General features: G+C 48.0%; 1 protein-coding gene across 1 annotated transcript; it reads right to left on the bottom strand.

Annotated features, from left to right (window-relative positions):
* Nucleotides 1-30,167: 30,167 nt before the first annotated feature.
* On the bottom strand, nucleotides 30,168-69,652 carry CLIC6 (chloride intracellular channel 6; the record flags this gene model as incomplete). Its single annotated transcript, XM_081302078.1, has 6 exons — nucleotides 30,168-30,687; nucleotides 35,417-35,598; nucleotides 36,144-36,250; nucleotides 37,216-37,341; nucleotides 37,863-37,972; nucleotides 68,576-69,652. 6 exons carry the CDS (start codon nucleotides 69,650-69,652, stop codon nucleotides 30,526-30,528), a joined length of 1,764 nt encoding a protein of 587 aa, XP_081158204.1. The 3' UTR covers nucleotides 30,168-30,525.
* Nucleotides 69,653-72,089: the final 2,437 nt, after the last annotated feature.

Below are 72,089 nucleotides of genomic sequence, written 5' to 3'. Positions count from 1 at the left end.
TAGTTCTTGAAACACTGGCCAGAGCAATTAGACAGACGAAAGAAATTAAAGGCATAAAAATAGGAAAAGAAGAACTTAAATTATCACTATTTGCAGATGACATGATTCTATACCTAGAAGACCCAAAAGGGTCTACAAAGAAACTACTAGAACTAATAAATGAATTCAGCAAAGTGGCAGGATATAAAATCAACACGCATAAATCAAAGGCATTTCTGTATATCAGCGACAAAACTTCTGAAACGGAAATGAGGAAAAACACTCCATTCACAATATCCTCAAAAAAAATAAAATACTTGGGAATCAACCTAACAAAAGAGGTGAAAAATTTATACAATGAAAACTACAGAACCCTAAAGAGAGAAGTAGAAGAAGATCTTAGAAGATGGAAAAATATACCCTGTTCATGGATAGGCAGAACTAACATCATCAAAATGGCGATATTACCAAAAGTTCTCTATAGGTTTAATGCAATGCCAATCAAAATCCCAACGGCATTTCTTGTAGAAATAGATAAAGCAATCATGAAGTTCATATGGAAAAATAAAAGACCCAGAATAGCAAAAGCAATTCTAAACAGGAAGTGTGAATCAGGCGGTATAGCAATGCCAGATTTCAAACTATATTACAGAGCAATAGTGACAAAAACAGCATGGTACTGGTACCAAAACAGGCGGGTGGACCAGTGGTATAGAATAGAGGACACAGTAACCAACCCACAAAACTACAACTATCTTATATTTGATAAAGGGGCTAAAAGCATGCAATGGAGGAAGGATAGCATCTTCAACAAATGGTGTTGGGAAAACTGGAAATCCATATGCAACAAAATGAAACTGAATCCCTTTCTCTCGCCATGCACAAAAGTTAACTCAAAATGGATCAAGGAGCTTGACATCAAATCAGAGACTCTGCCTCTGATAGAAGAAAAAGTTGTCTATGATCTACATATTGTGGGGTCGGGCTCCAAATTCCTTAATAGGACACCCATAGCACAAGAGTTAATAACAAGAATCAACAAATGGGACTTACTTAAACTAAAAAGTTTTTTCTCAGCAAGAGAAACAATAAGAGAGGTAAATAGGGAGCCTACATCCTGGGAACAAATTTTTACTCCTCACACTTCAGAAAGAGCCCTAATATCCAGAGTATACAAAGAACTCAAAAAATTAGACAATAAGATAACAAATAACCCAATCAACAAATGGGCCAAAGACCTGAACAGACACTTCTCAGAGGAGGATATACAATCAATCAACAAGTACATGAAAAAATGCTCACCATCTCTAGCAGTCAGAGAAATGCAAATCAAAACCACCCTAAGATACCATCTCACTCCAGTAAGATTGGCAGCCACTATGAAGTCAAACAACAACAAGTGCTGGCGAGGATGTGGAGAAAAGGGTACACTTGTACATTGCTGGTGGGACTGCAAATTGGTGCGGCCAATTTGGAAAGCAGTTTGGAGATTCCTGGGAAAGATGGGAATGGAACCACCATTTGACCCTGCTATTGCCCTTTTCAGACTATTCCCTGAAGACCTTAAAAGAGCATGCTACAGGGATACTGCCACATCGATGTTCATAGCAGCACAATTCACAGTAGCTAGACTGTGGAACCAACCCAGATGCCCTTCAATAGATGAATGGATTAAAAAAAATGTGGCATCTATACACAATGGAGTACTATGCAGCAATAAAAAATGACAAAATCATAGAATTTGCAGGGAAATGGATGGCACTAGAGCAGATTATGCTTAGTGAAGCTACCCAATCCCTAAAAAACAAACACCAAATGTCTTCTTTGATATAATGAGAGCAACTATGAACAGAGCAGAGAGGAAGAGCAGGAAGAAAAGATTAACATTAAACAGAGACATGAGATGGGAGGGAAAGGGAGAGAAAAGGGAAATTGCATGGAAATGAAGGGAGACCCTCATTGCTATACAAAATTACATATAAGAGGTTGTGAGGGGAATGGGAAAATAAACAAGGAGAGAAATGAATTACAGTAGATGGGGTAGAGAGAGAAGATGGGAGGGGAGGGGAGGGGGGATAGTAGGGGACAGGAAAGGTAGCAGAATACCACAATTACTAATAGGGCATTATGTAAAATTGTGGATGTGTAACCGACGTGATTCTGCAATCTGCATTTGGGGTAAAATTGGGGGTTCATAACCCACTTCAATCTAATGTATGAAATATGATATGTCAAGAGCTTTGTAATGTTGTGAACAACCAATAAAAAAAATAAAATTAAAAAAAAAAAGAACAAATAATGCCTGTCTCCTATTGGAGTTATCAGCCTCTTACACACTGAGCCTATCTATCAGTTGCCAATCATCTACCATTTATTTATCATGTATCATATATCTATCACCTTTCTCATATCTATCTATAACATCTATCAAAAAAAATCTATCAGTCAGCTAGGTGTAGTGGCACACACCTGTAATCCCAGCAGCTCAGGAGGCAGAGGCAGGAAGATCATGAGTTCAAAGCCAGCCTCAGCAAAAGTGAGGCACTAAACAACTCAGTGAGACCCTGTCTTTAATAAAATACAAAATAGGGCTGGGGAATGTGGCTCAGTGATCGAATGCCCCTGAGTTCAATCCCTGGTACCAAAAAACCAAAACTATCAATCATCTATTAATCTATCATTTGTGTTATGATTTGGATATGAGGTCCCTCCCAAGCTCCTGAGTTAATGCAGGAATGTTCAGAGGTGAAATGGTTGGATTGTGAGAGCAGTAACCTCATCAGTCCATCCCAGTTTGAATGGACTGACTGGGTGGTCACTGTAGGCAGGTGGGGCACAGCTGGAAGGGGTGGGCCACTGGGGTGTGACCTGGAAGGTGTATCTTCCCTGAAGTCCCTTAGCACAGTCAGTCAGTGTCTGTCTGTCTGTCTCTCTCTCCTTCCTGACTCTGCCATGAGCTGAGCAGCCTTCCTCTCTGAGCCCTTTCCACATGACACGCTGCCTAATCTTGGACCCAGAGCAATGGAGTCAGCCATCCATGGACTGAGACCTCTGAAACCAGGAGCCCCAAATAAATTCTCCCTGCTCTCCTGACCAGTTGATCTTGGTGCAAAAGCTGACTGGAACAATCTTCCTGTTATATTTATCTAGCAATCATCTGTCCACCTCCACGTCATCCATCTGCCTACCTTGTTACCTGCATGCGTATGTCCACAGGCGTCCCAGGCTATGGGGCCACTGTGTGGAATGCTGGCTGTCCTCAGTATCGCTCCTGGGTTCAATTCCCATTTCTAAAATCCATTAGCTATGTGACGCCTCATCTCTGTGCCTGTAAGAGAAAATCTGTAAAATGGGAATCATTCAAATGTTTCTCACTGGACATTTGCCAGGACTGTCCATGGGAACGGTTAGCCTGAGAGCCAGGGCCTCACGGAGGCTGCTTAACAAATGGAAGGGGAGCAGGACCCCACTTTACCATGCTAGAGAAAGAGAAAGCAGAGCAATCCAGAAAGCTTTTAAATGGTGTCTTTGGGGGGGGAGTGCTGACCTGTGCTTGCTAATTTTTAGTTTTCTTGAAGGGAGATAAGGCCCAGAAAAAAAAATTAGATTTGGCTACTGGAGAACAGCAACTTGGACAAACACAGCTGCGGTTGACACTAAGTTCCTCAGAACAATTAAGAACCATAAACAGAGCATGGGAGAGGGCCCGACAGGGGCCAGAGTCAAAGAGCTGCAAATTCCCCACAGCCAGCCAGCTTGTTGTGTGGCCTGCAGGGTTCCCCAGGAGCACCCCGTGTCATCCCAGTCACCACCCAGGTGTGACGGCAAGGCCAGGACTAGAGTGCTTCTGAGAAAAGCTTTAGCGCACAGAGGGCTCTCCAGCTCTGGAGGATGGGAACCCATCTGCTTCCCACCCTGAAAGAAGAGGCCCCCTTGAGGCCAGATCCAAGAAACAGGGGGAAAGGAGACACTGTTGCCTCAAGGCAGGAGTAGAAGACCAGCCCCGGAGCAGGGGGCACCTCACCTGGCTCCCCAGGTGCCCCCTCCAGCCGCAGTCCCAGGGTGGGGAGAATTAGGATCTGGAACCACCGATGGCCCAGGTTCCACGTCCCCCTCAGACACTGACCCTGTCCTACTGAAGCCAGCATGCTGCCCTGGAGTGGGGACTTATTTCCAACTGAGCCGCCACAAGGCACTTGTAGGTTCAAACAGGAACCACTTTATTGCCCAAACTCCACTGGCACTCCACGTGCACTCCCCGGGAACTCTCGCCGCTCTCCACGGGGCTCCCTGAGAACTCAACGGGAACTCCTCGAGAACTCAAAAGTATCGGGCGTCCGAGGCAGCAGGCCATGTGCCAACTGGCAGAGTTCCTGGGTTTTTCTTTTCCCTCTACCTTAAATCTTCACCATGATGGTCCCATTGTGATATATTCAACAACTCCTCCTTAAAAAGCCACGGCCTACATTTTTGTATTGTATCAATGTATGCCCTAACTGTTCTTGGTTTTACTGAGGTGCCTCCTTCCTCTAGCAATTAACACTCTTTTTGGTTTGTTTTTTACTAATTTCTGATCCCATATTTCTACTATAAAAATAACGCAACCCAACAAGATAACACAAAACAAAACCGAAACAGAGTGAAACAGAAACGGAACAAAAATGCATTGTATCAATTTTCCTATTTTTTTGAAATGTCTATTCCTGGTCTATCTTTATCTCTCCCTCAGGTCCGAACAATTTTCTAGCATCCTATTTATTTCTAAGGGCAGGCACCTTGAAACAGAAACGTAACAAATCAAAACAAGAACACATTGTTTTTTGAAATGGTCACCCATTCTCTCGCCCTACCCTCACTTACCTCCAAGCTTCAGGCGTCCCCTGCCCCCTGCATGGGCCACCAAATGCCGAAGTCTGGATGGGCACAAAATAACCGAGCTGCCATGAGGCACTTGTAGGTTCACTACACGCACACTCCCCGGGGCTCCGTGAGAACTCAGTGGGAACTCAATGGGAACTCCATGAGAACTCAAAAGTAGCGGGAGGCACCCGGCAGCAGGAGCCGCCCTATTGCCCGACAGCAGGGGTCTATATACAACTGAATACACAGCCTGTTTCAATCCAGCATCATCCAGTCACAGCAATTATACACAGCTTAACTTAATTATCATCATCTTAATGGCTAACTGGCAGTCACCTCTCAACCACTCCTTCTGGCAAAATGCCAGGTGCCATCCCAACTCAGCTGTGGCTCTCAACACCAAGGACCACACCCCTGGGCACGAGGCACAGGAGGCTCCATTGCCGATGACGTGGGGAGTGGGGTACCTTGCCTGTGGCCCCACAGGGGGGCTGCTCTTCAGACTTGGCTCAGGGTTCACAGGGAGGATGGGACACATGGCGGGGCCTTAGAAGATCAGTGCAGGCAGAGCAACTGCCCCAGAGGGTGGACCAGGAGGGCCACCCCCAGCCCACATGACTGGAGTGTGCTGGTGCCGGGCAGGCAAGGGTGGAGAGGTTTCAGGGCCCCACCTCCTGGGCGTCTGGGGCTCAGGTGGATTCTGAGCCTGCAGCACAGAGCTCACCCCATCAGACTCAAGGGAGGAAACCAGAAGAGTCGCTGTGATGGACAGAGCGACGTGCGGACCTGAGCTCGAATCTCCTCTTTGCTGCTCACCAGCCATGAACCTTTGGGCCGATTTCCAGGCTTCTTCTTTACAAAGTCCGGGACAGGCCATCGGCATCCACCCGGGGGAGGTGGTGGAGAAACAGTGAAGAGCAGCATGCTGTCTCCGCCTCTGCTCTCCATTTCCCTTGGCTTCTCCCACTGCACTGAGAGCGCTGGAAGGTTCTCCCTCACAGCACTCCTAAGAACAAACCTGGCTGACACCTTGACCTCAGGCTGGGCCTCCAGAACACAGGAATATAATGTTGTTATGTTGAGCCTGTGATAATTCATCACTGAAGTCCTAACAAACTAATTCTACCAGTGGCTTATCTATCTCAGGGTTGCCTGGTCCTCCCAAGTTTGGGCCATGAACCCCTGGGGAAGATCCCTGTGCTGGTGAGTGCAGGCTGCCGGGGGCTGGTGGGGAGGGAGTGGGAGTCGTTACTTTGTCCCTCCAGGAAGCCTCAGGGTTGCAGCGGGAGGCAGAGGGACAATCCGAGTGGACTCAGCCCCAGTGCTCTATCTGGGCACCAGCCTGTGAGCCAGGCCCTGCAGCCCACAGATGTGGACTGACAGCACTCGAGAGCTGGATTCAGAGTGCGCCTGAACATCTGCTAGCTGCATTCCTGGGAAAGCTCTCCTCTGGGTTCCTCCTCCGTAAGACAAGCCTCCTACCACCTCCCACCGTGGTAAGAAGGTTAGATGAGAAGCATGTGGAACTTGTTTAAAACCATGCTTGGTGCACACAGATGCCCACAAGTGCCCACCAGGTGTCTGTCCCCAGGGCTGCCCAGGCTCAGACATGGGGAAAGTGGGGGAGAGATTATCCTCTAGGAAGCATCCACAGGGAAGTGCTGGCCATCTCCGTCCGGAGAGTGGGGGGACCCCGGCCTCACTGGGCCCTGAAATCCATCCTTCCTCTGGAGCTGCCCTGGCCAGTGTCCATGGTCCTAAAAATAAGGAGTGAGTAAAACCCTTAGTCACTTTCACGGAGAGGGCCTTACGGCAGTCCTTGTAACAACCCTGCGAGGACAGTTTTATTAGAAATGTCACTTTGCAAATTAGGAAACTGAAACTCCTGGGGAATCAGTGACTTTCCAAAATCCTGCAGCACCGTGTCTTCATGATGGCCAGCAGCAGCCACCGTCTCTTTGGAGGGCCAGCGCAGGGGCTGATGGGAAACCTGTTTGGGGAGAGGGAAGCTGAGTTCATCTCTGGGCTCCGGAGAGTGTGAGCCAGGACTCTCGGTGGGCCCGGGACCACAGCCTGCTACTCTGCCTGACTCCCAGTGCACCCCCAAGCTAGTGCCATCCCCTGTGGTCTATGGGCACAGGCAGGGACATGCCCACTGCTGGAGAGGGGCTTCTAGAACAAGAATATTGGGAAAAGCCAGGGTCCTGCTTGGCACAGGTCTGTTGCAAATGTCTGGCGGATGCACATCTCATCATTTGGAGGGTGAGCGGCGCTGGTGGGTGGTACAGCATGGCGTCATGTCAGCATCTGCTCATCCTGGGGCCAAGCTCTCAGCTGCAGGAAGTGTGCTGCGTTTAAATGTGGTTTGTCCCCACCAAAACTCACATTGAGGCTTGATTCTCTGATGGGGCAGGGTTGGCAGGTGGTGCCTGGTAAGAGGTGTTTGGGTCACAGGGCAGAACCCTCATGAGGATCAGTGCCTCTCTGGTGAGAATGGATTCCTATAGTGCAAGTTCAGTCTTTCTTCTCTTTGCAAATGCTTGCCCTTTATTTTCCCCACTGTGAACAGAGAGACACAGAGTTCTCACCGGAAGCCTAGCAGATGCAGCACCAGATCTTGGACTTCCAGTTTCCAGATCTGTGAGTTAAATAAACCTCTTTTCTTTATAAAGTACCCAGTCTTGGTTATTCTGTTATAGCAATAGAAAATGGACTAAGATACTTGGAATGCTCAGAATGGTCCTAAGAACACATGATAAATAGTATGCAGGGAACAGCATTGGCTCCTCCCTGAAAGACAATGAGCCCCAGACAGGGGAGGGCACTTACCAGACAGGGAAAGGCACTGGTGGGTGCATCCCACACATCCTTTCCCATCTTGCTCTGAGAGAATGGCAGAGGAGAGTGAGAGATACCAGGAGGAACAGTTGGCTGCATGCTCCTCTTCTGTGATCCAAAGTTCCAGTCTGTGACCCTCACCCTCTCACCATAAAATGAAGTATAGAAATGCCCATTCAGATTCATAGATTCTGGGGAAAGAGCCAGGTGCCTCACAGCTGGGAGCCCAGGAGGCTGCCTATAGCAAGAGTGAAGAAGAAAGAGAATCGAGGCTAAAGATGATAGCCCAACCCACCAGCCATGTTTCCCCAAATCATTGTTCTCACATGCACAACTAGGGCTGGAGTGCAGTCAGTGAAGCATCTCTCCTCGATCTCTCTTCTCGGAAGGAAGGAAGGAAGGAAGGAAGGAAGGAAGGAAGGAAGGGAGGGAGGGAGGGAGGGAGGGAGGAAGGGTGAGCAAAATATGGTCACAAGCCCCATGCCATTTTCACCTTTCAGTCATAGACAGGAACTTCTAGTGACACAAGTCAGAGGTGACCCCAACATCTTCATACGTCTTGGCCCTATTTCTTGGATGCAGGCAGACCTAGGGAGACCAGCTTGACTCAGAAGCCAAATTCCACACAGGTCCTCTGGCAACACCTCCATAGGCTGCTCCCTTGGCTGTCCTCTAAGACGGAGTTTCGTAACCCAGGCCCTCGAAGCACTGTTGGAGACACAGGTGTATTCAGTTGTGTGTGGGTGTTTGGGCAGAGAGTCTTCTGAAGGATGAAGCAAGACTTTGCTCAAAGATCATCGTAATCATTGTGCCGACTGTTCTGATGTTCCTGGTGTATGAGAGGGTGAGGGGTGGTGCTGTTGGTGGCACGGGAACATGCTCAGTTGGGCTATATACTCCCTTTCCTAGTGGTATCCAGAGAGTGCGAGTTAGCAAGCATCTCTGCTGTGTTGTCTTCCTGGGTAGATTTTAATATGGATGAGAGGATGAATGGACCAGTGGAGGATGGATGGATGGGTGGAAGAAAGGAGGTCAAGAGTGAGTTCCCTCCTAATGTACTCTAGGCCTCTCTCCTCTCCTATCAAATGACATCAATCAATGTCACGATCTCTAATCCCTCTCCATGTTCTATCGCTCCATATTTTTAAGGTCTTAGGACTCTGAACTTCCCTGGACCCAGGGGTGGTTTGTAGGCAAAAGGAGTAAATATTAGAGGGTCTCTCACCACTATAGGCACTAGGAAGCTAAGATTTCTTTAAAAATCAGATAGAACTGGGGGCTGGGGTTATGGCTCAGTGGTAGAGTGCTCACCTCGCATGTGCAAGGTCCTGGGTTCGATCCTCAGCACCACATAAAAATAAGTAAAAAAATTAAAGATATTGTCTCTATCTACAACTAAAAATAAATATTTAACAAAAATCAGAACAAGTACTGCCTCAAAAGAGACCAAGAGGCACACCTATTCCTGCACACAGATGTGCCCAGGTCCTGAGAAGGTCCTCCTGCCCTCCTGACCCCTCCCTGTGGAGAAAGCACTGGCTTTGGGCAGCACAGCAGTCATAGAGATGGTCACACACCATCTAACCTTCACACTGGGGAAGACACTCTGGAATGCCTCACCCTGTTCAACAGGGGCAGACCCGAGGCCTCTTCTGCAGCAGAAGCAGCTCCCCCAAAACTCTGATGCTTGATGGAACCCCAGGATTCATACTTTTAGGAATTTTTACCAAGTTGGAAAAAATTACAGATAAATAGATAACATATATTATCATGCCCTTCAAAGACTTCTACATGTGATGCTTTAAAATGGCCTGAGAACAATATACTTAATGAAAAGGAGGGGGAACAGAAACGTGCCCTGTGCCCTGTAGTTTGGGTGTTCCAGAAACAGTGTGATGGGATCAGACACTTCAGAAGTTTCTTGGGGGACACACTCTTGAAGGAGCCAGAGGAGGGGGGAGACCCATCAGACCACGGTGCAGGCCTGACCCTGTGGAGGAGGGAAGAAGAGAGGGACCCTGGATGGGCAGAGGCTCGCACGACAGCAGGGTTCTGAGAAAGTTCCAGCCAAGGCCAGGGACAGTCTCCAAGCCAAAGCTGTCTGTCATAGGAAATCCTCGTGCCCCCAGAATGGGCTGTCTCTGTTCCTCTGTCATGTTCAGTCATTGCCTGGGAGCAGCTGAGGCAGGTGTGATGTCCAGGCAAGTCCACCAGTGACCCACAGGACCGTGGACAGGGTCATCATCAATCATGGGTGGCACATTTTCACAAATGCCACATGTGCGTTCCGTAGGCCAGGCACCTTCTGAATGACTCCTTCAATGAACACCTGTCCCTGTTGGAGGCTGGTATTATTAGCCCATTTTACAGACAAAGATACTGAATTTCAGGAAGGTTCAAGTATTCATAGATTGTCAACATCGAAACTAGGACTCGACCCTGTAACTGGGTCCCAAGGCCCTGCCCCTCATATATGGTATAGCTTGAATATGGCTTGAGTGTGTCCCCCAAAGGCCTCTCTGCGGCAAGCTTGGTCTCAGGGCAGTGGTGTTGAGTGGTACAACCTTCAAGAGGTGGAGCCTACTGGGAGATAACTGTCACGGAGCTCTGCCCTCTGGAGAGATCAATGTAGCTCTCCTGACACCCTTGTTGGTTCCTGATAGAGCAGTTTGTTTTAAAAAGAAAAAGCAAGTCACACCCCTGCCCCTGCATCTGTTGCCTCCTGATCCTCTCACTCTGACCTTTGTGATGCCCTCACCAAAAATCAAATGGATGAAGTCACCCAAATCTTGGACTGCAGCCTCCAAAACTGAACCCAGTCAAGGTATTTGTTATAGCGAAACTAAGACAATGTCCCATTGTCCCTGGTCACCAGGACCCTGAACTGACAACAGAGAACTGGGTTAGTTTGTGGAAGTGGAAAAAGGACATAGAGTACTGGATTCAGGACAGAAGAGGCAGTGGCAATGGCAGGAAGTGCCCTCCAGGTTCTAGAATATAAACACCACATGCACCAGCAGGTGCAGGAGGAAGGGACAGCTACACCTCATGGCCATCTGGTGTGGAACCTCCTGCCCATTTTTGATTCAACAGTTAAATAACCATGAGAAACATGGCAGAGAGCATTGGTTAACTGTAGTTCCCATGGTGGGAAGAAATGCAGGTGCCAAACCTGTGCTGCGTAAGGGAGAAGACAGACTTCTTGGGGCACAGGCCACCTGAGGGCTGAATTTACTTCCCTGCATTTGGAATGATGGACGGCAGCACAGTGCCCACTCTGCTGTCCCTGCAGGTGATGAGCTGTTCGATATGGCAGCCGAGTCGTGTCAGCTTCTTCTTCCAGCTCTTGCCAACTTGTGCTTTGGAAAGCAATGAAACAGCCCTCTAAACACAGGGAAAAATGGGAAATGTGTAGGAAGCAAACACTCCTCCACCCATGTCCACGCGGAGGCCTTGACATCAAATGGTGACAGAGGCAACTCGAGATCCACTTTTCCAAGAGACCTTTAAAAGTTCTTAAAAGGATGATGTACATGAGTCTGTTTTCTGCCATTATCCCTAAGGATTAAATCTGGGGTGCCCAGGCATCTCCCCACCAACTCTGACAAGATGGGAAAGAGCCAAGACAGGGACTTCTCAACCCAAACGCTGTCCTGCCTCCCCCCACAGCTTTCATCTCCAGAGTTTCTCAGCTCTTTAATAAACCACGGATCCCAGTGTGGAGCTCAGCAGGCAGCCGGCAGGTGTGTGGAATCCACAATGTGAGGAGCGTCCACAGGTAGAGCTCACAGCCTTTACTGAGAGGGCCAGGAGTAGGCGTGGCTGGGAAAGGGGAGGCATCTGTCCTGAAACCCAAACCTCTTTGCAGCAAAGATGCCCAGGGAAGCAGAGGCCTTCCCAGGGGGTCCTTACCAGGTGGGTAAGAGTGTACACACTTGGGTAAGATGCTGAGATGGTGTCACTGGGGATGACAGACAGGCACCATAGAGGTGTCCAGTGCAATGCTTCCCTTGTCGGAGAGGAAACCAGAATGATTTTCCTTTAAGCTCTATTTCTTAAACATACGACTAGATATTCAAATTAAGTGACAATGAGAATGGGGGAAGCACATAAGTTGGGTAATACAGCCAGCACGGATCCCATGGACCCTGATCTGGCATCAGTGGGAGTGGAAATCCATAGGACCTCCACAGGGGGGCATTGGGAGGTAGTTAACAAAACAAATCCACATGCCCTCTGACACAGTCATTCATCTTCTGGGAATTTGTGCTGCCGAGATGCTCACAAGATGACACATCTTGCTATGATTCATCATAGCTTCTCTGGTGATGGCCAACAATTGGAAACAAATCCAGATGTCCATCAAGAAAGGATTAGTTAAATAAAGCCTGGTACATCAAAACAACAAAGTACTATGCAGCTATAAAAAGGAACAAGGAAGCTCTCTGTGTACTGATACGGACAAAGTTCCAGGATGTTTTGTCAAGTGACTAAGAAACAAGGAACAGAATATTGTGTATAGAACGTAACATTTGTGTAATAAAGAGGGGAGATAAGAATGTGTATCATTTTTGCTTGTGTTGGGATATACAGATTCTGGAAGGATTTGTAAGATATTATCTGTGGGCAGAGAGGGAGCTGGGCTCATGGGGATGAAGAAAGCAAAACCTTTTAGACTCTTGTATTTGAAGACAATGTGAATGCAAAGCTTGCTAAAAATCTTATATTAACAAACTTGTCTTGAATGAAAATAACCAGAAAAGATGCACCCATAGAGACTGAAAGCAGATTAGCGGCTGCCAGGGGCTGGGAGGAGGGAGAAATAATGGGCACAGGGATTCCTTTTGGGGTGATGGAAATATTCTGGAACTAGAAAGTGGAGATGATCACATAACATCCTGAAAGAACTCAGCAGCACCAATAAGAAATTTATTTTAGGTGTGTTTTACCACACTAAAAGAAAGAAATATTATCATAATTGCTACATTTCAAATTTCACAGACCTTCTTCTGGGATCATCGTTAATTCAAGAATTCTGTGTTCTGTCCTTAAAGCAAACTCAGGGAGAAGCTCTGGATTCAGACAGGAGCTGCTAAGGAGTAGTTCCAAAGTCCTACCCATTCTGGAAAGCTGGAGTTAGATAGTCACTTCTGCTTCAGACATGAAGCTTCTTTCTAAACCTTGAAAGACAAAATTTCCATGAGCTCTTGTTTTGCCTAATTCATTAAAAGCTAAAAGCCAATGAATGGAGGGTCAAGGGACTCGGCCAGCAGGTTCCTGAGATACCAGATGCTGCAGAAAGCAGGGATGCGAAGCCAGGGGTGCCCCCCGGGTGCCCCCCACCCCCACCCCGTGCCCAAAATCTCCAGCCGCAGGGGCTGTCAGAGCGGCAGAGGAAAATGTGACTTCTACCGAGCGAAACGATGCCTAGGCAACCAAACACAGACCAAAGTCAGGACATCTTTATTTTTAGGGATGGCGGCATCCATCTGTCAGAGCACTGAGCAGGTCCAAGTTTGTGTCAGCATGCCTCATTCTCCAAAACACTCCACATGAAACTGGAGGTTCATTAACTAGTTACCAGGTCACCTGGCCAGAGAGAGGATAATGGTTAAATAAGCTAACTGATGGCGTAGAAGAGCCAGCTCATTGGCGTTGGAAACAGGGAACTGAGTCCGAAGATTCCAAGGCTGAACCATCTCTCTGTGACCCACCAGTAGCACTCGTTGGATTTCTGGATCTGGTTGGTGAGGAAGTCAGCTGATGGGCAAAACCTTCTCAACATATTGTCTCACTTATTCCTTGTCACCTTCCTGTGAAGAAGGAATTCTTTCTATGTAATTGATCAGGCAACCAGTTTTCTAAGGGTTTAAAAGTGGCTTGCTTGCCCAAGATGCTCAGCCTGTCGGAATCCACAGCTTAATGTCCTTCCCTCTTTGCAAGATGCGATCCCATCTCCCACCAGCATTATGAGTGGCATGTGGGTGTGTGCATCTGTGGGTGTGTGTGATCCAGGTTCACCACTGTGCATGGCTTTGAAGATACCATTTATTTTGTCTGGAATCATTTTGCTCACCTAGAAGATGGAGATAATGCTTACTTCACAGGATACCTGGGGAGTATGACACAGATCATTCATTTGAAGCCACAGCACAGTGACCAAGACTACACTAAATCCATGTTAACTTATATTATTTTCAAAAATAATAGTTTCTGGGCACGGTGGCGCACACCTATAATCCCAGCAGCTTAGAAGGCTGAGACAAGAGGATCGCAAGTTCAAAGTCAGCCTCAGCAAAAGCAAGGCACTAAGTAGCTCAGTGAGACCCTGTTTCTAATAAAATACAAAATAAGGCTGGGGATGTGGCTCAGTGGTCAAGTGCCCCTAAGTTCAATCCCTGGTATAATAATAATAATAATTAGTCTTAACTGAAGTAAATTCTCAGAATGGTTGTAGGAGACATTTTCTGAATAATAAAAACTTCAGATAACTAGATTTATTACATATATCACAAATTGAGTATTATGTTTTAAACACTGAAACAGAATAAAGCCAGGCATTGTAGCATATGCCTGTACTCCCGGCTACTGAGGAGACTAAGGCAGGAGGATCACAAGTTCAAGGCCAGCCTGGGCAACTTAACAAAACCCTGTCTCAAAATAAAATAAAAAGGGGTGGGGATGAGGCTCAGTGGTAGAGCACTTGTCTAGCATGTGTGAGGCCCTGGTTTCCATCCCCAGAACAGGAGGAGAGGATAAAGGAAACACAATAAAATATGCTGTGTTATCACTGAAGATCCCAGAAGCCCTCTGCAGATCTAGCGGCACCTTATGATGAATTCCAAGTTAGCTTCCGTGCAGCTATGAATTTATGCAGGTCTGCAGAATAACACGGTAATAGAAATGGATCACAGAGAACGAACTGTTGCCACGTGAACAAGTCCACCCACACCCACAGTCCACTTAGTGCTTGGAAGTGAAGACTGACCTCTGTGAGGTACACACCCATGACTCAGCCTTCCATTGCCACTTGCTGTGCGCTGGACTCACTTCCAAGTTCAGAAGCAGCTCAAAGCTTTTCCTTTAAAAGAACAGCTCGGCCCAAGAAGGCTGCTCAAGTGACCGGTCCGGCTGTGCTTGGAGCACGGTTGTTTCCTAACTGAGTCATGCCAAACGGCTCAAGGCTTGTCCTGTAGTGAAGGCTGATGTTTCTTCTTGCTCTCCCTACTAGATAGAAGCTCTCAGAGTCAACCCCTGACGACGGGTCCAAGGCCAGTACCTGTTCCCTTCAGACACCGAAGCCAGTACTTTTGGGGTCCTCCACTGAATGGAGGAATTCAGTTTCTTCAGTGAGGTGAAGCTTTCTCCTTAAACCCGACCTATCTCCCTACTGTTTGGAGAACTCGCCAGGCCCATTTCCACCATCTAACTGCGTATTCTCCCTGCTCGCTGACATTCCCAAGCTCAGTTCTGCAACCCAGCACCTTCCTGAATCCCCGATGCTCATGTCTATGTGTATGAATGCATAAATGCACACGTCTATTGTAACATCACACCACACCCCATAAATAGGGATAATTATTCCTTCTTAGTTAAAAACAAAGTATGGGGCTGGGGTTGTGGCTCAGCGGTAGAGCACTCGCCTAGCATATGTGAGGCCCTGGATTTGATCCTCAGCACCATATATAAATAAATAAAATAAAGATATTGTGTCCACCTATAACCAAAAAAATATATTTCAAACAATTTTTTTTAAAAAGTATGAACATTTTGGACTTGACCATCCCGGACATGGTTTCCTGCAAGACTCCTTCTTCACTTTCGTATTGAGTCAGAGTCTTCAGGCTTTCCACAGTTGCCTGCCCTCCAGCCACTGAGATCCAGCCTCAGACGATCCTGGGCCATTGTCTAGAAATATCAAGGAGCCTGACATTCTTGCTTCATAACTAAAGCAGCATTCTTCGGGGCCTGGAGCTCTCATCACATATTTTTGTTTTTAAAGTCTATTCTTGCAAAATCTCCGAGCAGTCTGTGTGGTGTGGCTTTCCATCCTAGGTAAGCCAGTTAAAAGTAGGCATTCTCTCTCAGGTACTGTCGTCTCCTTTCTGAAGCTTTGAAAAGTTTCTCCGTGAAGTAATGTAGAAAGTTCATGGCTAACCATCTACGTGAGGAGCATTTGCCTTGCTCCCTGCTCTTACATAATCTGAGCTGCTTTGTAGGGATTGATTCCTCTTTAAGGTTTGTGGTCGATTTTAATGGTGTTTCACAACCAGGATGATAAAACAGGCAGCAGCTAAAAGTGGGGGAGGCAGGAACAAGGTTTATGCCTGGCAAGTCCCTTTATAGGCATCTCAACTACAGGAAGGTCATTAGACAGGGTGCGGGTGCCCTGTGGGTGGTAATGGCTTCAGAAGTGACCTGACCCCAGAGGGGACTAATTCCCAGGCTCCCAGGTCAAGGGGCTTCAAGGTATCAATCAGAGACAAAGAGCATTGGGAGCAAGCAGCAGTGTGACATGAAAACTATTTGGAGTAATTTAGCCCCCTGAACACTGTCTTATCAACAAGGTGGAAATGGTTTTACTGAAGTTTTCTCTCGAAGTCTCAAAGAGACAGATGTGACTTTTGTTGGCCTGAAGGAGAAAAAGTGGCTTCTTTGAGGCATCCAACCAGCAGAGAGACCTTCCTGGCCGTCTAGTTCCCTCCCCTCCAGGTGCTCCGCCTTCTGAGTCTGTTTCTTTGACCTCCAAAGGGGTTTGTCTAAAGGCAAATTCTCCTCCTGTTGAGAATTTTGGGTTTGGTGTCAATTGCTTTTGATGGGAGAAAGTCTTCTACCAAGTTTTTACCAAGTTTTTCATATTTTCATGCATTCTATGTCCATTCTCATAACAATTCCAAGAGCGGGGTAGAAAAGGTCTTTCACAGTTGATTAAATTGAGATTCAACCAAAGTAAATTACCTGCCCAACATCATACAGCTCTTTGCCCAGGAATCCTGAGCTGCCAATGAATTAAAGGAGGAACTCAGACATTGATAGAAATCGCAGACCTAAAATGTGCAGATGGGGAATGAAGTCTAGGTGTCATAGTCACGTAGAAATATCTAAAACTGTTTGGTAGTGTCAATACTCATACCATGCTCCCACTCCCTATCCCACTATGAGTCAACCTCCTTATATCAGAGAAAACATTCTGCATTTGTTTTTTGGGGATTGGCTAACTTCTAAAAAAAATACTCATACCAACCACATTTATGCACCTTATCCAAGTAAATTGACCAAGCTCTGGAAGCATTTGAAAAAGGGGAAATGTTTTACCCCTGAATAATCCTTTCTGTGATCTTAATAGTGTGTTGAACACATTACAGGCTGACTGTTCACAATTACAAATTGTCCATGATAATCTAAAATGTCCTGCATTGAATCCTGGTCAGCTCAAGACAATGTCAAAGGAGAACAACATCAACCATTCACCAAAGCTCATCTCTACAGTTACACATTGTGCAACAGTCTCCTTCGATGCCCTATAGACTGCTCTGTTTATTAAATATCTACTGGCTTCTGTTTTGCATTTTTGTTTTCTGCCTCACAAAGAATATATTGTCCTTGCTAGGATCCCTTGATTAAAAATCCAAGCATTGAGTAATCTTGCTGCTCCTACAGATGCTAAACCTTCCCCTTGTTCCTGGATCCTCCCCTACTCAGCTTCCCTTTCCATCCCGCTTAAGGAGAGTGGATGTAACACCCAGGCCTGTTTGACGTGGCTGCCATTGCCAGACACGCACACACAGGCACCAAAGGTCCCCCAGACAGCCTCAGGCTAGGGAGGGGAGAGGGGAGTGCTGGGTTACTGGGAATTGTCATTCTCCTGATATTACTTGGTTCCACAAAAATTAGCTTCAGGCATTAACCATTAACCACACTCTGAGTTTTAGAATTAAACTTCCAGTACTGGCTGTTGACAGTGTGGGAGAGTGTAAGACTGGCCAGTCTCCACCAAGCTGACTGGGAAGGTTTCTTGGGATCCCAGAGGGTAAGGACCAAATTTCCTACGAGGGGGGAAAATCGCTACTGCATTAGCCAGCCCCAGACCACCAGGGCTTCACCATAATAGGAAACCCAGGTTTTCAGGGTTCTGAGGGTCCCTGCATCAGTGATAAGGTGGTGACCCCTGAAAGGTAACATTTCAAACACCACATGTGTTACTACAATTCCAAAATTTCTCCTCATTAGAAATGGAAATGGATCTTCGGACTTCTTCAAAATAACAAGCAGAACCTCTTTCACAGAAAAGTGATCATTGACCTCACTTTGATGGGTGATCTAATGGGTTCCCTGGCTGTCAGACAAGGGCCACCCTGAGATGTGGCTGAGAGATAAGATGCATCCTTTATCAAGATCTCCTCACTTGGGTCATTCAGAGTCACCTGACTGTTACTCTCCAGAAAGGTCTTCTAAAGCCCATCAAATCCCTCCTCTACACACGGATGGCTTGTCTCAGCTCTGACACCCAGGGCGAGACGGGAACGTGTGCCTCTCTGAAGCTCGCATTGACGGGCATTGCAGAGCCCACAGAAAATGTTCTTATTAGTAAAGACGGAAACCATTTCATCTGTGAAGACCCATTATAGCTGAAACTCTATGTTCATTTCTCACCGAGGAAACCTCCATCTTATTCATCTTATTTGCCTCCAGACAAAGCACAAAGGCCATTTTGTTCCCAGGACATAAAAACCCGACAATCAGAATACTAAATAATATATTTAAAGTTTTAATCAAAGTTTGTTTGTTCAGTTCCAGGGATGGAACCCAGGGGCACTTACCCACTGACCCACATCCCCAGCCCTTTTTATTTTTTTATTTAGAGACAGGGTCTTGCTCAGTTGCTCAGGCCCTCACTAAGTTGCTGAAGCTGGCTTTGAACTTGCTATCCTCCTGCCTCAGCTTCCCGAGGTGCTGGGATTACCGGCCTGCACCACCGCACCAGGCTATTTTAAGTTTTGGGGTTTTCTGGGGTTTTTTTAATAATATTATGTGATCGGCCATGTCTCCCAAGAACACGATTTCCTGGGAAAACCTAACAGAACAACCCAAACTTGAAAGCTGGTCGCCTTCCAGCATGATTTACTAGGAAGTGGCATCTTGACGGTTGGGCAGCCATGACACAGCTACCCAGGCCCTACGGAGAAGCAGAGCAGTTGACCCTGTGAGAGAACCCTGAGATGACATAAGCTGAGTTCCTCAGCTGGCACCCAAAAGCCTGTGGCCAGAGGTCTAGGATTCTGGCCATGTGACATCTGCCTGGTGACCTTACGTGGACAGGGAGGCCTCAGCTGATTCTCATATCCACACAAGCCCACAGCCTTTGTCCCCACCCTCCTACCCAGCCTTCCCATCCACACGGAGGTCTCCCTTTCCTGTGGTCTAAAATTCAGAGGCCTCTGAGTCCTCGGCATCCTCCAATACAAGGGAGAGAAATCAAATCCATTTCCCTGGCACCACTTGTCACTTTGAAAGACCATGCATGGCTCGTGGATAATCCAGAAGTATTTCTGGCCAAAAGATAGACAGCAAAAGCCACATCAAGATGCAGAACTGTCAGACGGGCTGATGAATAATGAGGACTGAAACTCAGGACAGGGAAGAATTGGTGGTTTCTGCTTTGCTTTTTTAAACTCCGTCTAACTTCTCTCCATCTATTTATTTATTTCTGAAGATAACCTTTTTTACTGCAAGAGAAACCTTGGCCTTGATTGTTACTATCATGAATCTGTGTAAGTAGCTTTTGGGCTGACAGCCGGGAAGGCCAGGAGGAGAGAGATCTGCCTGCCTTGTACCTGAGACACTCGGCCACCTGTTCAACGTGGGGCAAAATCATAACAAAGCACTTCATTGACCAAGCAAAAGAACCCTTCCTTCTGCTCCACCCTCTCTCCCCACCCTTTGGCAAAAGCCTGGGTAAATAGGTACATTCGGTGCCAGGACTTGAAGGTCAACAAACTCCTGCTTTGTCAGAGCAACCTGGGAATCAAGTCAACTGGACTTCACGGAAATGCCCTTACCTCCCCGCTCCAGGGGTGTCCAAGCCCAGGGATTAGGAGTAAAAGTGTTTTAGGGAAGTTTGCCAAGAAGATACACAGCAGACGCCTGATACCGTGGCTTGGCTTGGGGCCACCCGAAGGTTTGGCAATACCATCTCAGCTGACCTCCACCCGTGGGCTGTGTATGGATGGGGACTGCTTCCTTCGGAGTGACCCTCACAGTGCTCCAGCTCTTCTATGGCGGCAGAATGCTAAGTTGTCCCTAGACTTCCCAGGCCCTGGTGTACACACTCTATAATTTCCTCACTTGGAAGGGTGGGCAGGACCCGGGAATAGTAAAATACCACTCTGTGATTACATTACTTTATATAATGAAGGTGAAGGAGGGTTAATATATGATTAAAGTCCTTGATCAGTTGACTTTACTTTAGGGATTTTATCTCATTTGGGCCCAACTTCACCAGCTGACTTTCAGTTGCTCATACAGGAGAGTACCTGGGCGGGCCTGGCCTAATCAGATGAGCCCTTTAAAAGGGATCGACAAGTCACAGATGGCAGAAAGCAGAGAGATTTGAAGCAGTACAGACATTCTTTTGGTTGAAAAAGAAAAACTGTCATGTATGAAGAGGGCCACGTGGCTGGGAATGGAGGCTGAGGGCCTTTCTTAGTCCTACAGTCGCAAGGGAATGAATTCTGCCAATAACCGGTGAACTTGGAGGCTGACCTCGAGCCTTACAAGGGAATCACAGCCCGCCAACACCTTCATTTTGGCCTGTCAGACTCTGCACAAAGAACCCAGCTATGGAAAGTCTAGACTCCTGATACTGGGAACCCCCGGGGTTAATAAAGGGGTATTGTGTTCAGCCACTGAGGTTGTTTACTGCGTGTGTAGAAAACAAATGTGTCATCCTAGGAGCTACAGAAAGAAAATGAATCTGCATCTTCTGGACACACTGTCTGTCTCCAGGTGGACTCCTGAGGTCGGGTTTCTTCACCCAGAGGTGAAGCAGACTGTGGAGAGGATGAAGGAAAGTTGGTGGGGACACTGACGAACACTCCCCAAATCCCTATTCCTGGCTGTTTGGGTCATTAAAAGTCTGGCTGATCTTAAGAATGTGCTCTGCAAGAAGGAAACCCACTAACACCATTTTGCTTCATATTAGATGGTCACATGATCAGATGCACATTTACTCACAGACTACGTCGATATCTGAAATTTGGGGAGTGGCTCTCCACCAGAAGATAAAATGTTCACCAGAGTTCCCTGAAGCAGGTGACATAAGACATCTGAACTCAAAATCCAACCTGGCACAAGAGCCACAAGGGGCACGGTGCATTTCTGTGCTTGGAGGACTATTCCGGAAGATTATTCTTGATCCAGAACTGTCTCTCTGGCTCAGGGTTGATAACTAACCTGCTGGAAACTTCTAGCAAATTATGTCATGACACACCTGCATTTGTCAGATGAGGAAACTGAGGTCCAGGGAGCGTAGCTATCTTTCCCAAAGCCACCCAGCCCGATGCGACGGAAGAAAGACCCAAACAAGTCTTTCAACTGTTTCCCATCTAGCCAGCTTCAGTACAAAATGAGCCAAATGCCTACTGGTTAAACTGCCAATTCTAGCAAGTAGGATATTAGGTTCAGATCTTGCCTCAGCCTGAAACCAGCTGTCCTGCTCTGCCCAGAAGCATGACACGGACTCTCCTGACAGCCGCACTGTCCTCTCCTCTGCTGTGCTATCAGCACTCCCATCTCTTAGGGCTAAGCAACCATGAAATGACTCAGCGATCCAGGTCCAAACCTCCCTGGGTGTCTCAGTTTCCTGCAGCTGGGTGGCTTCAAACAACAGAAATCTATTGTTTCTCCCTGTTCTGGAGGCCAGAAATCTCAAATCAGGGTGTCAGCAGGGTCATGCTCCCTCTGAAGCTCTGAGGAGAACCCCTTCCTCCAGCAGTTCACAGCCTCCCAGGGCCTCTTCCCTGTGTGTGTGTGTCTGTGGCCTCTGTGTCTCTTCTGGAGATAACACCTGTCATACTGGGCTCAGGGCCTGCCTTCGTCCAGGACAACTGCATCTGAATTTAACTAATTACATCTACAAAGACCCTGTTTTCAAATAAGGTCGTATTCTGAGGTTCAGAGAAGACATGAGTTTTGAGGGGACACTGTACAGTCCTCTACATTGGGTTTTAACTGGACAGTCCACACAAAGCCCAACCAACTTCCCCAACGCTACTGTGTGTAACATTGCCCTTCCCCCACCACGCCCCACACTGCCAAGTGCTATAATAAACCAGGACCCAGAAATTAGAGAGTTGAGCTAGAGATAACTTTAGAAAGCACCTAGCCAACGGCTGTTAATAATCCTGGATACATATGAAAAGAACTAGGGACAGTTGGAAAATACCAGTGTCCAAGCCCACCCAATACGGAGATTGGGACGCAGTGGGTCCAACATGTGACCTGGACATTGGTAGATTTTAAAGCTGCCAGATGATTCTAATACGCAACCAGTATTGAAAAGCCACCAATTTAGCCCTACCCACAGTTTTCAGATGAAAGACATGAGGCAAACAAGGCTTCAGCCAACACCGTCCCCACCATATACTGTCACCTCCAAGCCTTTAAGTGTTAATTCTCTGCCCGAGTGGAAAGCTCTGTTCACCTATTATGGTTCAATATTAGTTGTCCCCCCAAATCTCAATGCAAGAAGACTCACAGGTGAAATGATGGTGCTATGAGAGACTTGACCCAGTCAGTGAATTAACCGAGTAGTAACTGATGATGGGTGGAGTGTGGCTGGAGGAGGAGGATCCCTGGTAGGGTGTGCCTTGGTCTTTGTTGAGCAGAGCTCTCTGATTGCTGGTGTGATCCATGAGCCACTTCTCTCTGCCATACTCTTCCACTGTGACCTTCAGCCTTGCTTCAGGCAGAGGAATGGCGCTGACCTTATAGCACCAGGGCCTCTGAAACTGTGAGCTTCCAAATAACCTTTTCCTCCGACTGTACAGTTAAAACCCAATGTAGGTCTTTTAATCACAGCAGTAAAAAAATCTGACTAAACTACCTGGGTGGGACAAGGCCCCTGAAGTTGTCAGAACAAAATCCCTGTGATGTTCACACCATCGCCTCGTAAGAGAGGAGCAAGGAAGACCTCAGCAACCACGGGCAAGATGGCGGCCATCTAGTGGTTGTCACTATGCCCTCATCAATCTGTGATGCATACCCATGACCTGTGGGATGGCATTGCACTTGTGCAGGCTTCGTAAACTGTGAAGTGCTGTGAAAATGTGCCTTATCACTTTTATTCCTTCTTTTGTGATCCTCCAGAAGACTTTGTAAAGCTCCATATGTGTACACCTTGCCTACTTGCCCATTTGGTTTCCATTATAATGTGTTCCTTTGTGTCTCTCTGGCTGCTATCTTATTTCCTTATATTTTAAAAGTAAGAATAATTTTATTACTTCTTTTTAATTTTGATGCATTTCAGTGATATACTCAATATAGCCAATTCTATTTTCCCTTGCCTGAACTAAGAAAAAAAAAAAAAAGCCCAAGTATGAACTGACCTAAAATTTTCTTTCAAACAATACTCACTTTGGGGACCATGAAGTTATTTATGAGCTGCAAAAAAAAAGAATAAAAATAAAACAAACCATGGGAATATTCTAATGGAGACATGGCAAGGCGCACTGCTCGGCATCCCCTTAGGCAAGTCCCCAGTCCATCTTCTTATTACTCCAAATCTGCTCCAAATGTGGGAGAACCCAAGACCATGGGGGATAGGAGTTCAAGTGACCTATGCAGACTTCTGTATCCCTCAGGTTATGACAGTTAAAAATCGAGAGCCAAGGAATCTTGTTAAAATTACTCATTTGTCGTTTAGTCCAGTCCACACCTTTGGGAAAACCTGTTCAAATAATAAGAGAACCACCACATACATCTTAAATTTGGGGGCACATGGAATGACAAGAGCGAGCCAGTCTGGGTGGTCCTTCCCAGAGTGCCCATTAGGATTCTGACCTCCCTGTTCACAACTCAGCACAAGGCAAGCTGGAGTTTCCCAAAACCTCTGAGCCATTGGTGCATTTGGCTCTGAGGTGGGTGGGGGGGGGGGGGGCACTGGGCTCACTGGACTTGGAGAGGAGAAAGGGGGAGGAGGGGCCCAAGAGCTCTTTTCAGATCCCGAAGGAACTGTCCACCAACCCCACCCCAGTCTTTTTCACAAATGTCACAACCACTTCCATTCTTACCATGGAGTCTCTCGCTCCCCCTCTCTGCATCTGCATGCGCGCGCGCACACACACACACACACACACACACACACACACATGCATTTCAAGTCTTATTCCTGGAATCCCCAAGGCCAGAGTCTTTTCAGTTAGTTAGTTGTTTTCTGAGCAGGGAAACCTGGACAAAGGCTTCCCGGTGCACCTTTTTGTGGGTTTCTGCTGAAGCTGCCTTTTGGTTTGTGGAGAGGCGGCCAAGAGTCCTTTGCTAAGGAACACATTCAATTCCAAAATCCAGAAAAGGAACCCCAAAAGAGGTGGGGTTTGGTGACAGGCAAAGCTGAGCCTGGCGTTATAGTGACACAGGCCCAGTCCCGTCACTGCCTTTGTCTCCTGCTCAGCTGGCAACATGGCTGAGCCCTGGACTGCAGCAATCCAGGGTCTGTGGCCTGGCTTCCCAGAAGGACTCAGTGTCCAGTCTGCCTAACTGCTTTTGATACTGTTAAAAGATGAAACCAAGTGGATGGATTTACTGGTTGCTTGGCAATAGACTCAGGAACGCTTCAGTAATGGGGACTGGGCTCCAGACCCACAGGCATCAGGGTTCCCCAGCAGCAGGAACCTCATCCCCTGCCACCCCCTGCCCTCTGGCTCCACAACATGCAGCCCCGCTACCTCTCAGGGACAGGCCAAGGGCCCCAGAGGAAGTTTTGGGGTGCGGCCATGGGGTGCCTCCTCCCACCTGTCAGTGCCACTGGATGCCCTCAGGCCTATTCCAGAGGAGGAGGCCAGAAGACAGACAAGCTCAGGGAGGACTGCTGGCCCTAGGAGGCTCAGCTAAGGAGGAAGGGGAATGAGGATCACCGGATCTCAGATGTTCACCCCTTAGTAAGACCATCTTCACACAGCGTGAGCCACCGGGGCATTTGACTCCAAGTCAGGGGAGCATTGGGCTCACTGGGCTTGGAGAGGAGAAAGGTCCAGGAGGGCCCTAGGAGCTCTTTTCAATTTCCCTGAAGGCTACAAGGAAACGTCCACCCTCCCCCGGCCCATCTGTTTGCACAGAGATTGGGCTCAGGATCTCTAGAGCAAGTTGTCCGCCTTAGGTGTGACAAGAAGCTCCCTGTCCTGCACAGGGCTTCCAAGGCAGGACTGGAAGTCACAGGACAGAGCAAACCCCCTCTATAGACACTCCACAACACATCAGAAGAACACAACCTGACCCTCAGGAGCCAGGGCTGAGACCAGAGTGCTCATTTCACACCTCACTTCTCTCCCCCTGAAAGGTCACCTTTCGTCACATAGGCCACCCTGGGCCGACACCCAGAGGGCCAGATTGGGTTTGGATGAAGTCCAAAGACTGTCTGTATCAGACCAGAGGGGTCAACCCAACTCGTACTTCAAGTTCTCTTGTCTTCAGTCCAGTTCATGAGAGGGTGAAATGAGGTGCCCGGCTTCAGGGGACAGGAGCAAGCGCCACCTAGTGGTGGAAGCCGGGACTGGCCTGGGTGAGCATAGGGCTCTGGCCTTAGACCGACAGACCACCCACTTTGATTTACCTGTTTCTTAGGACTGTGAGTAAATATTATGCACTGAAAACAGTGTCTTCAGTGAGCAGGCTCCACGATACAGCTACCCTCCATTGTTAAGCCTGACAGAAATCCAGACCAGCTCTACACACCTAGGTAGTCAGCAGAGACTGACCAAAGGGGACAGCTAATGACCATTGTCCCTCAGGGGTGCTTTGTAGGGAGCCAGGAACTCAGCATTCACCTGTGTTCCATCTCTGTGGAAATCTTGAGTCCATATGTACTTGTGAACTCACATCTTGTGCATTTTGACAACTTGTTTTCAGGACTGTCACTGAATGAGAAAAGTAAGTAAGAGAAAAGGTAATTTGTATGCAGCCAGCTACATTGCAGAGTTTACAGAGAACTTCTAAATAGATCACCTCCTACACACCCGTGAGACATTGTTCCAGTTTCACAGAAGAGAAGAGTGAGGCTAAGAGATTAAATGATCATTCAGATATATCCAGAGACATCCGGGGCCAGATTGAGGACCTGATGTCTGCTGAGAATTTCATTGTTTTATTTGTTTCTTTTCTTAAGCACTAGCACTGCTTCAAAAATCATTCTAAGGAAGAGGCCAGTAATATGTTTAATTTGTTAGTACTTAATCCAGAAAATGAAAAGCAAATAAGTAAACACAAACTGTAGTGTTGTTTGAATACACCCCTTTTTATAAAACCAAGGAGCATTCTCAGAAAAAGCTGTTCTTCTCTTTCTGGAACTTGGACTTATTCTGGGTTATTCTGGACCCTAAAGAGGATCCAAAATATTGGAAGAGCTCTGGCAGGTGTTAGTTGTGAATATAGAAGGTTAAGAGTTTAAGAATTGACCTAACTCAGTTCATGAGTGTCAGCCACGTAGAGAGATGGCCTCACAGGGGGACAGAGCTCAGCAGACCAGCTAGACTAGGGACAATCCTAGGCTAGCCACAGGGGGCCATTGTTCTTATCTTCTCACCAAGAGTACATTGCAGAGCATGGCAGAAGAGATCACAGAAGAGATGGGAGTTAGTGGTGGCGCCATCAAGAAAAATGACTTCTCTTCTAAAGAGCTGCTAGGTCAGGCAGCAATGGCTAAAGGTCCCAGAAGCAGAATGTAAAGTGGAGGGTAATCCCCCAAAAAGGTGAAATGAATAGCACATGGGATAAGAACCATTGGTGGCCAGCCCCAGCCCTTACTCCTCAAATAGATGGCTTTCTCCTCCTCCATGCAGTTCCATGCTTCTGAACAGAATTTCCCATGGACCTTGACTTAACCCACCTACCTCCATCATTTAGGGGCAAAAAATGGTCATCATGGGCTCTCCCTGAGTAAATGGTCTTCTTTGAGGCAAGGGTTGTCAGAGACTCAGATGGAACCCTTTGCAAAGGGAACAAGTGATCTTGTCAAGCCAGGACCACAAAAGAAGGTGCTACCCATGGGGGGGGGGTCCTTGAGCATACAGGCTCTCTCATGAGCTGAACCCACATGTCTCTGTGAACAATTCAGCCAGTTCCTTTGTGACCAGAGTCCACAGGTATCCATCTGGTCTTTAAGTGGCTGTACCTTGCAATGAAATAACACACTAAACCAAGATCCAAAGGTCCAAAGAGAAATAGGAGAATGGAAGAGTTCAAACCTAATGCACTGTGTGGAAAGAGAAGTCATGTTGTAACTCTCATGTTCTTCCAATGATGGGACAGTTTGGTTCTTGCTATGGCCTGGATCTGGAATGTCCCCCCAAAACTCTTGTGTTGAAGTCTCCACTGCAGTAGAGTTCGGGGGTGGGGCTTTGGGGAAGTGACTGGATCCTAAGAGTGAGGTGGTGGGATCTAGGCATATTAGGGCATGGTTGGGGGAAGTAGTCAATGGGGGTGTGTCCTTAGGACTATATCTTGTCCCTGGTCCCTTCCTCATTCTCTCTCTGCTTGCTAGTTACTGTGAGTTGAGCAGCTTGCTCCCACCACACCCTTCTTCCTTGATGTTCTGCCTCTGGTCAGGCCCAGAGCAATGGAACCAGCCAACCATGGACCGAATCCCCTAAAATCATGAACCCAAATAGATCTTTCCTCCTTTAATTTGTTTCATAAATTTTGGTCACAGCAATGAAAAGCTGATCAACACAGTTCTCTTAACCATGGAACAGAAGATGGGTTTGGGGTCTTAAAAAAAAAGACACTCTCCTAAAATTCTTCCAAAATGTAATTATGAAACAGTGAAAGTGAAGACTGAGGCGCAGGCGTAAACTCGCTAAGACTGCTGGGGATCATACAAGGGATCCCTGAGCTCAGTCTGCAGCACGGGGCGAGGTGGGGCGGGCATGTGCCAGCACACACGTGTCCATGCCATGTGCGAATATACCTTTGTAAACATGCTTGTGTGAGAGAGATACAAACTGGAGATTATCTATGAAGACCTCGTTCTCTCAAAACTTCTTTCCCAGCTTACCTCCTATCACTCATCACCATTTTCTGAGGAAGAAATATCCAGAAAGCACAACCTTGTGATGCTCTTGTGTACCTTCTCAGCCTGCTGCCGGAAGGTCTGTGGTGAGAGGGGGTTTGTCGTTGTAACTGTTGTTTGAACTTTGACTAAAAGGCAGAATGGAATCCTCTCTGGCCTGAGAACTTTTCACACAATTGGTCCAAAGAAGTATTCAGCATCTGCCCATATTTGCATTCTGTATGCTTTGAAGAACACACATTTTGTTTTAAAAACCAGTGTAGTAAAGATTTTGAACCAGGAGATTCACTTCAGAACACTTCTCACCTCTGCACAGGAACACAGCCTTCTGAAGAACAGAAAGGGAACTTAGGGGAGGAGCTGCTGATGGGGAGGAGCTGCTGTTGGGGCGTGGCTTGGGCCAGGGGGCGGGGCTTGGAGGGGATGGGAAAAAAAAAACCCTGAACTAGCTGCTTTTGGAGTGAAGCAGCCTGCAGGACCTCAATTTCAGTCATCTGGACCAAGACTGGTCACTTACAGTGTCTTAGGCCTCTTTACGTTTCCGTTCAAATGTCTTTGTGTTTCCTAGTTCCAATATGGATTATCTCCAAATACTGATCATCTCTGGTTCAAATGTCATAATTTTAAAAGAAGCTCATAATATTCATTTTACTTCTTTATACCTAAATGGAGAATCCAAACTACAAAAATAAATAAATACGAAGAGATTGGCTCCATTTCAACGTTTTTATAATCTGTTTAATTTTTAAGGCACGAGGAATTTATGATCACTTTAACATCTAGAAGTATTAAAAGGCACTAGTAACACTGGTAGTCTACTCATTTGCCAAGTTGACATGTAACATTACAAAACTAGATTTAAAAATCTGATTTCTAACAGCTGTGGGACAACATGGACAAAGGTGACACATCTAGACACAACCGCCATAAATTCAAGGTTGACAAAGAAAGCCGACTTCTGGGATGAGATCCCAGCATCCCGTAAATGGGGAAAGAGTGGCCACCATATTGAAGGCTTTGTTTTTGTATGAGACATTTTTCACCAAATTCCAAAGTTGTGACCCTTAGTGCATTTTATTCTCTTTCAAACAAATCACCCACAGAGCAGGTGCATGCATGAAAGATGAGCATTTTAGCATCCACCACACACAACCAGCCGTACCAGAAGGGTTTTTGTAAGATGCATGTGCATGTCCAGCAACAGACCTGAAAGGACTGTGAGTATGTAAGGGGCCCTCCATTCTGTCCTCTGTGCCTGAGGCTGGGGCGCAGCAGCCCCCCCACACCCACAGCTGTGATGCGTGTTGGTTACAGGGTGGTGGAGAGAAAGCCACAGACCGCCCAGGAACTCTCTGAGTCAATCATTTCCACTTCTTCCCTAACTGGACTATTTACCAGAACTGCCCAAGAGTAGTTACCATGAATTTAATCTCCTGGGTTTCCCCTGCCTGACCTCTAAATGAAATTTAAAAAAGCAGAGAAGGGACAGTGACTGGGCTAGCCCCCACCACAGCATCATCACCAAAGAAGGGCCACGTTGGAGTTTAGAGAGCACAGTCATGAGAAAGAATCAAGGTGTGCCGGCTTCACACTGCAGCACAGGGCAGGGAGTCTCCAAGTTGCAGCTGGAATGAAGAGTCCCTGTGAACGCACAGTCTCTGCAAGAGGGGAGGGAGCAGGAGGTACTGGAAAGGGAACCAAGAGCTCAGATGAGCATTCTTCTACTGTGGCCCTACTAGAATCAGAGGCAGCAGCACCTGGAGGCCAAGACAGTGAGGTTCATTCTTAGCGGCTGGTGACTCCACAGCTTCTATGGGTCCCCATCTCTTTAAAATCTGACCAAAAGTGTCCTCTCTAGCTCTGCAGTGTTGAATCTTTTTGTGTGTCTTAAGCCCTCAACGACTGACCATCAAGGAAAGACTTTAAAATGAACACAATACCATATAAAATGAATGAAATTGTGTGTAATGCACATGTCGACATGCACAGAAGACAAAATTTGGAAGATGTTCACCAATAATTTATCAGTAATGAAGTGGAGTAAAATTATAGGAGATTGTTTTTACTTCCTTCCTTATATTCTCTGATGTTATCTTGAAGTATTAAAATGGGAGGGTATCATCTTTGCATTATAAAAACAGTATCTTCATCTTGAAAATACTTAATTATTAAATTAATAGTTAAGAAAAACCGACTACATATGATTATGAAAAGTATCAAAGACAAACCAAGTCTTTAAAATTTGAAAGAACTGAATCCAAATCTAATTTGCTTTGAAACTTTCAACTGCAAAGTGCATTCCCTAAGTGTCACAGATTATGAGGTCAGTGAATGCCAAAGATATAAATTAATATAGACTAGGCAACTGGTGTGTTTAACAAAAGGTACTGGCATATTAAAGTTTGCCAATGAGTTGACAAATCCTGAGGCCACGTATCATTTGCCATTTAGCGGGTCCCGCTCTAGATGTTACTTTGCAAAAGATGGTTATTGAGGGAAATGCATGAAAACATGCTCTTTTGGAAACCTAGCTCATTCCTCTGAGAAACAAGACAGGAAGCACCCCGGTTTCACTTCATTCTTTTTGCAACATCTGAATACGCATGTTCGATCTCCTGGTCGGCGGGACACGTGTTGGTGAACTCATCCCTAGCGTAAGCATTGTCCAAGTATCTCCAGATGCCCGTCATTTCAGAAGGAAACTCAAAATCTCTGTATTTCTTGGCGACGATCTGAAAACAAAGAAGGAAATGATCAGTAAGGGGAAATCCACTAACGTAGGCCATCAAATCAGACCATTCTCTGGACGCATGTTAACTCAATTCCTGATGTCATCCCACAGTTACTGGGGCTACCCACAGCGGCACTGTGACTTTGAATAGGGGACATCTTGAGTACAGGGAAGGCAGTGGAAGTACTGAATACCAAATGGTAGCACCTGCAGTCCTGCCCATCAAGGCTTAGTAAGTAGGAAAAAGACAGCACTTTACAGCGCTCCTGGCGCCATCTAACACTGAGGGTTCACCATGAATCTTTATGTACCCAAAGTCACAGTAGCAGAATGCGTGAAAAGAACACTGTCCCATACACAGGGACAAACCAACTGGCCGACGGAGTGCAGGGCAGTTTGATGGGCACTTCTACTCCCTTATCCTCCTTCCAATGACTATAACATCCAGGTTTGCTACCTTCTGACTATTCTGTTGCTATAATTGCTGTTTGGTCTTAATACAGTTTTAGAACTAAATAGGTTCTTCATCATCTGTCCTTTATATATCACACAGCTTCTCTGTTCCTAGATTCTTATTTTGATAATCATTTTATTTCACCATATAGCTATTTTATTTTATTTTTGTTTTTATTTTAGCGAGGAACTTCAGGGATCTATTCTACAATACGGAGAAAACATACCTTTGCCCACTGCCCCAGACACAACTGTTATGACCCCGGAGCTGGCCAGTAATGCCCCTTAAGGCCCCATGTGGGGTTCTAAAGACAAATCAGAGCATGAAAATGCTAAGCTTTCTTCCCAATGCCATTATTTATGGAATTCACTTTTTCACTAGTAGCAGAAATTTTACTAAATATTGGTCACTAAACTAACTTTTTAATATTTTTCCCTCTTAAATTTCTTTGCTAAATTATCTTCACTGCCCAACGACTTCTGCTTCTTATTTTCTTGTGAACACCGTTAAATGGCTTAAGATTGCTTATGTTACTGGAACTAGGAGTCTAGGTAGGAATTGCAATTTGCCCAGATGTAAAATTCTTATATCATACATCCCAGTCTGTCCCTTAATTCTTTACAGATGCTAACCTCTATTTTATGATCTTTCTTATTTTTTAATGTCATGAAGATATTTGAGGTCAATCTGAATTTCACCCCTCTGCAGGTCCTTGCTTTACCATTATTATGATTATGATTATTATGACTATGATTATCACTGTTGTTATGATCATTACTGTCTGCTACGGTTTGAATATGGTTCGGGTGTGTCATCCAAAGGGTTCTGTGTGGGAAGCTTGGGCCTCCGTGTGGAAGGACTGAGGGACCTTTAAGAGGAGGGGCCTGGTAGAAGACCATTGGGGGAACTGCCCCCAGAATGGATCAGGCAATTCTCATGTGACTCATTCGTTCTCTCAAGAAGGTTATTATAAAAGAACAAGGCTGGCCCCTCCTTGCTCTCTGGCTTCCTGTCCCACCCTGTGACCTCTTCTCCTCACACACTCTCACCAGTGCTGCCTTGGGGGCCTCACCAGAGTCAAGCCAAGGCCCACACCAGGCCCTAGAATCTCCAAAACGGAGAACTAAATCAACTTCTTTGCTTCCTTCATGTCCCAGCTTCAGGTATTTCCTTATAACAGTGGAAAATGGAAAAAAATTTATTTTTGTTTTTATTTTAGCAAGGAACTTCAGGGATCTATTCTACAATGTGGAGAAAACATACCTTTGCCCATTTTCATATTTAGAAAAATATAAAAAAGTTAGTTTAGCAGCTCACGCTGGATGAGGTTTCTTAGTCTTCCGTGGGCGATCTGTCTTCGCTGGTCCTTTTATAAAAGATGTTGCAGTGCCCAGAGTTTGACTTCTCATAGCTCAGTAGAGCATCATATGTGTCTTACTGTGCTGACGTTCTGGGCTGTATTTCCCTAAACAAGGCACATAATTTAAAGCAGAGGCGCTGGTTGTTCTTTATTAAACTAATTATCCCCTTGAAACTGTACCCTCCTTTAAATTTTTCTTTTTCCATTTTCTTTCTCTGTTCTCCTGTTTCCGCTATGTGCACCTGGGAACCCTCGAACCCGCTTGGTCCCTTTTGTTCTTCTCCACTGGGTTTTGGATGACCTTCCGGACCCAGCCTCCGAATCCCTGGCTGCCTTCTGCTGCTCCCATCATGACCGTCTTCTCTGCGTTGACTTTATCTGTCTTCGCGTTTTGCCGTACGCCCTGCCAGCCTGATTTCCACCCTGCTGTGGTATAGTCTCCAACATCTTGGGTCTTGTCTTTGAGCTTTCTCTGGAAAGGCCCCCATTCTCTTTCATGTCTTGAGCCTGAAGAGAATCTGGAATGTTCTTTCATTGACTGGAAAAGGTCTTCCTCACATGTACGCTCTCCTCTGCCTTCTTCCTTTCCTCTGTTCCTTCTCTTTGTCCTTTTCCTCTCCCCTGTCATCTCACAGGTGCACAGAGGTCCCACTTGGGTTCTTCCTGGTTTTTAGTCACCTTTCATCAAGGAAGACTTACCATCCGGCCACGGTGAGGCTCGTGGTATAGCACCTGCCTGGCATGGGGAAGGCCCTGGGTTCCATCCTCGGAACCAGGAAGAACTTCTTATTTAAGTGCAGAAGGTAAAAAGGAAGGTCGACAGGGCAAGTGGCAGATTGATTTGGGTGTGTGCCTTCAACCTCCAAACACTGTGCCCTGCCCTGTCCCCGAGGCACGCTGAGGTGAGCTGGGATCAGGTTAGGGCAGAGAAAGGGCACCCTCTCCTCGAAGATTAGGCAGGAGGTCACCATGGCTGAAAAGGAAGCTTCAGCTTCCTTTCATCTCGACTGGTTTGGGGGCTTGTTTCTTTTCTCTGATCAGCAGAGACCAAGCAGAATACCACTTCCTTCTCTCCTCCTGCTCCATCTCCCCTCCAAGCTGTACCTGGCTGGGTCACAGGCTGGAAAGATGGCCCCTCCATCCGTCCGTCCACTCCTCCTCCCAGAGAGCACGGTTCCAAAGGCTCCAGATGCCTGTCCCCTCTTCCCTGACCCTGAGGCAGCTCACCCTGGATGAGGTTTCTTAGTCTTCAGTGGGGCGATCTGTCTTCGCTGGTCCTTTTATAAAAGATGAAGCTAACATTCTATTTTTTTTATATTGTTTTTTCTGGGTTTCAGGAAGGGGAATAAATTATAAATCCCTTCGCTCTCATCTTTTACCATAATTCCCTTAGATTGATTCTCATTTCCTTTCAGAAGTACTCCATCCTGGAAGATCATTAAGCCGTTTGGGATCTTGAGTGCTAAATGGCTTTAAAGATTTTGCAGCTAGGTCTTATCCTGAGCCATGGCTGCTTTCTCTCACTCCGAAGCTCACCTCTTCTACGGAAATGTAAAGCAGGGTTTTCCACAGGCGCTCACCAAGTGGCAACTGACGCGGATTGGGATATTCTCCCTGCTCAGGTTCCGTGTGCCTCTTCGAGCACTCCTTACACAGCAAACGCCCAAACGCATTCGCTGAAAGGGACTAAGTTGAAACACAGTGACATAAATACCTGTTGGAAAGCTGTTCCCAAATTCAGCAGCTTTTAGGGGCCTCAGTTGCTTCAGTTAGAGGCCGGAGACCAGGGCAGTGGCAAAGCTATCGAACGGACACTCCCTTGAGGGATCCGCGTCATCTCCAGACCTGCATTTGGATTGCTATCCCTCAAGCATGACAGGTGCAAGAGAAGAGGGAAGGTAAACGGGGCAAGATAAAGAGGGCAAAGAGGCGGAAAGAAGAGATGCAGTTAAGAGAGAGTGGTAAGGCTAGGGAGTGGAGCAGCCAGGAAGGACGCTGGTGGCCCCTGGGAACAGTGCCACAGACCAGGCGAACCTGACACGTCATTCCAGGCGTCAATTAAACGCGCTGTTAGAACACGGTCTTGACTTGCGCTTCCTGTGTCTCGCCCATCACCCCAAGGTGATGGGGTGATACCAAGGACCTTGCTCTGCACCTGGTGGGATTGTAACCACCAAGATGCCCGAGAACAAAGCATCAGCTTCTCCCTGAGGTATCGGAGAACCCAGCAATAGAAACAACGACAAGAACAACATCCCTAAGTGCTAGAGAGGCTGAGAGCACTGCTGAGAGACAGCAGCCACCCAGGAGTCCAAGCTGGGGGCTCTCTGTCCAGAAACCCCGGGGGCTGCCCCTGGAAGTTCTGGTTCAGTCAGTCAGATTGGAGGACGTAAATGTCTAAAAAGCCCCCAAATAATTCTCCTTTCTTCTAACACTGGAGAACCACTGCCTAGGAAGTCTTCAGATCCCCGTAACTTAGAACCCACAACCCTCCCATCCTGGGAAGACAGCACCAACCATGGCAGGGGCCAAGTCAGGGAGCTGTCTTACATCATCCACAGTGGACTGAGGTCACAGTTAAACAGCCCAGCTTCCAGGCATCACCTCCAGGCCTCGAGCCAAGGAGACCCCCTGTTCCTGCCCAGATTCCTTCAGTGTAACTTCCTTAGGCCGCGAAGGTCAGACGGACAAGAGCAGCGAGGACAGAGGGTCAGGGGCCAAGTTCACAGGTACCTCATGGGAACAGTTGGGGCCCTTTGTTCCTGTATCTGAAACTTGTGGCTTGGCCACCTCGAATGGAAATGAGCTCGTTTTCAATTCGAGAGTCCACATTTCAGGTGGTCGGAACGTCTGGCCCAAACACACAGCAAAGCCTCATTCAGGCATGGAGCACGGGTTTGGGGAGGAAAGACAGACCTTAATGATATGGAGCTTGGGTAAGAGGTTGCAGTCGGCCAGCGTGAGCTCATCCCCGTCCAGGAACTTCCTCCCGGAAACAGCCACCTCCTCCGTGCTGTAGGCATTGATCTCATCCGGCAGGGGATTAGTCAAGTAATTGTCCAGCTTCTTCAGGGCCCGCAACAGGTTCTTCTCATAAACTGAAACAGAAAGGCAAGGAATCACTAAGACAGGCCGTGCCACATGGGGCCACTTCTCACTAGCAATGAAGGAAGGTGGCTGTCGCCGCTCCTTCCTGACAGGGACAGCCAGGGATGGGCATGGGGACGGAAAGACGTGGAGGAGGAGGCAGTATCTGAATGACAACTCACTCCCCCTGAAGAATTACCCTGCTGCCTACACAACTTGCAACTTCTGGAATGCATCCATTTATCCAAAAAATAAAATGAAACAAGATACTCATGGAAAGCTCACGTGGGGTGGGCCCCATTTAAAACCACTCCTGTGGTGCACCAGGAAACACCTGGAAGGTGAATTTTTCCCCTAATGATATCATCTCCCGGTTCTCAGCCCCTAGTAGAAGCCATCAGTGTCTTGAAACCCAGGTGCGGAGCTGAGGGTGGAGTGTGTCTTCCTCATTTCCAGACTCCCATCTCTACCCTCAGTGCCCAGGTCCAACTGGGCTGCACTGGAAGCCGCACGGAGGTCCACACGGAAACAGGACGGGAAGATGGGAGGTACTCACTCTGGTTGGCATCCTTCTTGGTATTTTTAATAAATGCTGAGAATTTGGCAAACACGTCATTTCCTGCTGAGTTGGATTCAGGGTGCTGGGGCCCCAGCTTAGGGTACCTTGAAAAGTTCAAAATTGGAGGATCACAGGTAAGCAGTGTTTGAGTTAGGCTAACACACTAAGGGGAAATGGATATAAAAATGGAAACCCCTCCTTGGCTGTTTTCCTGATTTTTTTCCATTTTCAAGGTTGAGAAGAAACATAAGTTGGAGGAATCACACTGGACTGAGAGTTTTGGCCCTGACAATGACCAGTCCAGGGACCAAGGGCCTGGGGAGGCCTTGCTGGCCTTAACTTCCCATCTAGTCCAGTGGAGGAGATAGACTAGAAGGTTCCTCCCCGTCCACTGCTCTGTGGTGCTTCATCCTAACTCACCCCTTGGCTGCCAGCAGTGAATATGAGGGACAGCTAACTGCTCATTTGGGATCTAAATGTCCTCCAAAGGCCCATGTTAAAGACTTGGTCTTCGGCTGGTGACACTATTGGGAGGTGGTGGAACCTTTAGGACATGGGGCTTGGTGGGGGGAGCTGGGTCACTGGGGACTTGCCCTTGAAGGGGATATTGGGACCCCGGCCCCTCCTCTTCCTCGCACTTTGGCTCCTGGCCACCATGAGGTAAACGGGCCTCCACTGCCCCGTTTTTGCCATGATGCACTGTGCTGACCACCATCCAGAGCAGCAGGGCTCAGCAACCATGGACGGAAACCTCTGAAACCATGAGCCAAAACAGACCTTTTCCCATATGAGGTTGATTATCTCAAGCGTCTTGTCATAGTGATGGAAAGCTGACGAACTTCACACCGTGGACACCTCCCCCCACCTCCCGCCATCCCACGGGAAGGGGCAAGCGGTGTGCACAGAGCAGTGATGCCCAAGCTACCTTAACTCAAGGTTCCTGATCTGGCCCTGTGCCTCCTGGGGCCCCTCATGACAAAAGAAGGAAGTGCCGGGGCCACAGAGAACCAAACCCGTCCATCGGGGTCAAGCACCTGCAGGTTGTGAAGAGGGGTTTTTGGAGGCCTACCTCGGGGGAGCCAGCTTCTCCTCCAAGAACTCCTCGATCTTATTCACATCCGTCTTGACTTCACCATCAAAAGTCATAAAAGGTGGGTTCGTTCCGGGAGCCAGGTTCTGCAGGTCCGCGGGTTTCCTAGGGAGAGGGAGCATCAGACTGTGCGCGTGTAGCCTTGAGTCACTCCCAAGGCTTAGCAGTGTCCTCCCCAACTTAACAGACACATCCTTCAGAATTTTCATAAGACTGTGGGTTTACAAAAGGGCTTCCTGGTGACGAACGTGAAGACACGCGTTAATAAATGACAGGCTAGATTTGCTCCTTCGTGGCCCCTTTCTGGATACAGAGGTGGAAGGGTTAACTTTGCCAGTGTTCTTAGCTGGGAGCAGCGCTCAGCCAGGCATCTAGAGGTACATGGCTGACCCCCATGTGGGACAGCAGGTGCCTTAGGGTCACCAACTCCCACTCCTTCCTGACGACAGCCCAGCTGCTCTGAGAGCTACGCTGCTTGGCCCATATCCAGGCTCCACTTCCGGCTCCTGCCGAGGATGGACACACCTCTGATCTCTCCCCTGGGTCCTAGGGACATGAATACCTGTGGGGTGGTGGGGGGGGGAGATCAGGTTCCATTATCTCAGCAACGCAGAGGCTCATCTTACCTTTTCAGGTCCACCGTCGTCACATTGAATATAACGCCCTTTAGCCAGAGAATCATAAAGAGACGCTGAGAAAATGGGCAATTTCCAATGCTCTCACCATCATACCCGGCCTGCACATGGAAAGAGGTCTTGATCTGAGCCAGTCTCACTGTGATAAGTGTGGGCACACGGTCATCGTGAATGTTTGTCAATGCTCATGACACTCTAAGCAGCCTTCTGAGGCCATTTGAACTTGGGATCTAGGGCACAGTAGAGGTGGGTGTGGGGGGGAGGGAAGGACAGACTTTCCCTCCTTCCCGCCCCGTCACCACTTCCTGCCTCCCTGGGCCTCAGAACAGCAGTTCACAGAGGGAAGAGCAGCGAGCGGGTTCTCCCTCCATTAGCAAAGACAGAAAAGAAGGACACCCTCTTTCCCTCCGTGACGTGATCCTCTCCAAGGGAGGCACAAGCTCCTCCTTCCCGTGAGCTTGCTTTAGAGGCAAGCCTGCACCGTGCCACCAGCTCAGCCAGTCTCTACGGAGCTCGTCCCTGGGACCAGGTGGGGATTATGGGAGCTCGAACAGCAAGACTGGCCTCTCCCCTCTTCTGACTCATGGGGGTGGGAGACAGGAGGCAGGAAGCACTTGGACCAAGAAGACAGAGCATCACCGGTTGGTTCTGAGGCAGAGGGATGTAAAACCACCCCTTCCCAGTGACCTCCATCCACACCCCAACACAGACACTGAAACCCACCTAACCCCTGGGGCTCTTGCAGAAGACCAAGGCAGGTGTTGGGGAAGATGGTTGTAGGGCTTTGCAATTCCTAGTGAGAGAACAAAAGATAACAAGGGACGTTCTGGACTTTTCTTCCCTTTCCATCTCTTCCACCTTGCAAACCTCTGGCACAGTCAGGGCACTAATAACACAACACGCTGCTAAAAAAGGCAAGGGGTGGGGGGTGCCTTGAACACATCCTTGTTTCTGCCGTGGCTTGGGCACATTTGTGCTCCAGACGTTCATGTGCTGGGAGTCTGGTCCCCAGTGTGGCAGTGTTGGGAGCTGGTGTGGAACCTTTGAGAAGTGGGGCCTCGTGGAAAGTGAGGGAGTCACTGGGACATAGGCTCAGAAGGGACTATCAGAATGAGTTCTCATGACAGCAAGTCAGTATAAAGATAGCAAGACCAGGCCCTCCCTGCTTCCTGGACTCTTATCTCACCAGGTGACCTGCATGTGATGCCATCTATCACAAGGCCCTCATCAGAGCCAAGCAGACGCCAGTGTCATGCTCATGGGACTACAGAACTGTGAGCTAAATAAGCCTCTTTTCTTTATACAGTCCCCAGCCTCAGGCATTTTGTTATTGCAACAGAAAACAGACTAATACTTCATGCCCACACCCAGCCAGCCTTTAATTACAAAAGCCTAGCCACATTCAATACTCGAACTCCATTTCTGCCATATACAAACAGGTAGACAACAACAGGAAGACAGGAGGCAGCAAGTGAATTGCTTGTTTGCAAAGTGAAGGAAAGAAAAAAGATGGCTCAGGAGAATTAGACAACTTCAAGAGTACCCCGGAGCTGATTCCCTGACTTTGGCGACCCTAAGAAACCTGGAGAGGTTATTAATGACTGATCAATGGACAAAAGACCATTCATGAATGTCCCTGCAGATAAAGAGTATAAACAGTAGACAACCCAATTTTTAAGAAACTTGATCAGCCTTCACAAGACAGGGAACCCAGGGGGCCAACGAGTACATGAAAGGTTCTGAACATCATTAGACACTGGGGCAATGCCAACAGGAGGTGCCACCGGGTACCTGCCAGGTGGCTAGAATCTAAAGGTCTGACAACACCTACAAAAATGCAGAGTGACTGTCATTCTCATGAATGACACCACCTGGTGTCAGGTAGCACCAACTGGTGTCGGGAGAGCTACTGGGGTGAACTGTAGCGCTTACCAGAGTTAAGCACACATTAACCCTGTGACACAGTAATTCCATTCCAGAAAGAAACGAGTGCTTATGGGCACCCCAAGACGCTTACACCAATGTTCTTTGCAGCTTTAGTAGAAGAGCCCAAACCTGGACACGACCCATATTCCATCACAGCCAAGTGAGCAGGCCCGCTGTGGCCCAGCGAGACAAGAGGGTACCACGGCACAAGACAAAACAACGAGCTGTCACAGCACACAGCAGTGTGGCCACCTGGCACCAGCACAACGTGGACCGGCAGAAGCAGACGCAAGAGTCCCATGTAGCTCAGGCTTGAAGTGCAAGTGCAGGGAAAGTCTTGTGAGGATGACCTCAGAACCACAGGGGACCCTAGGAAGATGGCACCCTAAGATGGTGCCCTGCAGGGAGCCCTCAGGGTGGTGGAAACACTCTCCACCCGGTCCAGGTGATGGCTACCAGGTGTAAGGTTAGAGTCCTTACTGAATGCTAACTTTTGCCTCAATTAAAAAAAAATATCATTTTTTTAAAAAAACAAGGGAGTGGGATTCAGGGGGCTCTTGTACGGGGCCCAGCAATCTCAATTCTTAAGAAGCCAAGGTGATGTAATGCTGGTGGGGCCAGATCCACACCAGAAGTGTGGCCGTCACTCAGGGTAATGCCAATGACACCCAAGAGGACTGTCAACGTGTGAGTCAGAACCAGGAGAATCCCCCCCCCCCCAGCTGGATGATCCAATGATAAGAAGACTCCCAAAGCTTTCTCATTAGCGAAGACAGCTGCACACACGGAGATGACAGCCAGACTTAATCCACCTGACCAGGCGCCAGCAGCCCTGGACGGCGGAATTCAGAGTCCCCCAGTTCCGAGTCTGGGCTCCGCACCTCTCCGCCCTCCCACTCTCACCTCTCACTTTCTGGAGACGGCATTTATTTGCCTGTTGACCTGTTACAAGGGAGGGTCTGAGAACGCGCCAGTCTGTGGAGTGGTAGGAGCCTGACGGATGTGTATCTATCCAGGTTCTCATGACCACTCCCTAGAGACCTGAACCTCCGCCCTGTATTGCCCACCTGAGGCCACTCCTGCCTCAGGGCCCTGCATCCTGTGGCCCTCTTGAAAGTGCCCCCCCCCCCCCCCCGGTGTCTCCTGCTGCAGAGTGAGCCAGGGGAAGCAGAGAAGGAGCCAGACAAAACTCCCAGGGGCTTGCTGCTTGGGGGACCTCTCCAGCTACGGCCCCCCCTGGCTCAGCAGCCTGCTTAGCTCCCCCAGGTTGGGGCAGTCAAGCCAAGCAGAGGGGGAGAGGGAGGAAAGCACAGGACACAGAGTCACATAGTTTGGCCAGTCCTGACTTGCTCTGCAGCTTTGAAACCTCTTATATCTGTAATAGCTACACGAAGCCCAGGAAAGTCTAAAATCAGTGCTGCAGAGTGGGGCGGTTGTTTCCCTCCCAAGATAACCTGCCTCCCCAGCCTTGGGAATCCTGGTAGGTCTCATCCTCAGTGCAGCGAAATCCCTGCTGAGCTCCGTGCCATCCTGCCCCATGGTGGAGCGTCCTCCCTAAGCTCACCTTGACAAAGAGCTCTGTGTCTACAAAGGGCCTCCCCCTGCCCAGCAGAGCATCTGGAGAATAAGCAGACGCACCATTCTCTGCCTTGTTCTGTCTCAGTTCTCTCCAACTCAAGTCAGGGTTTCCTTGCAACTGTCCTACCATTTCCTGAAGTCTGGCTGCTGCTTCTTTGGAAGGACTAGTGGGGCTGGGAGCAATCGAGTTCTTTAAAAAAAAATAAAAGCTGCCTCTGCCATCCAACTGGAAAAACTTAGCAGGCTGCTTCTGTGCTCTGCGACTGGAACAACACACCTGGCCAGAGGGCGGGACCGTGCTCTGCAGGGATGCAGACCCCCAGCTTAGAAGTGTGATGGAAGCTTCGCCTGTTCGTTTTGTCCCAGCGTGGCTAGTAAACTAAAGGCCGTCAGGCATTTTAGAAAAATTAGCTTAGCTGCTGCGACTGCCAATAAAACAGGATTTATATATCCAGAGTTGCCTCATCGTAAATTGCTCTAAAAAAATTTTTTTCCTGTCTCCGTCTGTTGTAAATGAGGGGGTTACGGGAACATGGTGGGAGTGACGAGGACGCCTCGCTGCCTAATTTTATTACTTTAATGCGCTTCAGTGCTAGGAGGTGCCAGCAGGGATAAAGGCAAAGATAGGCCATCTCCACGGCCCATTATGGAGCAATAATGGCAGCGGAGCACCGAGGTCGCGTTCATTAACCAGATGATGGGATAAATAGGAGAGAGTAACTGACACTGCTGTCATCATCAGGACCTCTACCCTGTGAAGTTTTATTTTCGAATGCTGAATCCACACGCCCCCGCATTCACCCCCACCCCCAGCTAATTGCACTCTGGACTCACATTTCTCAGCAGGGTTCTCAGCCTGCAGGGGAAGTTTCTGTATGTCTATGTTCCTGATAAAATCAAATTAGGCAGTTTGAGAGATCAGAGTGTCCTGGGTTTCCAGCAAAGACCTAGGCACTTGGATAACCCGGGACTGAATGTTTGCCATTCAGTTTTGACTCTTTTGAGCATCTGCAATAGCAATTCTGCAGAGAAGAATTCTGGATGCCTCGGGCAAATTCTGAGAAACTCTGCTTGCAACCGATTCCTACCATGGCTTTGAGAATGTTGGGAACTCTGCCAGGTTCTAGCCTGCACCCCCCACCCCCCACAGGAGTCCCCAAAGCGTGAATGGGAAGGGTCCGAATGGCAGTGCCAAGGTCAGCAGCTGGTGCCCGTCACAGGCCCTCTCAAGATCAGAGCCTCTCCCACTTATGGGCCACACCGACTCCACTCCAATTTGTGGAAAAGATGCATTTTTAATTTCCTATAAGCATCTTTTGCTTCAGGCCAATGACCTCCCTGATGAGTTCTTGGTACCGGGCACCATCCACACCACCACCTTCCACCAAAATGACCTCGTGCCCACTGCTGCCTTTGAAGGACCAAACAGACCCAGACATCCAAGCACACAGCTGACGGGGTGGTGACCCTCAAGAGAACCTCAGCCGCCCCACAGCATCCCACCCCCTCATTTCCCCTAGAGTAGGCCACACCCACCACCTTGATCCCCCAACTTCTTGGTTCTACCTTCTTTCTAGAAATTTCTGTGAGGGCCTAGATGGTAAACACGTGCTATAAAGCAAGTTCTCTACTCTTCTCAAATACACTGAAAAACAGTTGAAGGTGGCGGCAGAGGTGGGACGAAAGAGAGGAAATCAGTTGGCAATATTCTCACTGTTCTTTTTCTGGTGAACAGATTTCAGCCAGGGAGGTTGGACCTGCATCCGGGTGCAAAAAATTCTTCAGTCCCGGAATAAACTGGGGGGAAAGACCTGGGGACCTGAGGGTTGGTGGCTTGATTAGATGCCATCATGGAGTTGGAGGAAATCAGTGAGGAATGATGGGCTGCTGTCTCCGATGTTCTGGAGGGACTTCAGGTGGAACAAGGACAGTAGCAACCAGAAGAAGCCAGAGTCAGGGGACGGTTTAATGTGGCCAGTCTTATCCTCAAAGAGAAGCCATGGGGTCAAACGAGCCAGCCAGGATCTCCTCTGCTGTCTTAGTCAGTTTTCTGCTGCTATAACAGAATACCACAGCCTGGATGATTTATAATGAAAAGAGATATATTTCTCCTCCTTCTGGAGTCCAGAAAGTCCAATGTTGAGGTGCTGGCCTCTGGTGAGGGTCTTCCTGCTGCATCATAGCATCATGGAGGACATCACTTGGCCAGAGAGTGGCCAAGAGCCACCACACCACTCCCATGATGACAGCATTCATCCTTTCATGAGGTGGAGCCCTTGTGACCTAATCACCCCCGATTAAATTGCAACAGGACTTCAGGGGGGGACATTAAAGCCACGGCAGCTGCTCACCCTAGAGAAGGCCCAATGCAGGCCGGCCCAAGGGAAGGAGTTAGAGCAAATCAGGTGGAGATGGGGTAGGACTCCCTCCCCTCCTCTGAGTCCCACCTACAAACTCCATGAATTCATCCCTGGGTCCATGGCCTTCCTTGCTTTGGGAAGTGGCAATCAAACATGCACTTCGGAGCTCAGCACCAAGGCCTGACCCCCAAGACAAACAGCCAGCTCTCCCTGGGTTCCCGCATCCTCCTGGGTGGGTCCCTTCCCTTGGCACTCACAACTGACTCCAGCGTTGGCCGAAGCCCCTTGTGGAATACAAGAGCTACAAACTAGGCCCTGGAGGAGCTGGGGTGGTCAGCAGTCCGCACATAGAGAGTCCGCAACGTGGAGAGTCCCTGCCCCAGAGACACCCCTGCATCTGGGCCCTGTGCGGTGGGCAAGGACCAGGGGAGACTGCCCCATTCCTGCAAGAGGGCCTCACAGGACAGTCGGGGACAGTCCAGTTGGGTCTTTCTTGCTTCCCAGTGAAAGCAGGTGGGAAGACTAGGATCTCTTTCTGACCCAGGCCATGGTGGGCATCTGGGGTCAGGGGCCCATCTTCACTCATCTGGGCTGCTCCTGCAGGCTATTCCTAGAACAAAGGAAACACTCAAAAGAAAAGCAAAAAACAAAACACTGAGGGTCTGCAGCACTTGCTCCAATGGCCTGGGGCCTGGTCCACCCCAGGGAGCCCCCAGCAGCTCTTCTTCCTTTTCTAGATGGTTATCCATGAATGGTTTCCCTTTCTGAAACTCACTGAATCTCACTGCTAAGACATCACCCACAGAGAGCCGGCAAGAGGCCAGAGCCAGTGGCAGCCAGTCCTTCCCGCCCCTGGCGGATGGTGGGGCCTTCATATGCAATATTTCAGTACACCTGCGACTTCTCAATTTTGAGTCATTCTATAAATTTTAAAAAATTACAATGTTCTCCATGTGTCTAAGTTAACATTTCCAATTTCAGCAAGGTTCTTCCAAGGTCAAGGGCAATGGGTGCAGGCATTGGGGCCAGGGATAGCCAGTGGACATGGGCCTCACCTCTGACTAATGATGTGGCCTTGGGCAATTCATTTGTTCTCCTGGGCTTCCTCCGCTTTAAAAAAACAGGGCTCTAATCCCTGGTGCACCAGAACATCCCGGGCACCTGATGAAGGAGCTGTTATTGTCATTATCGTGGTCAGCATCACCCTCATTACTCTTCCAAATCTGAGCACAGTCCAGGTCAGACAATTATAGAATTCAGGGCACTTTTTAACAAGCCTCAATTAGCAGGATATTCATGCCAATCTGTAGAATCCTAAAAGAATGACTGATTTTTTTTTCCTCTCTCTCTCTCAAAAAGTAACTCATCCCATATTTACTCCAAGTGGAAATGAAGAGCCAAAGTCTTTTTCTTTCTTTTTTTGTAGTAGTAGATGGATGGAATGCCTTTATTTTATTTGTTTATTTTTATGTGATACTGAGGATCGAACCCAGTGCCTCATGTATGCCAGGCAAGCACTTTCCCACTGAGCCACAGCACCAGCTTCCAAAGTCTTTTTCTTAATTGCAAAGCAAACAGATCGTCAGCCAGGAGGCAAAAATGCAAGGCCCTGGCCTGGCATTCATGTCTGGTGCCACACAAATCTCCTAGTGAAGGTTCAAGAGGACAAAACACCCGCAGAGCTGCACACGCCTTGACCTTGACCTTGACCTTTGGAGGCTGATGAGCTCAAGGCATTCTTGACACCAAACTCTCTGCCCATGGAAGGAAAAGGCTGGTCTCCTGTCTGACATTTTGGAGTTGGAACTAAGGCAAGCTGAGCAGGGGCAGCTGCCTCTTGCCCTCCATCCCCTGGGAAAGAGGATTCCATAAATGGGAGGAGAAGGGGGCCACTCCCCTCTGGGGACTGGAGTTCAACCTAAGGGCTTGGTAGCCCCACCTCAAGTAAGGTCAGCATGACAAAATGGCAGAGAGGAAAAAACCAGCCCCGCCCTTTCTTGGCCAAATAAGAATTTTTTGAAGGAATGTCCTTCCAAAAATCAGCAATTTCTCAGGTGATTTTTAAAAAACTGATAGTAGCTCCCTGCCTACCGGCTGATCCCAATATGGGTCTGATTCATGTGTGGATGTCATCAGATTTAATCCTCTCAAAATCTTGGAAGATGGGTCCTGTAATTCCTCCCGTTTTACAGATGAATGAACGAGGCTCAGAGAAGCTAAGCAGGTTGCCCACAGAGGCAAACAAGATGGGGTGATCCGGCTCTCCCTTGTTCTCCCAAACCAGATGCGGCTTCAGGTCCTCAGGACGGAGACCAGGCTCTCCCTTCTTTACCTGGAGATCAGTGGCTCACTCGCCTGCCTCCGGCCTCTGAACCCCCCTCTACCTGGCATTTCTAGCCCTTCCCTAGTCTTTCCTGTCCCCAGACGAGGCTAATCCTGGTAAGTTACAGGTTCCCAAGGTCATTCTGCTGGAGTGCCACCCATGGCTCTCAGGGGCCCAGAGAAGTCGCCCACCTGTCAGGGCCTCTCTCTTCATTTGGAAGGAAAGGCTAATGGCACCTACCCCTTAGTACTGGGTGAAAATCAGGTGAGACGTTACACGTGAACCACAGAACAAAGCCTGCACACGGGGGGGCCTGTCTGCTGGGCCCTCCTTCCCAAACCTCCCTCCCCTGCCCCCACCCTCCCCCTCCTCCTCGTCCTTCCCTCCCCCTCCTGCCCCTCCCACAGCAGCCAGTTAAGCCAGTTACTCTGCTCAGGGTTATCCTCTCTGGGGCAACTGTCATATCCATAATGAGCCCAGGCCACCTTCCTAAAATGCTCCTTGTCCCTGCGCCACCAGGGAAAGTAAACTCTTTGTCCTCCACGTCTCTTTTTGTAAGTCTGGTCGGCACCTCTCACCTTCTCCGAATCCCACTCACAATGCCATGGGCTCTGCCTGGTGTAGCACCCCAGGGTTCCCCAATGTTCCCTCCTGGTGATCCTCCACAGGGTGGCATGGGCCGGCCTCTGTGGGGCCAGGCGCTGGTGTCTCCTTGCAGCGCCAACCCCGCATTCACGTTCTTCAGGGGTACTCCGCAAAGACCCAGCGGGAACACCCCCTCCCTAGGAGCCCTGCAGGCCCAGCTCACCTCCCCAAAGACCTGCCCAGCCTGCCTGTTGGGCGCTCCTCTCCCACCTACCCCAGAAGACAATTGCTGGGTGACCAATCCCAAGACTGTCCTGATTTTGAAACTGAAAGTCCCTTGTCCCCCAAGTCCTGGGTAAGTTGGGACAGCTGGTCACCCTATCGTCTGCTCAGATGAGACGCTTATTTTGACATTATTAAGTCCGGCAGGGTTATCTAGAAACAGACCTCTGCTTCACCTCCACCACAACATCAGCATCGATAAAGTGATCAGCTGGACAGTGGATCCCTTGAATGTGACCAAGCAGGTGACAGCCAAGATAAGGAATGCTCAGCTCCCTGGACAAGAGGACAAACACACAGGGTCTGAGATCTACAGGGAGGAGATGGAAGCCCGCTCTAAGTCTGTTTAGAGCCAGCTAATACAGGGACAGTCTGTCCCCACCCAGTGCAGAAAGTCTGCTGCAGCTCAGTGCGACAGGCAAACAGGGAAATCAGAGGTGAGTGCCCGTCAGGGTGACACACACTGCCCAAACCAGGACCTCCTCCGTTTTAAATTCCTGAACTGCCCTCAACAAAGGCCACCGTTTCTCTTTGATCCTCCACACAACTCCTTAGATTAAAAAGAAAAATCTGAACCTCTGTCCAAGTGGGGAAGGAAGACCTTCCAGGCATCCCCCACACCACTGGCAGCCGGTGGGGGATGGCGTCCTTGTACCCCGAGGGGGTGCCTCCTGCCAGGAATGTTGGGCTGGAAAGGTGAGTATCCATTCCTACCTGTCACCTTGGCACAGCGCCCACCTCTCATTCAAAGAAGATGATACATAATTAGATGCATCTTCTCAAAAATATGATACCTGAGGCTTTAAGAAGACCACTGGCTCTTCTCTGTCTCTTAAAAATGTGGTTGTGAACAACAACAAAAACGACTTTGTTACAAATATATATATATGAGATGTTACAAATATATAATAATGGTGGTGGTGGTGGTGGCAGCTAAGGTAGCACTAACTTCGCCACACATTCTTCTTAGCACTTTCCTTGTGTTACCCTCTCAGACGTAGATACTGTCATTCTCACCAGAGAGGGAGAGAAACTGCCCAAGGCCACACAGCACAATGTGAACCCAGGCCGTCAGCTAGAACCCATCCTCTTCATCCCACCCCAGGCAAATGGACAGGCTCCCGGTCTCCCTCTAGTAGGGCCTTGCCCAGAGAAGTAGAAGTTTGCTGATTTGTTTTGCCCATCCCTGTTCAGCAAGGACTCAGGTAGCTTGCAGGAATCATTATGAAAATGATAAGAGAATAGATAGATATCAGAAGCAAGTGGAGAGCACGAAAGAGATTCATTACGACAGAAAATGGGGCTGGGGGTGGGGAGCCACCAAAAATGAAGGTCCTGTGTGCTGGGGCAGCAGAAGGAAGAATTTTTTGACAGCCCCAGTGGACCCTGGCTGTGGGCTACAGCTTCTGTTCCCACTCTAGAATACACTTGCCAGAAGTCAGCACAGCAATGACATCGACTTTGCCTCTCCCTCCCCACACCTGGAGTACAATCCCAATCAACAAGAGACCCCTCATCCCCCACCCAGCACCCTGGCAGACCAAGCCAGGCTGGCATCTGCCTGCAGAAACCAGAGAGTCCTGCAGAGCTGGGAATTTGAGCCCAGGGTTCCACCTCTTCTTCCAAATAGGGCAGGCAGGGCCAAGGGACTTCCAAGAAGACCTGACTAATCCACTCTAATCCATGTATCAGCTTCCAGTCACTGGCCAAAAGAGTGTGAGTCTGGAATTTTTCTAAGGCAGGTAAGACCAGGGCCTGCACTGGCCCCAAGAGTGCTCAGCGCCAACAGAACTGTAAGATAGTGAATCCGAGTGGTTTAAAGCCTCCAAGTCTGTGGCAATTTGTTATAGCAGCAAAAGAAAACTCATACAGCTGGATTTCCATAAGGCCTTTCCCCAAGACAACTCACTGGGTCAACGAAATGGTCATGTAAAAGGATAAACTTGAAGCAGGTAACACTCAGCCTGTCTCTAGAAGCTTCCTGCATGGAGTCTTTCCACTCATCTGCCGGGGATTAGCATGCTGACCACCGGCACCAAGAAGCCCTGTGTTGAACACACCGACAATCAAGCCAAGACTGCAGCTCCTGTGTGTGGACTTGGGAACTCCAGTAACTGTTTGACCTGAACTTCCAGGAGGCCTGCTGGTTCCTGCCTGTCACCTCTGGGGCCACAGCCTCTGGAGGACAAGACACGCATGGAGCTTTCTAGTTGGATTCAGTCAACTTTTCCCCCAACTTTTTAATTTGGCAAGATGGATTTCAGAATCTCCCTGTCCAAAAACTTAACAGGGAAGAGATGCACAAGAGGATAAGAGCTCTACCTGGGACAAGTTCACTTTCTTTAATCTTGGTTCCTAACTGTGGTTTCCAGGACCTGCCCACAAATGGCCAACTGGTGGTGGGGGGGGGGGGGGGACTTGAAGATGCTGTTGGCGCCCCCTGGTGGTCTTGAGGTGCACTTTCAGATTTATCCTGACCACTCAACCACTGCCATCCCAAATGACAGAAAATGACACTATTTTTTACCCCCCCCCCCCGCCCCCCGCAGGGGCTTCACCATCCAGATTTACCCAGGACTCAGGAATTTCCTGCTACATAGGATTTTCAGTTTTAAAACCAGCAAAGTCTGAGAAAAGTAGGACGAGTTGGCCTCCCTCTCCCCACAACCCTCTTGAACCCCTTGGAAAAACGACTTGAGGGTGACATCTTTTCAGTCCTATGCACTGTGGACACCCTGTCCCAAACATAACTGGGAGCACACATCTTAATTTGAGTTCATAAGCCAGACTGTTCAGACTTTGTTTGTGCTATGAAAATAAGAATTTAAGATTTGTACGTTATTTCTCAACTCTCACTGAAGAACTAGGGGCGGGGACCAGGAGAAAGTACACAGTAGGTAAGGGTCCTGCGTCACCCCAAATGCTGGCAGAGCAGACCCTAAAACAGAAGTCGTGATGAACCGCAAAAGTGTTCAAATGCAACGTTCTCAATTTGTTCAAAATTCTCTGGGCTTTTTTGCAAAACTTCAGAAATAAGTCGCTTCTGTGGGACGGCAGTACCTGCTTTCCCTTCAATTTTCTCTAAAATGTTTGTAACTGTTAAGGCAGCCAAAGGCCTGGGGCTATCTGTTTGCAAAGGGGAAAAGTCTGGGGCCTTAAACACTCTCAGTTGAGTTTAACCAACTTAAAATTTTCATGTATACATGAAAATTTTCTGCAGCTGGCAACTGGGATTCTATAGGACCTTTTGTCCCGACTGAAACTAGTCAGTTCAGAAATATCTTAATGGTTCTTAACAGAAGTAAGAGATGGGATTTGAAGAAAGCGTGGATTTTGGAACGCTTTCTTTTTCATACTAAAGAGGGCAGAAATCAGAAGCTTTGTGGGTAACTTTTCAGGCAGGACCCAGAGGTTGACTGTGGGATGATTTATGAGGTCTGGGGAGTATCCACCGGTCTTAAAATGTCTCCAACACTTTCTATGAAAATCTGAATCTCAGAGAACTGTCTAGAAAAAAGCCACAGTCTGTCAGGTGGTGGCCTTCCCCAGGGACAACCGGCACCAGTGCCCCTGGCCACTAACCTTCCCACAAGGCGACATTCTCTGTCCATTTCCTCACACACAAAATGAACAAGTCCATCTTCCAGAACTTTCTACAACTTGTCATGGGTGACACCTTCCCACAGAAGTCAGATGAAGTGGCAAAGGCTGAGGACGCTCTTGTCCCCACTTTGTAAGGATGTGTTTGCAGGGGTTTGAAGTGGTTTTGAGAAGTAGTGTTAAATACTACAGCTGGTCACTGTAGCTATTCACAATCTAAAATCAAAGCACTTGGAATGCCGAAAAACAGCCACCTTGGAGTCAAAGTCGATTTTGTTTCCAAAACTGAAGTTCTTAATCGATCTCGTGGATTATTATTTTTGCTTCATGTTAAAAGGAAAAACAGACCAAGAGCCACTCCCAATTAGGTAACTCATTTCTCCTGCAGTTGTCTTGCTTAATGGAAGAACTTCCACAAGAACAGCAAACAAACGAAGAACTCCTAGCTCAGATATAAATGCCTAGAGAGACTTCGAGGTCCCTGGTGCCCTGTGGTGGGATTTCTACATTCAAATGCAAATTTGGTAAACTCTGCCTGTATCTTCATACTTAAGAAACCTTCGTTTTCCATGTGATGTAGGATTTTTCCTTCCTTCTTTTATCATTGATTTCCAGTTTCATTCCATTATGATCAGCTAGCCAATCCTTAAAAAACAAATGCCAAATGTCTTCTTTGATATAAAGAGAGCAACTAAGAACAGAACAGGGAGGAAGAGCATGAGGAAAAGATTAACATTAAACAAAGACGAGTGGGGGGAGAGAAAGGGAGAGAGAAGGGAAAACATATGGAAATGGTAGGAGACCCTCAATGTTACACAAAATTACATAGAAGAGGATGTGAGGGGAAAGGGGGGGGGGGACAAGGGAGAGAATTGAACAACAGCAGATGAGGTAGAGAGGGATAATGGGTGGGGAGGGGAGGGGGAATAGTAGGGGATAGGAAAGGTAGCAGAATACAACAGTCACTTATATGCCATTAGGTAAAAATGTGAGTGTGTAACCGATGTGATTCTGCAATTTGTATTTGGGGTAAAAATGGGAGTTCATAACCCAATTGAGTCAAATGTATGAAAGATGATATATCATGAGCTTTGTAATGTTTTGAACAACCAATAAAAAAAAATATTAAAAAAAAAAAAAGAAAGAAACCTTCGCCACAGCGACCTGCTAAGTTCCCCAGATGCTGCCTTTTCTCCTAGCCATGGAGACTTGGGGCTAAGCCTGCTCTACCAAACCAAAACCTCAGGTTTCACAGGCTTTGGACTCAAACCACCCTGTCCTTTTTGCATCGGTTAGAGGAGACAAAAGAATCAAAAAAGCTCTACCTTCCCCATGTCCCACTCTGGCCTGCACTGACCCATGCAAAGGGAAGGTCCCTGGCCCCAGGCCCAAGGGGATCAGCTACTCTCCAAACAATCAACCAGAAGTCCATAAAATCATTTTATATATAAAACAGGAAAAGTTGGCTTTTAGTTTCAAACCAGAAAATTGGAGCCAGGATTAAAAAAAAAAAAAAAAGTGGCATTTAGGAAAAACACAGAAGTTTCCTGGAACCGTGTTCAGAGGGGTGACTACTCCATTTTTAGCCATCAGACTTTATTTCATGTTTCCTTGTCATTGCTGCATCCTTACAGGTTCAAGGGCTCCTGGGTCAGAGATGATTAATTTGCTAAATTTGAGCACGATTTGACAATGAGCAGAAAGAGTGGCACCCCGTAGAGGTCAGCAACCCAACTGGAAAGTGCTTAGGACATCACAGAATTATCTGGAAGCTCTACCTTCCCCATGTCCCACTCTGGCCTGCACTGACCCACAGGCATGCTAAGGGACCGAAACCAATGACCCTGATTTGTGGCAAATTGTGTAATGGCCACAGCTGTCCAGGGTCAGGGTACTGAGTCGCTTCGCCCGGACATGCAGACGGACACAGGGACACCATGGAAGAAGACTGGGTTCTATACGGTTCATTGATTATCCTAAGTCCACGCTGGGTGAGCCCAGTTAATTGAGGAACTGCCAGAGGTAAGGGACAAAGCCAAGTAAGGCCTGAGAAACCGGAATTCAAAGAGGAAGCATCCAAATCTTGCTGTGTAAACTCACTTGCACATATTTCACTTGTGTGCCAGTAAATAGGAAACTACCCCCTATTCAGAAGAAAACGGGAGGCCGTGGTCATCCAGCTGTGATCTGAGCTGAGGTCACTGCCCTCCAGAGGCTGATCATACCCAGGCGGTGGCGTGCCCTCATTAACAGGGAGCCATGAGCCGGACCAGGGAAGGACCCCCACTCACCCCTCCTTCACCTTCATCCCCGGAGACCTGTCATTTGTTTGAGAAGATACAAGGTTCTAGCCGATCCTGCTGGAACCTCCAAATAAGCTCTCCTGATCCATGAATCGGAAACAGATGAAGAAAGTCACGGAGCCATCTTTTACAATGGATTGAAGAAGCAGAACGTTGGAAGGAATGGGGTAAGGCAGCAGAACTAGTCTCGCCACGTGACTGGAGGGCTGGGTCAGGATGGGGCCAGGAGCACCCTTTCACCCTGTCTCGGAGGTGAATCCAAAATGACAACGCTTTCCAGGAAACATCAGAGCCCAGGAGGACAGGGAACCGTCTGAAAGCATTCATCAAACCTAAGAATTTCCAAAAGAAAAATCTTCAGTGGCTGCAGTCCCCAGAGAAGGTCCCATCTGCCACCTGGCGCAGGCACAGGGTGTGTTCTCAGAAAAAAAGGAGGACTTCAAATCCTGTATAGCACCAAATGAGACACTTGTTAGAGCACTTTTCACATTTAAAAAAAAAAAAAGTGGACTAGAAATAAAAATTTTCAGTAAACAATAATAAAAAAAATAGCATGGATCGTATGCTGAAAGGTGTGTGCTCTGAACAGAGGACTACGGAAGCGTCTCCGGTTTTAATTTGCACCCTTTTCCCAGTCCCCAAAGGAAAAACACCAAAAACCCTCCCAACGCCCCTTAGCCTGGGCTTCTCCAAGCTGCACCTCCTCGAAACACACCAGGTGCAGGGAGCACTCACCATGTCTTCCTAAGAGAGGACCTCATCACGGCCACCAAAGGCATGGGGAGCCACTGAGGAGGCAGAAGGCCGACAAATCCCTTCCCTTCTCTCCGTTCTCCCCTCTTCCTACCCCAGAAACCACAGCATGTGGAAGACACAGGCCGGGAGAGGCCTTTGCTCTCACTCTACACCTCAACAGAACCTGCCTCCTCACTCCCACCTCACCCCACGCTGAGCACAACTTCTTAAAAGTTATTAGAAAGCAAGGTTCTCCTGGAATAAAAGTGAACGGCTTATTTCCATGCATCTGTGAGAGCTCTTGACAACCTGTCACTGAAATATAGGCATCCATAGATATTAAAATAAGAGCTCAAACCAGGCGCAGGAGCGAACACCTGTCATCCCAGCATCTTGAGAGGCTGAGGCAGGAGGATCATAGGTTCAAAGCCAGCCTCAGTAATTCAATGAGACTCTGTCTCGAAATTTTTTTTAAAAAGGGGGGGTGGTGCTGGGCATGTGGCTCAGTGGCTAAACACCCGTGGATTCAATCCCTGGTACCAAGAGGAGGGGCGAGGAAGGGGAAAGAGTTTTTATCAGGGAGTTTGAAGGGCAGGGGGAGTGTTTGGTGGATTGTAGGTGTTTCTGACTCTGTAGGGGGCAACATGCGTCAGCTTGTCCAGCCCAGGTGTGGGCACCTTGCAGACTTAAAACTTCTCATGCTGAACTATCACCCACTGGTGCTCCTTGGGGAAGGACACTAGTAACAAGTGGCCTGCATTCTCGGGGAAGCTGGTTTGAGTGGGATTTGTACCCTGACTGGTTTTCCCATGGAAACAGGGACGCCACAGAGGATGACTCGCTTTGCTAAAGGCCAAAGGAATGGCTTTCTAATGTGCTCCATCGACCACGAAACGGGGAGGAATGTCCTGTGGACACGAGTTTTGCTAAACCTGAACCACCCAAGAGGCCACAGAGAGACCATGAGTGAAACCAACAGGAACCACACAGAGGGTGCCAGTCCACTGTCCAGGTGCGGAACCAAGGTCACCTCTGCAGTGGTGGTTATGGAATACAGGAAGGCTTCTTGCTTTGGTGAGCTTTTGGCCTTGCTGGAATTGATGTCCCAGCTGGAATTCTGGAACTCCTGCTTGTGAGTCTCCTTAGAGATGAAGGGAAGCCATTCATTCCCGTGGTTTCACATTTATGAGATTTGCCACCAAGGTCCCCAGCATCTTTCTTCCTGCACCCTCTGCCCAGGCTTCTCTCAGCTCAGTGTCACTGTCTCCTTCCCCCACAGTTGTGCCAGCAATCAGGGAACCCCCACTGGTCTTACCCCCACCTCTTGGCTATGGGCAAGGCGGTGCTATGGAGGGGTGGGGAGGGAGGCCAGAGCAGGCCATCCTGCAGTCACGAGATGCAAGGGCAGAGCAACCACTGAGGACATCTATGCTGACCATCTGGAAGTCCTCTCTACTTCTTGAGCCTCACTGCAAGATGCAGAAGGCTGCCCCCACCACCACCCAGTGAGCCCCTCACCCTTGGTCCCTTGCCTTCCCTTGGCTGCCCTCTAGTGGACAACTAAATAATGGGCAAGGACAGCCACACCCACAAAATCCAGTAGCAGAAGTAAGAGGCCTGCAGAAAAAGAAGCAACCAGTGGAAGGGTCCTTCCCGCCCACGCTGAAGAGGAATTAAGGGAGGCCAGGGTGGCCCTCATGTCCAAGTCTGTTGGCAATGGTCACTGCTTTCCTGCTAGATAATCCCACGACACAAATGATATGCATCACACTTCCCCGAAGACCACAAAGAAAAAAATGCTACTTTAAGTGCAGGAAGCCCTATTTTAGAGAAAGAAAAATGGATTATGTCTTCTTAAATAAATAAAAGGCTGCACACTTTCTCCAGGGGCTCTGGCCTGTCAGCCTACTCGATGGCTGCAGCCAGCCACCCAGCCCCGCAGCGCTGAGCTACATCTGACCACTCCGCACACTGTTGGTCCAACGTGCTACCAATTGTTCACTCCGGGTCTCACGGGGATCACACACAACCTTAAAGCACACTGCTCCCTCTTCAGGTCCTTAGAATCTAGAAATAATTTCATTCATTATCACACCTAAATCCAAAGAAATACATAAAATTTTGTAACGTGGATCTGAACTTTTCAAAAGCCTTCCAATCCTTCACATATTCCCAGCTATATATTGCATGTATTCCTTCCGATGGCTGTAACAATTAATTCATTATTAGATGGATTAAATGGTTGACCCACGTAGCTTAGTTACCAAACCCCGAGGCTTTGAGCTTTCAATTCTGGCAAGAGGCTTAGTGATGTTAGTGTCTATTGTCACAGCAGGTGGAATCAAGTCATAAAAAGTACATGAACAAATAACATAGCACTCTCCATTTTTTCTCATATATGAGTTATGCTTGAAAAATGCCAGGGCTATTTTTAATCCTGATTTAATAATATGGCCCGATACCAACTGAAGCTTATACATGGAGATGAAAAGCTTATTTCCTTGTAAAATTCTCACAAGGAATTATTACAACAAAGGCACATCTTGTTCTGGGAAGTCTGCTTGATAATGCAGCCTGTTGTTGTATACCCTGGTGGTTTATGTTCTTGAATGACAGTCTTCCGATCCCCACAGTGACTCAAAGGGGAAAAAATGCAGGCACCAAATAGAGGGACCAAGGTTCCTTTCCTCTGCCTGGCTGACTCCAAACTGCTTTAAACCTCCCACCTTGGCCCTGTCTCTTTACCACCCAGATTTCACCAGTTCAGAGGAAAATGTAAGCTGCGTGACTGAGTCACCAATTGCTGTGTAACAAACACCCCCAAATTTAGGAACCTAAAATCTCTGTTTTAGATACCTTATGATTTTGAGAGTCAGGAATGTGAGCATGGCTTTCTTGGGTGATCCCTCTGTTCCTGTGACACTAACAAAGGTCACTCATGGTGTCCATTTGGTGGATAGACTGGTCCGGAGTAGGGGGAAAGGCAGCTTTACATGGGTACCCAGTGTCTTGTAGGATTATCAAATAGAGCACCTGCAGGTGGCCTCTCAGCACGTGGCCCCAGGATGGTCAATGAATAAGGCAGAAGCCACGCAGCCTTTGGTGACAAAAATCACCCAGCATCACTTGCACCATGTTCTACTGATGGCCAAGAGCCATGAAAGTCAAGCCAGATTCAGAGGAAGGAAGATTAGACCCTACTTCTCAGAGGCAGGCCTGTCAAAGAACGTGCGGCCATCTTTAGTCTGCCCCGCTGAGATTCCAGGTTTGTTCCAAAATGCCCAAAATCATTTATTAATAGACTCAGTTTTCTGCTAACTTGAACTGGCTTATGGAAACCATGGTAATGTCTAAAAGTGACAGATCATGAATTCTTTTATGTTCAGCGATGGTCAGAGCTGCTTGTCTGCAGTGCTTACACTGGCAAACCTCAGTACCTGGAGAAATTTTGCTCTTCTGCGGCTATTTGCAATTCCAAGATCACCATGTGTTGGTTAAACGGCAGTGAGTAAAGAATGTCCCCTTCACATCTGATGTGCTAACACCTCTGAGCTGTCTTAAGCACTGAACTCTGTTTGGAAAGTTAAATGACACCAAGAAGTCTCTGAGTACAACCCAAATCTCCATCCAGTCTGACCAGTTATGGAAGCAGGATAGACAGCGTCTGACTTGGAGTTCAAAGGAACAAATTTTGGGGAAAGACCGTATCTTTCCAGGGTTATTCAAATGCATCTCCAAGGCCCTGACACCAGAGGTACCAGTGAACTGTTAATATTCTTCATTTGTGCCTGGATCTCCAGGCCAATAACATCTTGCTCCATGCAGTCTTGGAAGCACATGGTGGCTGTGAGATGCGCAGTGTTTTGGACACACTGTGTGGCCGCTGCCCTAAGAGCCCCAACAGAGCATCCCTCGTGCGCCCCAACCTGAAAAACAGAACTGTGACCTCCCTGCTCTGACTCCTGGCCCCTGATCCCACTGGGGCTCAATATGGAACAGAGGTACTATTGGGGACACTGCTGGGGGTGCACAATGAGGTTCTGCCTGCTGTACTGGAGCATCCCATATCCCAAAGAAGTTTAGAAAAATGCCAGCATAATGCTGGAAGCAGAATGGCTCCATCTTCTCTGCTCTTAGCAGCTGGCCACCCTCTCCAGGGAGAGGACCACTAGGTGGAAGACAGTCAGAACTAGCAGGGCGTTCTGCGCTCACTCACTGGGAAACACAAAGGGGGTCCTATCTGCTTGACACACACTGTATTTCTTCTTCTTTGGAAAAACAGAGATGGCAGAAATGAGCATATGGGGTGACCCAGATCACTGGTCAAGGCCCTCTCTATGTGGGTACTGTAGCGATGGCCCTTGGTCTGCCTCTCCCTATGCAGGTCCTCAGCCACTTTTCCTGCTGTAGCCTCCTGCCGTAGACACAAGGGGAGAGGTATGTGGGAGGCCATCCTCGCACGTGATTTGACTTACCTCCCTGGCTGGATGAGAGGCACTTAGACACAGCTGTGTCAGAGCTTTCCCCACCCTTCTCCAGGTCTGAGGGCTTGTCCGTGCAAAGGCGTGTCTGGCCACTGCCCCGAAGACCCAATCATAGCCCCTGACCTTGGGATGCTGCCCCCCTTAACCTTCATTGGATGGGATTTTCCCCAGAATTTTTTTATTTCCCAATAAAAGCCCACTCCCTGGCGTGTTCTCTCTCTCGCTAGTCTCTTCAGTAAATCTCTCTACCGCATTAGGTGGATGGGGGTGGGAGCTAGGAGAAGCTGCCTTGGAGCTGGTTTTAAAGGTAATTAGAGTCTTGTCTCTTTAATTTAAAACTCCCTAGCAATGACTTATGAATTGAACCTTCTTTCATGCAGCCAGCGCTGGTCACGTGGCAGAGAGGTGCTTTCCGCATCCCACAGTATTTCAATAGTTAAGTCGCTGTCCTCAGACAGAGCCAATGTCTACAAGTACGATCTAACTCGAGCAACATCATGGGTTCAGATGAAGAGATGCTATAGGATAAGATTTTACATTCTACAAAACACACCGACCACCTAAATCTTCCCACCTAGCCTAGAAGCCATGCTTCTCTGTGGCTGTCACTCAGGTATCCATCCTTGGTACAGACGGACAGATAACACTATTCAACCTGCAGCAGATGGCTGTCCCTCAAGGTCAGAGATCTAGAGTCTAAAACTTCCACTGCTGTGGTATGAATCCTAAATATTTCCCAAAGGTCCACGTGCTGAAAGTTTGCTCCCATCGTGGCGCAATTGAGAGATCACGGAACCTTTAAGGGGTGGGGCCATGAGGTCTTGAAGGGGACAGTAGGATCCCAGAACCTCTTCTTCCTCTTTGTAGCTTCCTGGCCATGAAGTGAGTGACTCTGCTCCATCACCTGCTCCCCACCATGATGTGCTGCCTGGCCACAAGCCCAAGAGCAGCAAGGCTAAGCAACCATGAACTAGACCCTCCAAAGCTATAAGTCAAGCTGACTTTCCTAAGTTGATTATCTCCTACCTTTGGAGTGACATGGGTGACACCAAGCTGACTGACACACCCTTGACCATGGTCTCTACCCACTGCCTGCCCTTTCCACCTTCTCCCACAACCCCTTGTGGTCCTCCTTCCTCGCACCATATGGGAACTGTTCCTCTCTGCATCACCCTCCAGGCTCCAGAAAAGCACTGGCTATGGGTATTCTAATCCTGCTGCCCCCATCCCCAAGCACAATGTCTGACCCTTGGAAGGTAACCAGTAAATTTGTTTTAACTATATGCTGTGCTAACCAATCCTCCTGCCAAAGACACGTGGGTCTGCCATTTTGAAAGTGGATTCTCCAGGATTGGGACCCAAACACCACATGGCAGTTTGGAAAACTTCTTCCACATCAATAGACTCAATAGACTTCTACGTGAACAGTCAAGCACAGAAAGGGAGAGAAACAGTGAGTCGAAGGAGAGTTCACAAACCCAGTAAAATTCCGGAATTAAAGACTATTTTTAAAACTGAAGTTTTCTTGCACACACATATAAGATTAGACTTAGCCCCTGCACACTGCATAAAGTGTCTATCAACACTGCCTGTTTCTCAATAGAGTCTCTCCCTCAGAAGTTTCCAAAACATCTTTAAGAGTATTCAGTTCCCCCTCCCACTCACCAAACATGAGCCATGAGGAGGTTCATGATCCCGCATAGTTCACTAGACCTCCGGCCCAGAGCTGTCTTCATTCTCTATGAGTTTGTTGATTCACTCTTTCAGCAGGTGGAAGCAGAAATGGGAAATCTGTCTAGGAGGCACCACTCTAGGGACAGTATTTTGCTATTGCTGCATCACAGATGATGTTTTCCCAAGGGTTTTGATTCATGGGTATCAAATTTCTTTCAGTAGAGAGCACAAAAGATCAAAGTGATACACCTGGCATTTTCAGATAGGGTCATGTGGGCACAGCAGGATCCTACTATCTACACGGTTTAAATTCCGTTAGGAGCTCTCTGCATTTAACACAGAGTTCCACTCTGAAAGTGCATGAGCTTGCTAAAATGTACCTGATAATTAAAAAGAGAGAAAAGCAAAGCTGAAATATCGAATCCCTCAGGATTTAATAAGTTATGGAATATAAAGAACAACAGAGCATTTAAAGGCTCCAGTGAATGAAGCTTAAGATCACAAGAGCACCCGGGTAGCCTGAGCTTCACGTTCCCACACGTCGGTTATGAGAGATTACTAAGACTATGAGAGTGGATTACTCCAGTGCCGTCAGCGCACTCCCAGAAAAGCCAAGGCAACCCGTGTGTCAGAAAAGGGTCTACATTCTTCACCCTAAAAATCAAGAATGGAGCCAAAAGCCAACTTGAAAATTAAGCAACGGATGTAAACAACCAGCTCACAGAAAACAGACACTGATAGTACTTAAATACATAAAAGCATCTTCGATCTCACATATAATAAAAGAAACATGAATTAAAAAACAATGGACATCATTTCTCACTTTTCAGATTCAAAGTTTGGGTGGGGAGGTCCAGTGGAGTAAACGTGGCACTGATAAAGGGTCAGAGAGGAATGTTACCCGGTACTGCCTCTTGGAAGAGGAAATTTGGAAAAGGTTATCAAATTTCAAGTATTCAATGATATTTCAAAGAATTTAACTGATATTTAATCATACATCTCTGGGGATATTCACTACACTATCACTTAACCATCTTTTTGATTGTGGATATAAAGGCCTATATATCCACCGGTGAGGGATTGAGTATAGGGAACACCCATCTCCAAATACTATGAAATTTTAACAAGTTCATGAGAGAGCTCTAGGCACTGAGAGGAACGAGTCCCAGGATAGAATGTTAAAGGGAGAAAGCAAGACCAACATATTTTCAGTGCATTCATTTTTTTTGTGGAGGAAAATAAGCAGATGTGGGGTCTTTAAAAATGTGTACACAAATTCTTGACTTTTCCTTTAAGGGGCAGAGTCTAATGCCACTCTCTCTGAGGTCTGGGCTTAGTGAGTGATTCCTAAAAGGCAAAATAGAGCAGAAGTGACCGTGTGCAACCTCAAAGAGGTGGTAGCCTCTTCCTTGGTTTGTCTTAGATCCCTGCTCTCGGGAAAGCCAGAGGCCATGTTGGGAGAGTACTAATGCAGCCCTGTGGAAAGAGTCCCAGCGGATGAGGAACCAATCCTGCCAAAGACAGGTGAGTCTACCATCTTGGAAGTGGGTCTCCAGCCTAGTTGGTCCTTCAGACAAGACAACTGCCCTAGCGCACATCATAACTGCCACCCTGTCGCAAATTCCCGACACAGAGAAACTCGGAAGAATGTCTATTGTTTTAAAGTTTTAAGTCTTAGAGTAATCTGTTGCACAGCAGTTGATAGCTAACACAATGAGGATATTTACATTCATGCTTGGATATGCACAGAACATTCCTGGAAAGAGATATTTAGTGGTTATCTAAAGAAACAACAACAACAAAAAACAAAACAGGAAAGCTGGACCTCCAAGGTAGACGAAGACATATTTCATTGTATTATATCTTCATGTGTGTAAGTTTTGTTATGTTACTGTATTATCTTTTAAATAAATAGTAGGTACATTTCACAGTTGAGGGATCAGGGAACCTTTAAGGAGTGGGGCCATGGGAGGTCACAAAAGAAATCCATGGGCCACATGAACATATTGTTCCAAATTCTGTATGAACCTATTTAATGTATATTTTATTTTTACTTTACTTAAATAAAAAGTATGGACTTCATAAGCAAAATACGTTTTTTAATATTTATTTTTTTAGTTATGTGGTGCTAAGGATCGAACCCAGGGCCTCGCACGCACTAGGCGCACACTGTATCACTGAGCCACAACCCCAGCCTGCAAAATACATTTCTAACTTTATACACACACACACACACACACGTGTGTGTGTGTGTGTGTGTGTGTGTGTGTGTGTATGATGTTTAGTGTCTTAAATATTTCTTGCTGTGATAGATCCTGTGGGTTCTTTATTCAGAGCCATTTTCCCTTTTTCTATAAAGAAAACTCCAATTCTTTAAGGATATTAGCGCATCTTGCCCAGGATGATGAGTCAAAGTAGGTCTCGAGGGTCACCAAACCTTCTCTTACAGGGCCCAACATTAAATATCCCAGGCCTTGTGGCCCACAGAGTCTCTGTCCCATGACTCAGTTTTGCTGTTGCAGGGAAAGCAGTCATAAATAAAACATGTAAGTATAATTAAGGCTGAGTCCAGAAAAAGGAGAAAAACCTTTATTGAGGGGCACTGACAGTGGAATGTATCTCTATGTGTCATGAAATATCCTTCTTTTGCTATTCTTTCAACCATTTACAAAGGGAAGAAGCATTCTTAGGTTGCAGGTGGACAAAAGCAGCTGGCAGCCTGGTTTTGACCTGTTAGACATCATTTGCTGACCCTGGTCTAAGCCACACTGGTCACACCCTTCCACCTCAGCCCACCCCACACTCCCAATCCCTGGGGCCTAGGTAAGGCCTGCAGGGGGCCGGGCACGAAGCCAGCCCCAGCCAATGGGACGGAAGGAAAGTCCCCTCCAGTTGTGGGGAGGGGCCCTTCCCCTGATTCCTCCAGGTTGAGGGACAAAGCCCCAGCCCTTCCCCCTCTTCCTGCACCAGAAGTCGGATCAGATCTGATGCTGGAGGCTAAAGGAGCCAGCTTTTGATGATCAAGGGAGAGAGAACACACAGAGTCAGTCTGTGCCCTCCGTGGTGGCTAAATTGCTGCATCCCATTTCTTGTAAGGATAAGAACAAACTTTAGTTTAAACCCACTTGTTAGCAGCTTATCTACTGACTGCAGCCAAACACACTCCTAACACCAGGGTGCTCCTACTGCAGGCCCCTCAGCCTCCTGCTCACCCCCATGCTCCTTCCCTTCACACGTGCACTAACTGGGATCTCTCAAGTGCCAGGCGCTGCTCTAAAGCCTAGAGAACAGAGATGGATAAAGCAACTCGGTCTTTGCCACTCGGCCTCCAGCGCAGGGGAGATGTGACGTTCGCATGACATATTACACTGCTCAATATCCGTCCTTTGTAACAGAAGCTACGCTCTGGGAGGCAAGGACCTTCTCAGTCTTTCTACTATGGTATGAATCTGTCCCCTAAGTTCATGTGCTGGCAGTTATACTCCAAACTCAGATGTTCGTGGTATTTAGAAGTGAGAGTGGGCCCTCATGATGGTTATCGGTAACTCTATAAACTGGATGAGGAAGAGATCCTTGAGTTGGCAGCACTCTAAAACTCAGTCTTCTATGTGATACCCACCACCAAGTTATGATACATCTGGCCTTCACCAGATAGATGCCAAGAAAGGGCTGGCACCATGTTCTTGAACTTTCCAGCCTCCAGAACTATGAACTAAATAAACTTCTATTCTTTATCAATTACCTAGCCTTGGATATTTTGTTATAGCAACAGAATAGACTAAGACACTTGCCAAGATTCTAGCGTGGTTTCCACCACACGGCCCTTCATGAGTGTGGAATGAGACTGGCACAATGCTTCAGGTTCCAGGCTTCTCTAAGAATGGGAGAGAGCGTGGGCTGACTCCTGATACACATTCCTTCAAATCCTTGGTTTTACCTAGGCACATGAAATGAAAATGGTAAATTTATACACTTAGAGGACCCAGTGTAGTATTTTTGAGGATATCCTGCCAACTTCAGATGCCCGAGGAGATGGGATAGCTGAGTGCATCTCAGGGAGAAAGGCTGGCCATGTGAGACCAAGGACATGAAGGACACCAAGAGAGGGCTATGCTGAAGGCAAGGAACACAATTGCTACCGTGAAGCACGCAGCCGTCAGCCCACACAGGGATGGGAGCAGCTGCCTGTGCACCCAGGCAGGACAGAGCCACAGCTCCCCAAGCTCCCAGCTCTGAAGCCCTGATGCTGACATCTTCAGGGAGGAAGCTCGCCTTGTGCCTCTCACTAGGGGCACTGGACTGGGCTGGTGGGGAACTGACCCGTGCCATGTCCAGGTTTTGCTTCTCAGTAGCTCTCACCTTGAACCCAATCACCTACCTGTCGTCAACATCATGACGCCAACCGAGAGCCCACTGCTTGCCAGGTGGTGAGGCCAGAGGCAATCAGGACGGGGCTCTCAGTGTGGCCCCCGGGCCCGCATGGGCCCACACGGGCCCACACCGTGCCTTCATGCACGAAGTCAGCAAAATGTCCTGTCCTACCTATTTTCAGCATGAGTAACTGTACTGATTTCATATATGTAATTTACAAATGGGTTTTCTATGCTAATCAGGAAAACCCAACAAAACAGTGGTTTGAAGGGAGAATTCAAGGCACAGAAGCCCACCCTCACTTGTACGACTCTAGAACACCCGGCACCCACACAGTTAGGAAAGCAGCCCTGGCTCGCTCCCAGGGAGATGTGTCAGCAAGCCACAGCCGGCTGGTCCACCCGGCCTCAGCCACTGGTCCCTCAGGTGCCTGTGGACGCATGGTGTGGCAATGCAGCAGGTCCTCTTTTCTCTTTTTGGCATTTCTGGGTGACGATGCTTTCTCGAAGGCCATGTCTGTCCCGAGTTTCATTTTGTTCCATCAGGTGTCTGTTTCACCTCTTTGAAAAATCCCAGTGACATAAGCGCATGAGCTCAGGGACTTGTTCTCGTTAAACACGGGCCGTCCACAGCACAGTTTAAGAAATTCCTAGGCTGCAGCCCTGGATCACTCCCGGGTCACACAGAGCGTTTTAAAGTCATGTAAAATTCGCCAGGGAACCCATATTTCTGAGCACCCACTCCTAGCCCCTGCCTCAAAGTGCCCCTGCTGAATCAGACGTCACCAACCACTTCAGCTCTTGTGTCTTGTTTGCTGCTTCTGTGTTGTGTTGTCACTATATTGTTACCCTTTGTTGTTGTGAGTAAAGAAGGAAAAAACTTCTCTCACAAAATATGACTGGGGGGTTGGTTACCTTGGAATGGGATGATATAGTTAACGCTTCTTTAGGGGAGAAAAAAAAATTAAAAATTAGCATGATCCACGATTGATTTGCCACAGGATCATTCACGGAGGACTTGCTGGGCTGTTGTATGGGGTTCTGGCTCTTTTACAAGAATACAGCCTTGTATCCTTACAGAAGAAAACGAAGGCAGCTTAACAACAGGATGACTTTCATCAAGATGGGGAATATAATCTATTAGGTAGCTAAAATCAGAAGGCAACTGGAAGCAATTAGAATTACTATTATGGGGCTGGGGTTGTGGCTCAGAGGTAGAGCGCTCACCTAGTGCACGTAAGGCCCTGGGTTCGATCCTCAGCACCACATAAAAATAAATAAAGGTATTGTGTCCAACTACAACTAAAAAAATAAATATATTTTTTTTAAAAAAAAGAATTACTATTACACGTTACTAGGTCTCTTTCTGGTATCTTTTTGTAACCAATATGTTTGTTTTTAAGAATAGGAAGAAAAGTAAAAGTTAAAGCTCACAAATTGAATGTGGCTTAATTAATTTTAAAATGTGTTTCCTAGGCCTCATATGAAGGCTAGAGGGACTCTTCCTACAGAGCAGTTCTGTGAATTCTATGTTCCAGCTACACCGCAGAAAATCCGCTATTACAACAAATCCCATGCTATGTATGATGATAATGCACATTTTGAAAACCTTATTGTTAAATTTTTTTAAAAGGTCGAAATAAATAAATAAATGCCATTAGGTCCAAAGTAGGGGAACCCTACCCACCATGAGTACTTAACAAAACCCAGGTGACGTGTCCACTGTGAAATGCAGACTCCACCTCAAACAGAGCCCAAGAAGGAACCCAGAAAAGGCTAAATTTGGCAAAGAAATCTGTATCTGAGCCAGGTTAAGTATTTTAAATCAACTATTACAAACACAGAGGATATGGCAGCCCAAAGGTCTTTGCTTGTTCATTGCTTTCGGGGTCTCATTAGTCCCTCTGAGTCCCCCTTTATTTTTACGGAGAATGATGAGTGGATGGGAAGAAACTGAGACGGCTTACTGAGATGAGGCACATCTTAAGAGAACCTCAGAAGTTAGCTGGCCTCACTGTTTGCTTCCCTGAAGGAAAATTATAAATAAAAAGGACACTAGAACACCCAGCCAAGTACTGCATGGAGGTTGAGCTGCCCTGGCCTTAGCCTACAGTCACTCCTGATCAGCATTGAGAAAAGGAACTGTTTTCACTTTTTACAACACTCTTATTCCCCAAAGAATGGACGTAATTAGACACCTAGAGGAATTTTCTCTTCAAAAAGAAATGGAGACAGTCTCCATACAGAATCAACGGAAGCATAAAGGAGCTGGGCAGACATAGCAATAAACACCCAAATCTACACCGTGCTTATTTCAAGACAAGCAGAGCTCAAAGGGCTTTATGGAATCTATACTTGAATCTCCACAATAACTACAGGAGGTAGGTCCTATCATTGTCCCCGTTTTGCTCAAGAGATAACAAAGGCACAGAAGGGCTGAATACCTTCCTTGCCCACGGTCACACGGTAAGAAAGTTGCAGAGCTAGGATTTGATTCCAGCCCCACAGGCTCTGAAGTGCACGGTTTTTACTACAATACTATACTCATACAGACTGTCACCCATTCAGACTTTCCTCTGGCCCACACCTGCATTCTGTCCTGGACATAATGATACATTTCACGCAGTCCAGAAAAGAGACAAGGACAGTGCCATGTGTGCGTGAAACGTCAACAGAGGGACATCCAACCCAGACTGCGGTGGAAAAGCCTCCCCAGAAGGGGTGAAGTCCACGCTGACTCCTGGACATGCAGCCAACCATCAGGACGCAGACAGGGACAGGAGTAAGTGGGAGCGATGCCTTTCAGGCAGAGGGCACAGTGTGTGCGACATTTCAAGGCGGGAAGGAATAAATACCAAGAATGACACCACAGTGCCATGAGTGACAAAAGATGGGGACTTCCTAGCAATACCCAGGAAAGGCCAGAGAGAAAGGGGGAGGGTTAACATCATGAAGGGGCTTGTGCTTGGCTCCGGAATATGGGTTCACCTGAAATTCTGCAATAAACAACTAAATAATTGTACACTAAGAAGCAAAATGATTGGGTTTTTCCTGGCTCACTGGTGATTTAGAAGGGACTACATTGAAGAGACTCTGACAGAAACAAGAGAAAGGTAAGAAGCTGTAACACGAGACCATTTGCTGGAATCCTGCAGCCATGCCACCAGAGCAATGGAAAGTTCCTCAAACCAAGTAGGTCTGAACCGACCGGCAGCACACACCCAGTCTTCCCACAGCCTTCCTAGGGCTTGTGCCCTCGGGTTATGCCCCAATGCATCATTTGATGTTTTATTCCAGTGTCTTAAAAAAAAAAAAAATGCTGCCGGGAACAGCTCCTTCTCACCATAGAATTAACACAAGCCTGCTTCTCCCCAAGTTCTTTGCCACTTAAACACTTCTTGAAATTCTGATATGAATCATTTTGGGAACCCCACCACCACCACCCCTTTACTTATTAACATTTCAGCCCAGGAAGTTTAGGCCACAACAGGCTTCTATAAGCCTGAAAGTATTTCTAAAGGATTAGAATTCAACTCGTAATGCACATTCTTGATCTTATTATCTCCAGCTTCCCAGGGGTCTGGCCAAAGTTCTTCAGAATGGCTTTTTTTTTTTTTTTTTTTTTTTTTTTTTTTTTTTTTTTTTTTTAACAAAGCTTCTGGTGTGAGCAGCTACTGGACTTTGCCCATGTATTTTTGGAACCTCGTAAAAACACTTATTTAAACTCAAGACATCCTTCCTCTTGTCTCCTCCATCTTTTCTCTACAGACTCCTTCACAAATTAAATCACTGCTCTCTTCCCAACTGAAGTGAGATAGAATATCTCTCTCTCTCTCTCTCTCTCTCTCTCTCTCTCACACACACACACACACACACACACACACACACACACACAGGCAGATGATTGTCAAGTCAGCAGCCTCTTGCATTCTTTCAAAGTAAATGGTGAGATGTTCAATGAAAACGATAATAGGCAAATAAGTTTCCCGTTTCCTCCCAAACGCATTGGGGTTCTTAAAACGGAATTGCTTTTTGAAACTTAAAACTGTTGACCAGCTCTGGGCCTTGGGATTTCAGTCCTGGGGCTACTTCTCACACTGAACCTACCAGTTTGCATCGTTTCACTTCAGGGATCAGAGTTTGCTTTGGCAAAAATCCTTGGAACACCAATGGGGCGTGTCCCTTTTGATCCGTCCCGCCCCCCTAGTTAATTCTTTAGTAACCTCCCGACCAGGGGGTCCAGTTAGGATTTCAGGACAAAAACAGTGGAATGCTGACCCCACACCCGCACTACCCACCGCCCTAGCCCTAGCCCTCCCCCAAATGCTCCTGCAACTCTTCTTGAAAACCTAGTTGGGGAGGTGGAAGCGCCTGGTGACAGTTAGGACACGGGGGAAGAAGGAACCTCCCCACGCGTCCGTCTTGGATCCGAGGGGACCAAGACGAGAGAAGACGTCCTAAAATTTGGGGGAAGCGAAATTTACCTTGACGAAGAGGGTGATGTCGTGCTCCTGCCCCGGGTCCCCCTCCTCCGACGCCTCGCCGTTCTCGCGGCGGCCGTTCACGCGCGCCGACTCGTCGCTGCCCTGCGCGCTGCCCTCCTCCGCCAGGTGGTTGCTGAGATTGGCCTCGGGCTCCTCAGGCTCCTCGGGCCCCATCTCCTCGGCCACCTCCCGATCCTGGGTGCAGTCCGGGGGCTCCTCCTCTACCCCAACTGCCGAGGCATCCTCGCTCGGGGTCGGCTCTCGCCTCTCGTCTTCCGCCTCCAGCTCCTTCTGGCCCCCACCCGAGTCCCCATCCTCGCCAGCATCTGCCTTCGCGTCCCCAGGCACCGCTTCTCCGGACCCCACCTCCCCCATGGCTCCTGCAAACTCTTCCGGGCTGGGCCCCCCGGTTTCCGCGACAGCGACCTCAGTGGTCTCGGACTGGGACTGGGGACTCTGTTGTTCCCGGTCCTGGTCCTGGAGTTCACCGTCTGCCTCTAGCGCCCCTCCCGCCAGCCCCTGGGCGTCCATGCTGTCCCCCGAAAGTCCCTGGGCGTCTATGGTGACCCCCGGAGCCTCCAGCCCGTGCTCCGTCTCCTCCTGCGCCTCTGGGATCCCGGGGTCCCCGGACTCCCCAGACTCCCCGGACACCCCCTGAGCCTCCCCTGCGGCCTCGCCCTGCACGCCGCACTCCGGGCTCGCCTCCTCCACCTGCCCGTCCGCCGCCTCCCCTCCCTGGGGAGCCTCGGCGCCCCGCGGTTCGCCCTCCTCCGCCTCGGTTTGCGCTCCCCCTGGGCCGCGCGTCTCCGTCCCGGGGCCACTGCCCGCTCCCGGCGACAGCTCCCCCGTGCACCCTGGGTCCGGCCCGCCGCCTTCTTCCTCCTGGTCCGCAGCTGTCGCCGCTGCGCCCGCCCCCTCTCCCCCGGGCGCCTCCGCGGCGCCCTCGCTCGCCTCCCGCCCCTCCGCCTCCTGGCCTATGGCCCCGGCTTCGCCCGGTCGCTGGGCCAGAATCGCTGGGTCCTCGGGCGGCCCCTGGGGACCCGAAGCGCCACCCTCTGGCTCGGTAGCCTCAGCCATGGCCACAGATTCTTGTCCTTGACCCGAGACCCTTCCTTGACGCAGCAGAGGTGCTGGTGGCGCCTAGCGAGGAGCCAGGTGCGGGGACTGCTGCGCCCTCTCCGGGAGGTCGCCCCACTCAGGACTCTGACCGCCAAAGTTTCGTGCGGAGCGAATTCCTCTCTGCCCCAAGACGCTGCGCCCCTTCTCGCTGGCTTAAGGACTGTGGGCTCTTCTAGTGATTCTCCCGTTTTTTCACCAGACTGCAGTCTGGACTCGGAGCCTGGAGGTGCAGTGCAGGTACCTTTGAAGTGCCCGACCCGCTGTCCACTGCGCTGGGGTTGATCAGAAGTCCTTGGAGCCAATTCCATCCCCCTGGGGTTTGGGCGGGGTTTGCGTCCCCCCTCCCATCTTTGGGTGGCCTGGGAGCCTGGCCAATGATAGCCTTCCTGTGGCCCTTGTGGATTTTAATAAAAAGATTCTGATTCTACTGGGCTCCTGGTGTTTTCTGGAACCGTTTCAAGTTCCATAGACATTTAAATCACCCTCAGAAACACACCCTGGCACTTAAACTCCTAATTTCCACCTCACCCCTGAAGTGAAGCATTGAGCAGTTCAGATGCCCAACAGATGATGTCCACGTTGTACCTTGTGTCCAAGGGCAAGGGTCCCTGAGAAAAGGAACAGGGGAGACAGTAGGCGGCCTTCCAATTTCAGCATAGCCCTGCTGAGAGGTTGCAGAGGCCTGAAGAGAGAAGCAAAAGGAGCCAGGTGAGACCTGTGGTGAGAGATGTGTCGGTCTCTCCAGGCATGACAGGTACTGTGAGCCCTGCACTGGGAGATCTTAATACTTAACGGCCCTGTTCTCTGAAGCACTGAGAGTCTGTGTACCTCGTGGACTCTCCCAGATTTTTTTTTAACTTCATGACACCTTTTTGCCCTCGGTGTTGTGTGTTAAGGGTTTGGAAAGCTGGATGTAGGAAGGGAAAAATCCAAGAAGCTAGAGGCAGGAACGGCGGAATTCATTGCACTAGCAATATTCCAGGATCACAGACCAGATTCCTTCTCTATAAAAAGGAATATGTGTTTTAAAAGAAAAATTAAGAACGAAAGGGAGAGAACCATTCCAAACTAAAACTAGTCAAGAACACAATAAAACAAAGTTCTAGACCAATATCTACTAAGAACACAGATGAAAAATTTCTCAACAAACCACTAGAAAATAAAATTCAACAGCACGTCAGAAAGATCATAGGCTGTGATCAAGTTGGTTGCACTCCAGGGATGCAAGGATGGTTCAACATATGCAAATCAATGAACTTAATGCATAGCATCAATAGAATGAAAAATGAAAATCATGGGATCCTCTTAATTAGATGGAGAAAAAGCATTTGATAAAATTCAATATTCCTTTATGTTAAAATCTCTGAACAAATGAGGTATAGAAAGATCCTATTTCAATATGATAAAGGCCATCTCTGGCAAACCCAAAGTCAACATCTTATTGAATGGGGAAAGCGGGAAGCACATCCCCTAAGATCAGGAACAAGACAAGCCTGTCAGCTCTCTCTGCTCTTATTCCGTATAGAACTAGACATTTTAACCACAGCAGTTAGGCAAGAGAAAGACACAAAGGGCATACAAATAGAAAGGGAGGAAGTAAAATGATCCCTGTCTGCAGACAATCTGATAGGAAAACCTAAAACCTGCACCAGAGACTATTAGAACTGATAAACAGATTCAGTAAAGTAACAGGGTACAAAATCAACATATAAAAATCAGTAGCTTTTCTATACATCAGTAATGAATTTGCTAAGAAAGAAAGCACAAAAGCAATCCCATTTGCATTAGCTACAAAAATAAAACCACCTAGGAATAAATTTAGTCAAGGAAATAAAAGAACTCTACAGTGCAATTTACAAAACAGTGATGAAATGAATTGAAGAAGACCCCCAAAATGAAAGATTTCCATGTTTTTGTTTGTTTTTTTTGTTTGTTTGTTTGTTTGTTTGTGCTGGAGATTGAACCCAGGGATTTGTGCATGTGAGGCAAGCACTCTGGTAACTGAGCTATATCCCCAGACCAGGTTCCCATGTTTATGGATTGAAAGAACTAATATTGTTGAAATGTCAATACTGTTGGAATGACCTACAGATTCAAAGCAATCCCCATCAAAACAGAATAGAGATCCCCACAATAAACCCACATATCTACAGTCAACTGATTTTAGACAGAGGCACCAAAAAAATGCAGGTCACAGGGCAGCCTTTCTGATAAATGGTGCAGGGGAAGCCAGATGGCCACATGCAGAGGACTCACATTTGATCCTACTTCTCACCCTGCAGAAAAATCCACTCAAAATGGATCAAAACCCTAAATGAGAGATCTGAAACTACTAGAAGAAAATGTAAAGGAAACACTTTAATATATTGGTCCAGGCAGTCATTTTTTGGATAGG

The sequence above is a fragment of the Spermophilus citellus genome, assembly GCF_964194105.1.
Source record: "Spermophilus citellus genome assembly, chromosome: 7".
NCBI lineage: Eukaryota > Metazoa > Chordata > Mammalia > Rodentia > Sciuridae > Spermophilus > Spermophilus citellus.
The sequence above is the reverse complement of the archived record's forward strand: the minus strand, read 5'-3'. Positions and strand labels throughout refer to the sequence as shown.